Source organism: Dipteris shenzhenensis, chromosome 8 (genome assembly GCF_047967505.1).
Source record: "Dipteris shenzhenensis isolate YYH24624 ecotype China chromosome 8, Dip_SZ_1.0, whole genome shotgun sequence".
NCBI classification, from domain to species: Eukaryota; Viridiplantae; Streptophyta; class Polypodiopsida; order Gleicheniales; family Dipteridaceae; genus Dipteris; species Dipteris shenzhenensis.
Genome location: NC_141603.1, coordinates 48,654,459 through 48,726,547, shown reverse-complemented (window position 1 = coordinate 48,726,547; position 72,089 = coordinate 48,654,459). Strand labels below are relative to the sequence as shown.

The 72,089-nt window shown below is 42.8% G+C and overlaps 2 protein-coding genes across 2 annotated transcripts; both read left to right on the top strand.

Moving 5' to 3' along the window:
- The first annotated feature begins 25,569 nt into the window (after positions 1–25,569).
- LOC147899614 (uncharacterized) lies at positions 25,570–26,075 on the top strand. The gene has a single exon (XM_087378697.1). It carries the CDS (start codon positions 25,613–25,615, stop codon positions 26,045–26,047), a length of 435 nt encoding a protein of 144 aa, XP_087234823.1. The 5' UTR covers positions 25,570–25,612; the 3' UTR covers positions 26,048–26,075.
- Positions 26,076–30,335: 4,260 nt separating this feature from the next.
- Positions 30,336–70,363, top strand: LOC147899613 (uncharacterized). Its single transcript, XM_087377758.1, has 5 exons — positions 30,336–30,384; positions 30,496–30,765; positions 30,922–31,151; positions 31,317–31,370; positions 70,206–70,363. The coding sequence occupies exons 1-5, from the start codon at positions 30,338–30,340 to the stop codon at positions 70,361–70,363; spliced, it is 759 nt and encodes a 252-aa protein (XP_087233884.1). The 5' UTR covers positions 30,336–30,337.
- The last annotated feature ends 1,726 nt before the right edge of the window (positions 70,364–72,089 follow it).

Sequence of the window (72,089 nt, the reverse complement as noted above, 5' to 3'; positions counted from 1 at the left end):
GCCCATCGGATATGCTTTGCATGGTCGATCAAGCATTAAATACCATTTTTGCCTTAGTGTCATGCACATCTGTAAAAAACACGCTGCTAGGTGTGTTATCTGATGAAGCACTTATGCGATGGGCATGCCACTTTGCATGTAAGTCAATCCAACCTAGTTGAAGGTGTGTGCAAAGTATTGTGCCCATCGAATATGCTTTGCATTGTCGATCAAGCATAACACTCCGTTTTTGCCTTAGTGTCATGCACAACCATATAAAAACACGGCCATAGGTGTGTTATTCAAATAAGTACTTATCAGATGGGGGCTCCACTTTGCACGCAAGTCCATTTCAACTACGTTGAGGTGCATGCAAAGTATTGTCACCATCGGATATGATTTGCATGGTCCATCACGCATTATACACCATTTTTTCCCTAATGATATGCACATCCGCAAAGAAACGCCATTAGGTGTGTTATCTGACCAAGTACTTATCGAATGGGTGTGCCTCATTGAGAACATCTCAATACCACCTAGGTTGAAACGTACGAAAAGTGTTGTGCCCATCGGATATGCTTTGCATGGTCAATCATGCATTATACACTGTTTTTTCCCTAGTGGTATGCACATGAACCAAAAAAAACGCCCTTAGGTATGTTATCTGACCAGGTGCTTATCGGATGGGTGTGCCTCTTTGAGATAATTTCAATACCACCTAGGTTGAGGTGTACGAAAAGTATTGTTCCCATCGGATATGCTTTGCATGGTCGATCGAGCATTAAATACTATTTTTGCTCTAGTGTCATGCACATCCATAAAAAAACACGCTGCTAGGCGTGTTATCTGATTAAGCACTTATGCGATGGGCGTGCCACTTTGCATGTAAGTTAATTACACCTAGTTGAAGGTGTGTGCAAAGTATTGTGCCCATCGGATATGCTTTGCATTGTCGATCAAGCATAACACACCATTTTTGCCTTAGTGTCATGCACAACCATATAAAAACACGGCCATAGGTGTGTTATTCAAATAAGTACTTATCAGATGGGGGCTCCACTTTGCACGCAAGTCCGTTTCAACTAAGTTGAGGTACGTGCAAAGTATTTTCACCATCGGATATGATTTGCATGGTCGATCACGCATTATACACCATTTTTTTCCTAATGATATGCACATCCGCAAAAAAACATGCCATTAGGTGTGTTATCTGACCAAGTACTTATCGGATGGGTGTGCCTCATTGAGAACATTTCAATACCACCTAGGTTGAGGCATACAAAAAGTTTTGTGCCCATCGAATATCCTTTGCATGGTCGATCGAGCATTAAATACTATTTCTGCTCTAGTGTCATGCACATCCGCCGTAAAAAAACACGCTGCTAGGTATGTTATCCGATCAAGCACTTATGGGATGGGCATGCCACTTTGCATGTTAGTCAATGCCACCTAGTTGAAGGTGTGTGCAAAGTATTGTGCCCATCGGATATACTTTGCATTGTCGATCAAGCATAAAACACCGTTTTTGCCTTAGTGTCATGCACAACCATGAAAAAACACGGTCCTAGGTGTTTTATTCAAACTAGTACTTATCGGATGGGGGATCTAGTTTGCACGCAAGTCTGTTTCAACTAGGTTGAGGTGTGTGCAAAGTATTGTCACCATTGGATCTGATTTGCATGGTCGATCAAACATTATGCACCGTTTTTTCCCTAGTGGTATGCACATCCGCAAAAAAACACGCCCTTAGGTATGTTATCTGACCAAGTACTTATCGGATGGGTGTGCCTCTTTGACAACATTTTAATACAACCTAGGTTTAGGTATAGGAAAAGTATTATGCCCATCGGATATGCTTTGCATGGTCGATCGAGCATTAAATACCATTTTTGCCTTAGTGCCATGCACATCCGTAAAAAAACACGCTGCTAGGTGTGTTATCCGATCAAGCACTTATGCGATGGGAATGCCACTTTGCATGTAAGCCAATTCCACCTAGTTGAAGGTGTGTGCAAAGTATCGTGCCCATTGGATATGCTTTGCATGGTCGATCAAGCATTAAATACCATTTTTCCCTTAGTGCCATGCACATCCGTAAAAAAACACACTGCTAGGTGTGTTATCTGATCAAGCACTTATGTGATGGGCGTGCCACTTTGCATGTAAGTAAATTCCACCTAGTTGAAGGTGTGTGCAAAGTATTGTGCCCATCGGGTATGCTTTGCATTGTCGATCAAGCATAACACACCGTTTTTGCCTTAGTGTCATGCACAACCATATAAAAATACGGCCATAGGTGTGTTATTCAAATAAGTACTTATCAGATGGGAGCTCCACTTTGCACACAAGTCCTTTTCAACTACGTTGAGGTGCATGCAAAGTATTGTCACCATCGGATATGATTTGCATGGTCGATCACGCATTATACACCATTTTTTCCCTAATGATATGCACATCCGCAAAAAAACACGCCATTAGGTGTGTTATCTGACCAAGTACTTATCGGATGGTTGTGCCTCATTGAGAACATTTCAATACCACCTAGGTTGAGGCATACAAAAATTTTTGTGCCCATCGGATATCCTTTGCATGGTCGATCGAACATTAAATACTATTTTTGCTCTAGTGTCATGCACATCCGTAAAAAAACGCGCTGCTAGGTATGTTATCCGATCAAGCACTTATGGGATGGGCGTGCCACTTTGCATGTAAGTTGCTTCCACCTAGTTAAAGGTGTGTGCAAAGTATTGTGCCCATAGGATATGCTTTGCATTGTCGATCAAGCATAAAACACCATTTTTGCCTTAGTGTCATGCACAACCATGAAAAAGCACGGTCCTAGGTGTTTTATTCAAACTAGTACTTATCGGATAGGGGCTCCAATTTGCATGCAAGTCCGTTTCAACTAGGTTGAGGTGTGTGCAAAGTATTGTCACCATCGGATATGATTTGCATGGTCGATCACGCATTATACACCGTTTTTTCCTTAGTGGTATGCACATCCGCAAAAAAACACGCCCTTAGGTATGTTATCTGACCAAGTACTTATCGGATGGGTGTGCCTCTTTGACAACATGTTAATACCACCTAGGTTGAGGTATAGGAAAAGTATTATGCCCATCGGATATGCTTTGCATGGTTGATCGAGCATTAAATACCATTTTTGCCTTAGTGCCATGCACATCCGTAATAAAAACACGCTGCTAGGTGTGTTATCCGATCAAGCATTTATGCGATGGGAATGCCACTTTTCATGTAAGTCAATTCCACCTACTTAAAGGTTTTTGCAAAGTATCGTGCCCATCGGTGCATGGTCGATCAAGCATTAAATACCATTTTTTCCTTATTGCCATGCACATCCGTAAAAAAACACGCTGCTAGGTGTGTTATCCGATCAAGCACTTATGCGATGGGCGTGCCATAGTTGAAGGTGTGTGCAAAGTATTGTGCCCATCGGATATGCTTTGCATTGTCGATCAAGCATAAAACATCGTTTTTGCCTTAGTGTCATGCACAACCATGAAAAAACACGGTCCTAGGTGTGTTATTCAAACTAGTACTTATCGAACGGGGGCTCCAATTTGCACGCAAGTCCGTTTCAACTAGGTTGAGGTGTGTGCAAAGTATTGTCACCATCGGATATGATTTGCATGGTCAATCACGCATTATACACCGTTTTTTCCCTAGTGGTATGCACATCCGCAAAAAAACACGCCCTTAGGTATGTTATCTGACCAAGTACTTATCGGATGGGTGTGCCTCTTTGACAACATTTTAATACCACCTAGGTTGAGGTATAGGAAAAGTATTATGCCCATCGGATATGCTTTGCATGGTCGATCGAGCATTAAATACCATTTTTGCCTTAGTGCCATGCACATCCGTAAAAAAACACGCTGCTAGGTGTGTTATCCGATCAAGCACTTATGCGATGGGAATGACACTTTGCATGTAAGTCAATTCCACCTAGTTGAAGGTGTGTGCAAAGTATCGTGCCCATCGGATATGCTTTGCATGGTCGATCGAGCATTAAATACCATTTTTGCCTTAGTGCCATGCACATCCGTAAAAAAACACGCTGCTAGGACTTATGCGATTGGCGTGCCACTTTGCATGTAAGTCAATTCCACCTAGTTGAAGGTGTGTGCAAAGTATTGTGCCCATCGAATATGCTTTGCATTGTCGATCAAGCATAACACACCGTTTTTGCCTTAGTGTCATGCACAAGCATATAAAAACACGGCCATAGGTGTGTTATTCAAATAAGTACTTATCAGATGGGGGCTCCACTTTGCACGCAAGTCCATTTCAAGTACATTGAGGTGCATGCAAAGTATTGTCACCATCGGATATGATTTGCATGGTCGATCATGCATTATACACCATTTTTTCCCTAATGATTTGCACATCTGCAAAAAAACATGCCATTAGGTGTGTTATCTGACGAAGTACTTATCGGATGGGTGTGCCTCTTTGAGAACATTTCAATACCACCTAGGTTGAGGCGTACAAAAAGTTTTGTGCCCATCGGATATCCTTTGCATGGTCGATCGAGCATTAAATACTATTTTTGCTCGTGTCATGCACATCCGTAAAAAACCACGCTGCTAGGTATGTTATCTGATCAAGCGCTTATGGGATGGGTGTGCCACTTTGCATGTAAGTCGATTCCACCTAGTTGAAGGTGTGTGCAAAGTATTGTGTCCATCGGATATGCTTTGCATTGTCGATCAAGCATAAAACACCATTTTTGCCTTAGTGTCATGCACAACCATGAAAAAACACGGTCCTAGGTGTGTTATTCAAACTAGTTCTTATCGGATGGGGGCTCTAGTTTGTACGCAAGTCCGTTTCAACTAGGTTGAGGTGTGTGCAAAGTATTGTCACCATCGGATATGATTTGCATGGTTGATCACGCATTATACACCGTTTTTTCCCTAGTGGTATGCACATCCGCAAAAAAACACGCCCTTAGGTATGTTATCTGACCAAGTACTTATCGGATGGGTGTGCCTCTTTGACAAAATTTTAATACCACCTAGTTTGAGGTATAGGAAAAGTATTATGCCCATCGGATATGCTTTGCATGGTCGATCGAGCATTAAATACCATTTTTGCCTTAGTGCCATGCACATCCGTAAAAAAACACGCTGCTAGGTGTGTTATCCGATCAAGCACTTATGCGATGGGAATGACACTTTGCATGTAAGTCAATTCCACCTAGTTGAAGGTGTGTGCAAAGTATTGTGCTCATCGGATATGCTTTGCATTGTCGATCAAGCATAAAACAATGTTTTTGCGTTAGTGTCATGCACAACCATGAAAAAACACGGTCCTAGGTGTGTTATTCAAACAAGTACTTATTGGATGGGGGCTCCAATTTGCACGCAAGTCCATTTCAACTATGTTGTAGGGCGTGCAAAGTATTGTCACCATCGGATATGCTTTGCATGGTCGATCACGCATTATACACCATTTTTTCCCTAGTGATATGCACATCCGTAAAAAAACACGCCCTTAGGTGTGTTATCTGACCAAGTACTTATCGGATGGGTGTGACTCTTTGAGAACATTTCAATACCACCTAGGTTGAGGTGTACGAAAAGTATTGTGCCCATCGGATATCCTTTGCATGGTCGATCGAGCATTAAATACTATTTTTGCTCTAGTGTCATGCACATCTATAAAAAAACACGCTGCTAGGTATGTTATTCGATCAAGCACTTATGGGATGGGCGTGCCACTTTGCATGTAAGTCGATTCTAACTAGTTGAAGGTGTGTGAAAAGTATTGTGCCCATCCGATATGCTTTGCATTGTCGATCAAGCATAAAACATCGTTTTTGCCTTAGTGTCATGCACAACCATGAAAAAACACGGTCCTAGGTGTGTTATTCAAACAAGTACTTATCGGATGGGGGCTCCAGTTTGCATGCAAGTCCGTTTTAACTAGGTTGAGATGCGTGCAAAGTATTTTCACCATCGGATATTCTTTGCATGGTCGATCATGCATTATACACCATTTTTTCCCTAGTGATATGCACATCCGCAAAAAAGCACGCCCTTAGGTGTGTTATCTAACCAAGTACTTATCGGATGGGTGTGCCTCTTTGAGAACATTTCAATACCACCTAGGTTGAGGTGTAAGAAAAGTGTTATGCGCATCGGATATCCTTTGCATGGTCGATCGAGGATTAAATACTATTTTTGCTCTAGTGTCATGCACATCTGTAAAAAAACATGCTGCTAGGTATGTTTTCCGATCAAGCACTTATGGGATGGGCATGCCACTTTGCATGTAAGTCGATTCTACCTAGTTGAAGGTGTGTGCAAAGTATTGTGCCCATCGGATATGCTTTGCATTGTCGATCAAGCATAAAACACCGTTTTTGCCTTAGTGTCATGCACAATCATAAAAAAACGCGGTCCTAGATGTGTTATTCGACTAAGTGCTTATGGGATGGGCATGCCACTTTGCATGTAAGTCAATAATACCTAGGTTGAGATGTGTGCAAAGTAGTGTGATGATCGCATATGCGTTGCATTGTCGATTAAGCATAAATCAGCGTTTTTACCTTAGTGTCATGGACAACAACCAATAAAAAACATGGTCCTAGGTGTGATATTCTAAAAAGTACTTATTGAATGGGCGTTCCACTTTGCATGGAATACCATACGACCTCTTTTGATGCACGTGCAAAGTATTTTGCCCATCGGATATGCTTTACATGGTAGATTGAGTATTAAATACCGTTTTTTGCCTTGGTGTCATGTACAACAGTCAAAAAACACGATCATAGGTGTATTTTTCAAACAAGTACTTATCGGATGGGGATGCCACTTTGCACACAAGTCAATACTGCCTAGGTTGAGGAATGTGTAAAGTCTTGTGTCCATTGGATATGCTTTGCATGGTCGATCTCACATGATACACCATTTTGTTCCTAGTGTTATGCACAATCGTCATAAAATACGTTTGGAGGTGTGTTATCCGAACAAGTACTTATGAGATGGGTGCACCACTTTGTATGCAAGTCAATAAGACCTAGGTTGAGGCGTGTACAAAGTTTTGTGCCCATCAGAGAAATGTAGATGCGATAATATTAGAAAATTCTCGGTATGTGTATATGTGTGTGTGTGTGGCAAACAATTTTGATACAAAGTAAACACCTAGTGCACAAATTATGCACTTCATACCTTGAGTAAATAAGCTTGTTGATGAGGATAAATATGCCCTTGAATAAAAGCACAGTTGTTGTATGACCACAATAGGATCGCTTTGACACCTGTGATTTTGCCCATATGTAAGTTTGCAAATAGTATAAAAAATCATATAATAATATATAAATAGTTTGCAAATGTGTATAGCAAGTGAGTAATGGGAAGTGGAAGTGGGAATGAGGAGGGAGGAGTGGAATGGGAGAGGGAAGTAATAAGGGTGTATGATAATAAGTTTAAAAAATAGTATATTAATATATTAATAGTTTTCAAATGGCAAGTGAGTAATGGGAAGTGGAAGTGAGAGTGGGGAGGGAATAATGGAATGGGAGAGGGGAAGGTGATAGGGGAGTAGGATAATAAGGGAGTGAAATGAGTGAGGGAGTTAATAGGGGATGAAAAAGAGGAGGGTGAGATGGGGAAATATGGGATTTTGGGAAATGGGAGGAGTATGGGACGTGGTGGAAATGTGGGATGGGAGTGGTGGCAATGGGGAGGAAGAAGAAATGGATGGATGGGGGGAGGGCTAATGGAAGATTGGGATGAGGGATGGGGGTCCAATGGGAGAGGGGGAGTAATGGGAGCCAATGGGAGAGGGGATAAATGAAAAGCCAATAGGAGAGAGGGGAGGAATGGAAAGCCAATAGGAGAGGAGGAGGAAAACCTAATTTTTCTTATATATAGTCTTCCTTCTTCATTCATTCTCCCCTCATTTCATTCACTGAAGCAAGAAAGCAAGGACGATCAAGAGAGCAAGGAAGGAAGATCAAGAAAGCAAAAAAGAGCAAACTTACAAAATTTTTCTAGGTACTTGCAAAATTTTTTGATTAATTTTTTTTCTAGATTTTTTTTTAAAATTTGAAGAGAGAGGAACTAGAGAGAGAAAGGTTTCAGAGGAGGAGAAGAAGAGGATGGAGGGACTGGAGGGATGGGAGGAGGAAGGGAGGGAGAGGGTGGGGCTGAGTAGAGGGAGGAAAGGAGGAGGGAGGGGGGGGAAGGGGGGGACTGGGTCTCCCATGGAGGGGGGAAGGGGGGAGGGGGAAGGGGGGGCTGGCAGCCTGGAGGGGGGGAAGGTGGGGGAGAGGGAAGGGGGCGGGAGGGGCTGGTGGCATTGGCGGGGGCGAGGAGGGGGGTGGGTGGGGGGGAAGGGGGTGGAGGGCTGAGAGGGGGGGCGGCTGGCGGCCGTGGCCGCCAGCTCGGGGGCGGGGAGGGGGGTGGGTGGGGGGGAAGGGGGTGAGAGGGGCTGAGAGGGGGGGGCTGGCGGCCGCAGCCGCCAGCTCAGGGGTGGGGAGGGGGTTGGGTGGGAGGGGTGAAGGGGGTGGGAGGGGCTGAGAGGGGGGGGGCTGAGAGGGGGGGCTGGCGGCTACAGCCGCCAGCTCGGGGGCGGGGAGGGGGGTGGGTGGGGGGAAAGGGGGTGGGAGGGGTTGAGAGAGGGGGGGACTCGGGGGCGGGGAGGGGGTTGGGTGGGGGGGAAGGGGGTGGGAGGGGTGAAGGGGGTGGGAGGGGTTGAGAGGAGGGGGGGCTAGCGGCCACCGCCGCCAGCCCAGGGGAAGGGGGAGGGGCTGAGAGGGGGGGGCTGGCGGCCACGGCCGCCAGCTTGGGGGTGGGGAGGGGGTTGGGTGGGGGGGAAGGGGGTGGGAGGGGTGAAGGGGGTGGGAGGGGTTGAGAGGAGGGGGGGGCTAGCGGCCACGACCGCCAACCCGGGGGAAGGGGGGGGTGGGAAAGGGGGGGGAGGGCTGGGGGGTTCGCGAAGGGGGGGGGAGGGCTGAGAGGGGGGGAAGGGGGTGGGAGGGGTTGAGAGGAGGGGGGGGCTGGCGCGGCCGCCAGCCCGGGGGAAGGGGGGTGGGGAAGAGGGGGGGGAGGGCTGGGGGGGTCGCGAAGGGGGGGTGGAGGGTTGAGAGGGCAGGAAGGGGGTGGGAGGGGTTGAGAGGAGGGGGAGCTGGTGGCCGCGGCCGCCAGCTCGAGGGAAGGGGGGTGTGGGGAAGAGGGGGGGGAGGGCTGGGGGGTCGCGAAGGGGGGGTGGGGAAGAGGGGGGGGAGGGCTGAGAGGGGGGGGGCTAGCGGACGCGGCCGCCAGCCCGGGGGAAGGGGGTGAAGGGGGGGAGGGGGGTGCGAGGGGGGGGTGCGAGAGGGGGGGGGCTGGGGGCCGCGAAGGGGGGGTTGGGAAAGAGGGGTGCAAGAGGGGGGGGCTGGCGATCGTGGCTGCCAACCCGAGGGCCGCGAAGGGGGTTGGGGAAGAGGGAGGACGCGAAGGGGGGGGGTGGGGAAGAGGGGTGCGAAAGGGGGGGGCTGGCGGTCATGGCCACCAGCCAGGGGGGAAGGGGGAAGGGGGTGTGGAGGGTTAAGGGGTTGGGAGGGTGGGGAAGAGGGGGGGGAGGGCTGAGAGGGGGGGGCTAGTGGCCGCGGCTGCCAGCTCGAGGGAAGGGGGGAGGGGGGGGGAGAGGGGGCGGGGAAGGGGGGTGGGGGTGGAGGGAGGTGCAAGAAGGGGGGGGGTTGGGGGGCCATGAAGGGGGGGTGGGGAAGAGGGGTGCGAGAGGGGGGGGCTGGCGACCACGGCCGCCAGCCCGAGGCCGCGAAGGGGGGGTGGGGAAAAGGGGGGGAGGGTTGAAAGGGGGTAGGGGGGGAAAAGGGGTAGGGGAGGAAGGGGGTTAGGGGGGGAGGGCTGGCGCCCTGGGGAAGGGGGGAAGGGGGTGTGGAGGGTTAAGGGGTTGGGACGGGGCCGAGGGAAAGGGGGTGGCGGGAGAGGGGGAAGGGGAGGGGGGGAGCGGGAGGGGAGGGGTCGACCGGGGGAGGGGTTTTGGCGGCGGAGGGAGGGAGGGGAGGGGAGGGCGGGGGGTCAAGGGAGGGAGGATTTTTGGCGGCAGAGGGACGAGAGGGAAGGGGAAGGGAGGGGAGGGAAAGGGGGGGGAGGGAAAGGGGGGAGGGCGGGGGTCGAGGGATGGAGGGAGGGAGGGAGGGGAGAGGAAGGAGAGAGAGGAGAGAGACGGAGAGGAGAGGAGGGAGCAGAAGGAGAGAGAGGGGAGAGGAGAATTTGACTTACTATCACGAGCAAGAGCGACAAATAAGATTTGACTTACGAGAATAATGAAAAGGACTTACGAGAAGAAAGTATCGAGAAGAATGTTGAAGAAAGTATCAAGAAGAATGTTGAACACAAATTTGAATTCAAAAGGAATGTACGAGAAGAAAGTATGAGAAGAATGTTGAACACAAATTTGAATTCAAATTTCCCTCTCTTTTTTGAAAATTCAAATTTATGCGTAGGAGGAGTGGGCTAGTTTTTCTTATATATACATTTCTTTCCATTCATTCATTTTAACTCTCTCCTCATTTCATTGAAGCAACCAAGAGCGGAAGAGAAAGGATAAGCGGAGCCTTACTTTTTTCACTTTTTCCAGATAAGCGGAGCCTTACTTTTTTCACTTTTTCCAGGTACTTGCATTCTTTTTCATTCGTCTTGTAATTCTTTTTCTTTACTTACAATTCTTTTTCAATTAGTTTCTTGTTAAAGTTTTTGAGTTCTATTTCTTAAAATTCATCTTGTAATTCTTTTTCTTTACTTATAATTCTTTTTCAATTAGTTTATTCTTAAAGTTTTTGAGGAGGGTGGTCTTTTAGAAGGCATTACAATTCTTTTTAAATTAGATTCTTATTTGAGTTTTTGAGTTCTATTTTAATTAGTTTTTTATTTATATTTGAGTTTGTAAATTTGAGAAATGAGAGAAGAGGGAGGGAGAGAAAGAGAGAGGAGAGAGGAGAGAGGAAAAGAGAGAAATTAAGAGAGAGAAGAGGGGCTCCTTAAATGAGAGAGGAGAGGGAGAGAGGGAGAGAGAGAGAGAGATTCACAGAGAGAAGAGGGGCTCCTTAAATGAGAGAGAAGAGTAGGGAGGGAAAGAAAGAGAGAGGAGAGAGGGGGAGAGAGATTAAGAGAGAGAAGAGGGTCTCTTGGGGGCCGTGGCAGCTTTGAGGGAGGGAGAGAGTAGGGAGAGAGAGAGAAAGAGAGAGAGAGGGAGAGAGAGAAAGAGAGAGAGAGGGAAAGAGAGAGAGGGAGAGAGAGGGATTAAATTAGTTTCTTATTTGAGTTTTTGAGTTCTATTTTAATTAGTTTTTTATTTATATTTCAATTTGTAAATTTGAGAAATGAGATAATAGGGAGGGAGAGAAAGAGAGAGGAGAGAGGAGAGAGGAGAGAGGGAAAGAGAGAAATTAAGAGAGAGAAAAGGGGCTCTTGGTGGCTATGGCCGCCAAGAGAGAGGGAGAGAGGGAGAGAGAGAGAGAGATTCACAGAGAGAAGAGGGGCTCCTTAAATGAGAGAGAAGAGTAGGGAGGGAAAGAAAGAGAGAGGAGAGAGGGGGAGAGAGGTTAAGAGAGAGAAGAGGGTCTCTTGGGGGCCGTGGCTACTTGAGGGAGGGAGAGAGTAGGGAGAGAGAGGGAGAGAGAGAGAAAGAGAGAGAGGGAGAGAGAGAAAGAGGGAGAGAGGGAAAGAGAGAGAGGGAGAGAGAGAGAGGGAGAGAGAGAGATGTTTATCAGAATGAAACGTGGCGAGAGGAGAGAGGGAAAGAGAGAGAGAGAGAGAGAAGAGAAGAGGGAGACTTAGGGAGAGAGAAAGAGAGAGAGGGGGAGAGAGAGAGAGAGAGAGAGAGAGAGAGAGAGAGAGAGAGAAAGAGAGAGAGGGAGAGAGAGGGAGAGAGAGGGAGGAATGAAACTTCTGTGCTAGAGGGAGGGAGAGGGAGAGAGAGAATAAGTGGGATGAGGATAGAGAGGAAAATACTTAAGAGTTGTAAGAGAGAGAGAGAGAGATTAAGAGAGAGAATGAGGTGTGTTGACTATGGCTACAGAGAGATTTAGGAGTCGAGAGAGAGAGAGAGAGAGAGAAAGTAAAGAGAGTTTTATATATTTACATGTTTTATATTATACTTTTAAAAAATTATAAAAGAGTGAATTTATGGTTTGTTTTAAAGGTGAGATAATATTTTCATCTTTTAAATTGAAAAATGTTAACTTTTCTTTAGATACTTGTTCTTCATTTATCTCACATGCAGGTTTAGCCTCTACATCATAACCCCTTCTTTTGCATATTTAAGCCTCTTAAACCCCAGCACATTAAAATGAACACAGAAAAAGAAATTATTTATTGCTTTTCTTTGCTTCGACGGTTGGTTTAGCATAGTTTAGCATAGATTAGATTGCCTTAGAGGAGAGACAATTCTCCAAGTTGCCAATCGAAGCCATGCTCAAATTTTTCTAACTAGTTCCTAATCGTTGTCAGTCCCTTCGCTCACATGCGGTTTAACACTCATAACATGCTATTAAATAAGACCTTTTACCATTTACCAAGAAGTTTATCAGTGGGCAGATTGCATGATCTGATATCAGTGGATAGATTACATATATTAGTGGACAGATTACATGTCATGGGACATATTGGAGCTTGATGATTATTGGTTATTTTTATTGCATTTGTATAAATATTTAAGCTCCTTTATTGTCATAAAAACCCTTGTAAAGCGTTCTATGCTATTTTTTACATTTATTGTCATATGAAGCGCCTTGTAATAAACCCGACCATCCCAATCATTCACTATTTAACGAGTATCAGTGGGATGCATAAGTGGATAATATCATGTGGGCTGCATAAGTGGATATCAGTGGAACAGTTTTTAGTGGATAGATTGCATCAGTTGGGTATCAGTGTACGGATAGATTTCATCAGTTGGGTATCAGTGTATAGATATCAATGGATGGAAAGATTACATGTCATCATGAAGATTGAAGGTTTATGACTAGAGGCCAAATCAATGGATGGATAGATTACATGTCTTCATGAAGATTGAAGCTTTATCACTAGACGACATTTTATATTACTTGTAAAGCTTTATTGGCTAATTTTTTTACATTTGTACAAATATTTAAGCCTTGTAAAGCCTTTTAGGCTATTTCCCACATTTATTGCCATATGAAGCCTTGTAAAGCCTTTCGGGCTATTTCCCACATTTATTGTATCAAGGGTTGTATATTGTACTTTACTTGTATGTATCTAAATTCTTCATTATCTTTTCTTGTAGGATTATGGAGCAATCAGCTAATGTGATGGCTATCCTAAATGACTCTGAGATCAGAGAATGGGTTTCTGATGTCACTCTGAATTTCAAAGGAAAGGAATATAGCCCCAATGTCTTTTGTAGGTGGACTCGATATCACATGGGCAGAAGAGCTTGGTTTCTTCATCAAAAGGAAAAGAGACTCTTTCTACTTATGTCAAAAAGGGAGTTCAATGATGTTGAAAAGCAAAGAGAGGCAAGAGAGAATGTGGCATAGCGATTCAAACTCTTGAATCATTCTTTCCGTGTATGCGGAGTCCCAACCCTGATCACTCCTTATAACAGAACATAAGAGGGAATTCAAATAATTTGAGATTGATGCGAGAAGAGCAAGATATTCCCAGGTCCATACATTATCAAAAAAACAACTATGGAAGTCCTGCAAAAAGTGGGAGTCTCTTGCTTACCATGATGGAGAATTTGCTACCGGCAGGTTGGGAGGTCACCTTGTGCAGGATGGGATATTTATTTGAGGATCTCCTAAGAAAAGGCAACTCCACAAATATTATTGAAAATAAGCATTTCATGGCTTATTTCCAGCTTCAAGCAGATCTAACCACAGGCTATGAAAAAAAGATAGACCACAAGGACACCGATGACATGGATGATTACCTTGAAGATCATAATGTCCCAGTTGATGATGATGAAAAGATGGACTTACATGACCCGTTCACAGAGAGGTTGGTGGATGAAGACAAACATGATGATGCCTTCTTTGATAATTATGGCTCGCAGGGTTATGAAAAAAGGCCACTACGACAATACTTAGCGGTATGAACTCTCTATTTCTCAACTAAATACAATTTTTTAAATAAGATTTAAATTTAAAGATAATGAATCTAATCTCTCATATTTGTTTACAGGAAATAGAGGGAGAAGAAATGGATGAAGTCAATACGGAGGCACTCCCTTCTACTTCAACAATGCAACCACCTCTAAATTTGATTGAAAAATCAAATTTAGCTGCATTGGATAAAATGGAGAGCTCATTTGAAGTTAGGATCGTTTTGAAATGAGAACCTCAGTATTTAAGCTTTGGTAGAGAGGAGGTTTCAATCCTCTCCAATCCTTTAAAAGAGGTTAATGACAATGTTATCTTGGCCATTCTCAGGTAACGTTTATTTATTTGTTGCTACTTCAATGAGCTAACATTTGTTTATTTATTCACAGTGTAGTTATATATTAGTTTCCTAGTGCAGAATGCAAATCAATTCTATGAGCTAATGTTTGTTTATTTCTTGGTGCAGTGTAGTTATTTCTCAGCTTCCTAGTGCAGTGCAACATCGTGTCTACATGCTCGATGCTCTCCTTTCTTCTATTCTTAACTCTCCTCAAAAGACTATAGAAGATGTTTGTACCTGGTTAAGCCCTTTGAATTTAGATGGGGTGTGAGTCATCTTAATGCCTTATCATGAGGCGTAAGTATCAATGCATGTATACACAATGTTTTCATGGTGCTGGTTGGTCACTTATTTTTGAAGATTTTGTTGAGGATCACATTGTGGAGGGTAATCAACAAGTGGTTATGCATAATAAGTTGGTCTTGGTATACTAAGGCTCTATGGGATCTTGTTCGGATCTTGTTTGGGATATTATTTGGATCTTGGTGTTTCCTTTTTGTGTTTCATCATGGAGAAGATTTCAGTGTTTCAAGGGACCCAAGGGGAAGACCCGGAGTCTTATCTTCAGGATTTTGTTCAAGGATGCCGGCTTTCTGGATGGTCCATGAAGGATCGGGTGGAGATTTTGCCTAATTTTCTTGAAGGTGTAGCCTTGAGTTGGCATAAGACCTTGTCAAACTCTACCAAGGAGGACTGGGACCAAGTGGTGGCAGTAATGAAGTAGAGATTTGGGGCAGTGGAGTCACCAAATGCTTTGATGTTGCAGTTGGACCGATTCTATCAAGGAGAGGGTGAGTTGGTCTCTGCATTGGCAATCCGATATGAAACTTTATGGACAAAGTATGAAAGGCCAGCTTTGTGAGCTATGGCATCTGCATCATCGGCCCCTCAAAAGTCTCTCAGGGATGGAGCACTTAAAGATGAGCAAATTTGTTATGGCTTTAGAGCCTCATCTTTGCTCAAAAGTAATGAGTAAAGATCCAACAACATACGTGGAGGCACTTCACATTGCAACCAAGAAAGAAGCTTCTCTAAAGATAGAATCCTCTTTTGTGTCTTCAACAGCTTCAACTTCTAAGGTGGAGGTAATGGGAAGTCCTCTGAGTTAGATCATAATATCTCCCAATTGATGGTAGAGTTTGCTGATTTGAAATTGCATTTGGTTAATGCATGACAACCTAGAGCACCAAAGAGTGAAGATAGGCCTCGAGATAGGAGTGGGGTCACTTGCTATGAATGTAATGAAAAAGGTCACTATCGCCTCGAGTGTCCTAGATTGAGAAAGAAAGAAGAAAAACAAGTATCCTTGTTAGAAGCTTCTTCAAGGGATGAGGAAAGAGAGGTAATGATGGCTAAACGGGGGCGTGGTAAAGCAAAAGAAGAAGAAGAAAGCAAGGAAGTAGATGAGGAACATCAGGAAGAGGAATACTGTAGTAAGAAAAAGAAGCATCTAGAAGGAGAATTAGCCAGTCAGAATTTCGTTTAGGACAAGGAATTGGAAGCTATGACTTGTTGTCTGACCTTAAAGAAAAGGAAGCTCATATCACCTTTGGTCAATTACTTGCTTTGTCTCTAAAACTACAGAAGGAATGGGGAAAACTGGCAAGCACAAGAGTGTCAAAGAAGAAAAAGAAGAAAAGTGCTATTCCTGTTGTTCAAAAGGTAGATATAGATGTTGGTGATGATGTACCTATGGTTGATGTGATCATTGATGGTCAAGTGATTTCTAATGTGTACATTGATGGAGGCAGGGATGTTTTTATTGAAGCTATGCTCATATATTAATATAAGATCTTGGCGAAACTTTTCAAACTTTTTTTTTTTTGTTTCACATTATCAGTCGAATTTAATACCTTTTAATATACTTTCATGTAAACTTTGAAGAAAAAAACGTAAATCCTGTTGGTGAAACTTTACTTTTTTTTACATAAAAGTTTCAAATCTTGGCGAATGTTTCCAACATTTATTTTTATTAGGGCATACATACTTTCGATGCCAATATAAAATTTTAGATTCATAACGAAACTAACTTGAAAAAATCATCCATGGATGGAGGTGCATCGATTAATGTCATGAGTGAGAAGACCATGATAGATCCTGATTTAAAATACTCTAGTACTACCTCTCCTTATCGCATCAAATTGGCTGACAACACTAGGGTTAAGACCTTGGGAGTTGTAAAGAATCTAGAAGTGGATGTATGTGGAATTTCTGTGCTGACTACTTTTCAGGTGATCCTTACCAAGCCAGATGCACGTGCCTATCCATTGATTTTGGGAAGGCCTTGGCTACGCAAGGTGAAGGCTGTTCAAAAGTGGGATACTCGAGAATTGATTTTGCAAGGAAATGATAAGAAGGTGCGATACAACATCAGAAGCTGCAAAAAGGAAGTTGTCAAGGAGGAGTCTTCAACATCATAGAGTTCAAGCTTTGACTTAATCGATGAAGAAGAAGAGATAGGGTGTAGCTCCGAGGAGTCCAACTCAGAGGGTGAGGTGGAAAGAGTGGCCTTTGGTCTTTGTCTTAGTGCTGATCGGGATGAGTCAGGAAGGAACAAGGTGGTGGTGCAAGAAGATCCTGTAGAGACACTTCATGTGGAGGATGTGGAGCACACTAAACGACGCCAACGCAATGAAGAGCTTCTTGGTGATTCTCTATCAGATAGTGAGAAGCTCCAGTACTTGGATATGCTAGATGATTTTCCATGTCTCTTTGCAACAAGTTATTCATAGGTCCGACCAGTCTCTCTTGTGGAGCACAAGATTGAGTTGAAGCCAGAAAGCAAGCCAGTTGTGCAACGCTTAAGGCGATTGGGGGTGATCCAAGCTCTCAGGCACTAAAGAAAGAGGTAACACAACTACTTGAGGTGGGATTCATCTTTCTTGTTGATGATTCAAAATGGATATCTCCTGTAGTTGTCACACCAAAGAAAGGAAATAAGTGGTGAGTTTGTGTGGACTTTCATCCTTTGAATGCATGCACTAAGAGGGACCATTTTCCTTTGCCATTCCAAGATGAAATACTAGACCAAGTAGCAGGGCATGAGATATATTCTGTATGTCATGGGTATTTTGGGTACTTTCAAATTCGGGAGAAAGATCAAAAGAAAACATCATTTGTCACACCTTGGGGAGTTTTTGCTTATAGAGTGATGCCTTTTGCGTTGACCAATGCACCAGCTACATTTCAAAGGTTCATGAGTCAAGTCCTGGAGCCTTACTTGGGAAAGTTCATACGGGTGTTTTTGGATGATTTTTGCATTTATTCTCGGTGCAAGATCACATGGAGAAGTTAAAGATGGCCTTAGCTAGGATTGATGAAGCAAAAGGGTGTCTAAATCCTAGCAAGTGTCATTTGGCTCAAATAAAAGTAGTCTTGTTGGAGCATATTGTGTCTCAAGAAGGCCTGCAAATGGATCATGACAAGGTTCAAGCAATCACGGCATTGCCAAGTCCTGAGAGTGTCACTGTGTTCACAGAATTATAGGAAAGAGCATATATTATCAATGCTTTTGTGATGATTTCACAGAGATACTGCATCCCATGAACTTGTTGACAAGAAAAGGAGTTTCTTTCCAATGGGGTGTGGAGCAATAAGAGTCTTTTCGGCAACTTAAGGAGGCCATGAGTAAGGGCCCAATATTGAAGCCCCCTGATTGGTCTCAAGACTTTTATGTAAATCCAAGTGTATCTTTGCATTCAGTGGTGCTGTATTGCTACAAAAAGGAGAGGCAGGTAGAATGCAACCCATCTATTATGCCAGCTGATAGCTTACAGATGTGGAAACAAGGTATGAAGAAATGGAGCAGCAAGCTCTCTCTTTGGTGTTTTCCGTCAGAAAGTTTCGCTCCTATTTATTACCTCGACCATTTTTCTTCCTTACTTCTCAATCTGTATTAGCATATCTAGTTCGCAAGCCTAATCCTGGGGGGAGATTTGCAAAACAGTTGTCAGAGCTTCAAGAGTTCTCTTTCTCTTTTGTCACTGAAAATACCACTAGGTTCACTATGGCAGATTTGCTCACAGGACGGGAGGATCTAGGAGAAGAAAAGAAATGTAAAGAGAACATTAAAGATGAAAGGGATACACCACCAACAACTTTTGTTTTGTATTTTGATGGGGCTTTTAGTCCTTCATGCCAACAAGGTGCTGAGGGGATAGTCTTGATGAATCTTGAAGGTCAAGAGGTATGGGCAAGAGGACAAGAGCTTCCAGGTATCACAACTAACAATGCAGCTGAGTATAATGCTTTGATTCTTGGTTTGGAGGGTTGTCTTCAAAGTAAAGTTAAAGAATTGGAAGTAAGAGGAGATTCTCAGCTTATTATAAAGCAAATGCAAGGGCATTACAAGACAAGAAGTCCTCATTTGAAGGAGTTTAATCAAAAGGCTATGGCACTATGTAGTCAGTTTGATTTTTGCAAGTTTGTTCATATAAACAGAAAAGAAAATCAAAGGGCAGATGAGTTAGCTACTCAAGCCATTGTAGTACAAGATCGGGGGGTGGTTTCTTTGGTAGACACTAGATGGCCAGAACTGCAAGATGTTCAGCAATATGTGGAAGACGGCATGTTTCCTCGAGGGTTAACTCCACAATAGAAGCAAAGATTGGTAAGGAAGGCTTGTCGCTATACTATTGTTGATGACATTCTTTATAAATTGGGAAAAGACAAGGTGCTCTGTCGGGTGGTTCATCCCATGGAGACTAGGAGAATCCTAGAAATGTGTCATGAATGCTTTGGTCATTTTGCTTCAGCAAGCACAGCTAGGAGAATTCTTAATGTAGGATACTTTTGGCCATGCCTCCATAAGGATGTATATGAATGGTGTCGAAGTTGTAAAGTATGCCAAAAGTTTGGAAGGCGACAACTGATTCCTGGGCCCTTGAAGCCTATTCTAGCATATGGACCATTTGAAAGGTGGGGGTTGGACTTTGTGGGACCACTCCCTCGCTCATCTCAAGGCAAGCATTATTTATTAGTGGCCACAGATTATGTGACTCGATGGGCAGAGGCCAAGGCCATAGTCAATAGCAAGGAGGATTACCAAAAAGCGAGCGAAGAAAAGCGAGCGAGGCCAAATAAGCGAGCGTGGACAAACAACAATGCAAGGTGTTATCTGTTTAATAACAGCCACATCATATTCATCCAGGACAGCCAATTACCACAATTTATGCTCTAAGAAAGCTTAACCACTCGCCTGCATCTTGGCTAGCATGTTTCCAGAAGTACATGTTCAAATCATGTTTCCTTTGTTGTGAAAAAGTAATGATAAAATAAAACATTGAATGCTTTCAATAATGAGAATAGTAACATATTACATTAACTGCTCTTCATGTTGTCAGAAGTCACCTTTTTTCTAAAAGTTATTAACTCCATAGCACAAAAAGCATATGTCATACAAAAAAAAGTTGATAGAAAAATTTGATGCTTTAAAATATCTTCCAACCAACCCTTGGAATGATTGTACAAAATGTTTTTTTGTGCATTGCCAAAACATGGAAGCACACCTATATATATCATCCGCTTCCAAAGGAAATATAAAAAAGGCATCTAGGCTGCCTACTAAATGCTTCATGGGTTTCTTCCACCTTCAAAAAATACAACTTAGTGTAGCATCATGCAAGAAAGCACACCTACATATATTATCCGATTCTGAAGGAATTGAAAAAAAAGGGCATCCAAGCCATACACTACATACTTGATGGGTTTCTTCTACCACCCAGAGCTTGAAACAATTCAACTTTTGTCAATGCAGCCTGATGCATAAACTGATGCACCATTTCAGTTAAGCCCAAGACAACAATAAACACGAAGTATATGTGCTTGCAAGGCATGTAGGGACTTTTTCTTGCTTCCCTTTCTGTGAAATCAAGGCATGTGCAACGTGGAAACTCTGAAATCAAGACACTATATGTTAGCCCCTTAGACATTGATCCTGTTGTACGAACATGGAATACATGCACCTCATGTGGAATAATGATGTTCTCTCTCACCACCTCCCCATTTTCTGTAACTGCCTTGTGTATCCTTTCGTTGAAATCTTTATTCAACTTACTTCTCCATGAAACAAGCTTTCCATCACGATGAGAAGGGCGCACATGGCTAGGTGTATGGATCTGCTGTGCATAAGGAGGTCCCATCACACCAATAGAATCATCACTATTAAATACGAAACCTGCCCTTACAAGGGCACCCCTCTCGTCTACAGTCATTGATGTCCCACTTGCAACCTTCCATACACTTGGAGAGACCCCAGGAACACCTTGAATGGATTTATCCACATTCCATGTATGGGTGACAGAAGTATTACAAAACCATACAAACTGCTCTGTCACTCCATGAGAATGTTGCCTTCTTCCCTTAAAACAAGGGGCTGGCACACCATAACTTGCACTTCTACCAAGTGCATTGATTAGTGCCCCACATCGTCTCCGACTCTCTGCCAAGTAGCCAAAGCATGTGACAACGCTATGTGGTTCTGTTCTCCTGATCGCCCAATTGGCTTCATGAATATCTATCTCTCTACAAACCACGTCCTGTGATGGACTTTTAAAATCAATTTGTCTTCTTTTTCCTATCACTCTCCTTGTTGTCACTGTCATGTATTTTGGTCGATGACTATCATTTGCATGGACCGATGTTGAACATTTTGAACCCCTCTTTCTTCTTATGCTCACCAATTCTGTTATTGGCCTATTCATCTCAGGAGATTGTATCCCACCCTCTTCAATCACTATGTGTGATAAATCCACAAGCCTATTTCTGTCCCCTTTACCAGACCCACTACCATCAAGTATTCTTCGCCGGAGATCATCCAAATTTGGTCCTGTACCCAAGTGTCTTCCATTCATAAAGGCATTGTAGTGGGCACTCTGAACGACACTCATTGCAAGATCTGCTGCACAAGCATCATACAATGTTATGTGTTTTGCATATCCATGTGCTGCTCTCATGCTAGAATGTTTTGTCTCTGAAAGGTTCACTGTAGGAACAAATCCAGAGTGCTCTTCTTGCTGCAAGAACATTCCCCCCCACTGGTTGACTCTAACATCCCACCAAGCAAGCCACGTATGTAATGTTGGTAGCTCACCCTCCTTCACATGAATTGGGGACCAATACAAATTCAATGTTTGTTTGCATTGGTCTGTAGAAGTTGAAGTTGTTGCCTCTCTCCACTTCTGACATAGAAGTTTATGCTCCTCCTAAAATTGCGGCTTAATGCATCGTCTGGTGTGCTCAACCATGCTCATCTCCCAATGGAAAACACAAGTTCTTTCTCTACCATCCATCACATTTTCCGGTCCCCCATTGTAAACAGTGCGGACAGCCAGCCAATTTGCTCCTGCTCCATCTGCCATGAATCCACGGAATTCAGGTTTTTCAAAACCATTCTTCTCCATTGTATTGTTCAGTAGCTCCCAGAATCGAACTTGAGCATGGTTATCCTCCACCTTGAATTCACATATTGCTATAGTTAATAGTTCCCTTATGAATGGGTCATACACATGAGCACCCATTGTTGACCATCCCCTCACTCGATGCACATGGTCAAAATGAACCCATTGTGATCCCAAGCTCCCACCAGGCCGCATGCGATTCACTAGATCAACTCCTGATCCTGGACCAATGGTCGACATTTTGAAGATATGTGGTTGTTGTTCATCTTGCAATTGTTCAGGAAATAGGATACTTTGTAGGTATGGATATTTGCATCTCCTCTTTAAATCAAGTATTGAATCCATTCCACCATCCCCTCCTCTAGCCTCACTTCTTGCGCTCTGCACCACTCTCTGAAGCCTCCTTCTCTGGGTCATTGGTGTAATGGTTTCAAGCACTTCTTCGAACTTTTGATCATCTAGCGGCTCCACAACAACCCCATCCTTTGCTAGCATCATCTCCATCACAAGGTCTTGTGCCACAGACACCTCGATTTTTTTGCAAGAGGAATTTCCATTCAACCTTGCACGCATTGAAATGAGATCATCTACTTGCATTTCCTTTGCTCGACTTCTACCTTTTTCAACTGGATGGTCATGGAAACCCACATGCACTGCACATCTCGTTGTCTTCACTCGTTCATGGGGAAAGCAATAATATATAATAGCACTGCATAGGTAAACACACTTTGGTATTGCATCACAATGCTTGCACACAAGTGACCCCAAGGCTGGATCAATGGGACCAGGTAGAGGAGGTCTCCTAAGCTTTCCTTTCCATTGTGTATCATTTAAAACTCCCATTCGTTCAAGGAAAGGACAATCCAAATTACAACATCTCAAATAACCTGAACATCTACTCATTCTCACAACACCATTGAAGCAGTCTTGCGAACATGTGGAATATTTTGTCCAAACATGACCATCAGTATTCTGTTCCATTCCAGACATTGGTGAACCCTTAGGCATAGGTGGAAGTTCGAAGACAATATATCCATCATAAGTTAGAGGAAGCTCAGTAACTTTCTCCACTCAAACTGCAGATTTGAGCGCAACATGAAGAGAACTATTCAAAGGCATCCTCTCTATCAGTGAAACCACACTATTTAGTTCATGATTCATAAAGTCACCATGAGAACCTCTTTTATAGGGCATGTGAACTCTTAAGGTTGATTGTTGGCTACCACTAATCTTGAACCCTTTCTGACCATCCTCTAAGTTTACCACTGGAAGTACAATGGCAAGCTCATCTATTCCGATTTCTTGATGCAGCTCAATGTCCTCGTTCTCAATGTGAAAGTGTTCCTTAAGCTCCACCAATGAAACCTCCAAGAAAGGAGTGTCAAAACGAATGGTCAATGATTCGTGTTCTCCAAAGCGAATGAAAACTGAGAAAGGCATGATTCAAATGCTAGAGCCAAGATGTAGCACCAGACGACACCAACCAAAGAACAAGAGAAAAGCTAGCTACAGAAAGGGTCCGGAAGCAGGGAGGCAAAAGAAGAAATGGCATAGATGTGTTGGAGACCGAAGAGAATGGAGCAAAGAGAAGTGTTGAAAGAGCCACTGAGAGGGATTATGGGAGAGAAGAGAAGAAGCAAGTTCGTCTCTGTAAGTGTCAAATGCAAATGGATGTCACTATTAGCATCCAAGGTGGTCGTTTAACTGCAAGTCTTTATTTGAACAAGATGCCTTCATGCATTTCATTCAGTAAGGGTGTACATTTAATATAAATGAATAAAAAGAGAAGTAACTTTCAAATTTATATAATTGAACGACTAAAATATCAAGAAAAAAATTAAAGATTTATAATTACTATATTTTACTAGAGTAATAGTTAGAATGAGTAGTATCTTCAAATCCATATCTAAAATGAAAACTATCAAAACGTGTTAGTTTACTTCACATTTGCATGAACGAGCAATATTACTATTTCCATCATGAGTCATTACAAGGTGTTCTCCTCACTATTACAAGGGTTATGCGGTTTCTGGCGTTACCCATACCCACGTCTTCTCCTACCGTCTAATAATGACCAGGCCTGCAAAATCTGATAAAATCGTTTCTCTAAAGGCTAGGCCTGCCATTGACTGAGCGTTGGGCGGGATGACAGGTCCATTGGAATTCGAGTGGAGTAAATGTTGAGTAAATGCTCATAAAATAAGAAGATCTCAAGAAGAAGGAAGCAGACGCGAGGCTTCCTTCTTCACTTCCGCCAACCAATGGCTCGTCCACTTCGCCTTCTTCAATAGCCGCTCAGCCACTCCACTTCCGCCAACCAATGGCTCGTCCACTTCCGCCAACCAATGGCGCCCGAATCTTCTTCGTCTTCATCTGTGTGTGTGATAACTTCTACTTCCTCAACTCCCCCTCATTCCTCCATCTGTGTGTGTGATAACTTCTACTTCCTCAACTCCCCCTCAACCCCTCGTCTTTGCTCCCCCTCATCCGTTCCCTCCTCCAAGCTTACCTCCCCCAGCTCGCCTTCCTTGCCCTCCTCCCTCCTTCGCCTCGTTCTGATTGTTCGTGCTCTTTCTTGGAACTCCAATAAAGCCAGTTCCACAATAAAACTCCCTTTGCTGGAAGACTCAGGAAGCTGCGTAGGAATCGCACAGTGGCGCACTGCTCAAAGGAAGGTTCACTACATCATGGTGAAATATTGGAGTTCGTTGACACACTGGTAGCTACCACTGGGCATCGGATTCTTAGAGCAACTCTTTTGAGAAGCCTGGACATGACTGTAAGAGGGTTGCGGCAAAACGTATGGTCTATCTCGCTTCCTTTTCCCAAAACGAACCTTCTCTACCACTTGGGATACTATTCACGACTCGGCTGTTTTTCAACTTGATTGTGATTTTTTGATTCAAGGAATAGGGGGAAAGAGTTTCCTCTTTTTCTGCACGAAGCCTTCTACTTAGATCCTGTTGCCATACCTTTTACAAGCTCTATCTATCTCCCTCCGTTCTTTTGATTGTTTGCTTGAATTTACTACGTGTTGTATGATTGTCTATACATACTTTTTTGCAGGGAGCTACGCTTGGAGGCTCTGATGTGAGATTTCGGTTCTCGACTTTGTTGAGAAGTCATCTACTACCAACTACTTTATAGCTTGCAAGTAGAGACGCAATGCTTCTCAAAAACTCGAAGATCAACAAGAGTGCCCCAAGTACCTTCCCTTTCATGCACTCATGTTTTGGCGAATTTTATTACATGTGTGTTTTGTTGTTGGGCAGCTCGGAAAGAAATACAGAAGAAGGGTTGTGTGTTGACGATGCATTGCTGGGATAGAACTGGACATGAGTCCTCCCCTTGTAGACGACGATAGTCGCTCAGAGTTCACGAATGATCATAGTACCTTCCTGCCCTCTCTTGGCTGTGGTGGCAGTTGGACTGCCTGGGGCAGCAAAAGAGGCAGCGCGTTGCCTCTTTTGCTGCCCCAGGCAGTCCAACTGCCACCACAGCATTTGTTCTTTCCTTTCGTTCTTTCCTTTCGGCGCCTCGCTTTCATCTCCCTTTCTCTGGTGGCTTATATTGTAATGCCCATCGTTATGATGGATATTAGCTTGTGTGCCGAGGTGTCGTCTGCGGCGTCCTATAGAGTTTTCACTTCCAGCACGAACAATTCGTAAAACTCGCTTTATATTCAATGCTTTACACACTCTTCCCATCTCTTAAAACCCCCCCAAAGCCCTTCTTTGTTATGCTCCTCTCTTCATCTTCAATATCTCCATCTCCATCTCCATCTCTATCTCTTTAGCTATGGCCGTCGAAACTGCTGTCTACTTCCCTGATGTCCGTGATAAGGCCGTCATCTTCCTCGGTGAAGAATGTGCTGATAAATCTGCTGAGCTTTTCGAGACTTTCCACCTCCCCGGTGGCCTCCTCCCCCTCCAGGATATCGTCGAAGGTGGCTGGGTCGAAGACACCGGCTTCGTCTGGATGGTCACCCGCCGTAGCCAGGAGCACCACTTCAAGAAGGCCAACCGCCATTGCGTGTACGATGAGCTCGTCACTTGCACCATCACGGAGAAGCGGATGAAGGATATCAGAGGCGTCAAAGCCAAGGATCTGCTGGTCTGGGTGCCTGTGAATGAGATTTATATCGACGAGAAGAACCCGGATAAGATCACCTTCAAGAGCATTATGGGTCTCTCGCGCTCGTTCCCGACCGACTCCTTCGCCAGAGGGGCGTAAATGAGAAGCTACTTGCTCGGATAGTAAAGCGGGGCAGCGGCTTGTAGGATTCGTTGGTGTGTTCCCATGTGAGCGCGCTTTCAGATCCTATATGTAGGCTATCGATAGCACGAATCGTAAAACGAATTTGACGATTCCTTCCGTCTTTGTTACCATTTATACGATTCCACTTCATCTATCAATTGAACCTTTAGCCTTTTTGACCTACCAACAAGTCGAGCAGGTGGCGTGGCGTAGCGTGGTGGCAGTTGTCATACTTGCTATGAATGAACGTATAAGTTGTCATACTTGCATAGCCATTATCGGGGTCTGCAGCAAGTATCCCAATCATGATATAGCCGATTTGGCTTGTGGAGGAATATGCCAGCATACGTTTCATACTTGTTTGAGTAACGGCGATTAAATTTCCCAAAATCATGCTAGAAATGGCTAGTATTCCCGAAGCTATATGCCATTCATCAGACGGATATGAAAAAGTAATACCGAAAAGTCGAGTGGACGAGGCTGGAGCTGCAAGATGATTTAGATTGTCCCGCTTGCCTGCGAGCCGATTGTAGCAATGTGTTTGAGTTTCGTTAAGAGAGCCGTGAATCTACTGTTAGTCGGGGTTGTGGCCTCGCAAATCTCTGTTCTCACCTTGTCTCCTAGCCGTAACAGTAATCTCTTTTTTTTGTGACAGTGGTCACGGTAGCTTCTCCAATAACAAGAAACTCAATGACCTGGTCGGCCATCTCACACATTCTTCCATCCTAGTGCCTTACCACGGGTGGTGGGTATCACTCGAGTTTTGCTGCTGGCACTTGCATTTTGTGCTCGTCTTCCGCGGATTCTAACTCCATTATGGCACTCTCGTGTGCAGGCGAATAAGTCACAGGACGCATCATCAAAATCACAGGACGCTCGTGAGGGAAATTTCGTATAGAGTGAGGCAGAGTATATCAGAAACGGGAGAACAGGAATAGGATTTTCTTCGTCCCCGACAGGCACGGCTTCATTATCTTGGGGCGATTCCTTCGCTGACAAATGCACCTATCATATGTTGCACCTATAATTCCTGAAGGATTGGAACTAATGGAATCTACATCTCGGAGGTGGTGGCAGTTGGACTGCCTGGGGCAGCAAAAGAGGCAACGCGTTAATGCGCTGCCTCTTTTGCTGCCCCAGGCAGTCCAACTGCCACCACCTCCGAGATGTAGATTCCATTAGTTAACGCGCTGCCTCTTTTGCTGCCCCAGGCAGTCCAACTGCCACCACAGCATTTGAACTGTGGGAAGTGTGGGAAGGCATACACACCATAGCCTGGGGCAGCAAAAGAGGCAGCGCGTTAACGCGCTGCCTCTTTTGCTGCCCCAGGCTATGGGATGTACGCCTTTCTGTATAGTCTAATTAGTCTGCATTTTGGTGTCGGATTTTATCTCCTCGGGCTCTTCACGACTTTTTCTTGCTCCATTTTGTTTCGTTACTCCATTTTGCTTGCATTGCTCGGTGGTTGTTGCTTAGGACTCGATGGTGTTCACAGGTTCTTTGTTGACTTGGTTGTGTAGCAGCCCGAGGTATCATTTCATTTTATAAGACTTGCCATCAAAAATTTGTGCCCATATTCTACAAACCATATATACGAGGCATGTATGTGGTTGCTAGAGTTACCCAGAGTCATGCAAGGGAGGGGAACTTGGACTGTGAAGGGCAGTAAAAGAGGCAGCGCGTTAACGCGCTGCCTCTTTTGTTGCCCCAGGCAGTCCAAGACCCGCTCCCATGTGAGGCATTCAAGTGATATTCAACTCTTGAACGGATGAAAGAAGTTCACAAAACAAATGAGCGAGTGCAAGTCCAATGTTCAAGTGTAGAGAGATACGAGGAAAACTTTTAGAAAACCTTGTAGACCATCGGCATCTAGGTAGCATTTCGAAGACAGTCCTATTTATGCTCTAGAATTGCATGAGAGACCAAAAGAGACAGCGCGTTAACGCGTTGCCTATTTTGGTCCCTCGGGCAGTCCAATAGTCCCCTCCTTGCATAGCGATCAAAAGACCATGTGACCTATCCCTCCAAGAGTCCAATAGCATTCCAAAGACCATAAGACCTGTATACCAAAGCATACTTGGAGACAAAAGATGAAATAGTCGAAGCAACCTCTTGTGAGTATTTATACATGGAGGATTGAGTAGAAAAGCCTTGCTGAAAAGCGTTCATCAGAGACAGCTTGAGATGCCAAAAAGGACAGCACGTTAATGCGCTGTCCTTTTTCGCTTCTCAAGGTGTCTTTTCATGAGGGTAAGGGGTAGGCATAGAAGTGCATATTTGCCACTGCAATTCCATATATCTAAGTGTATAGATACCACTGCAAGTTGATATACTATGTGCATTGGAGATGAAACTTTTTCTTTTAGGACACAAGTGGGTGAATGTTCCCTAAACTGGAAATCAATTGCATTGGTAGATACATGTATTTTTGTCTAGATATGTAAAATGATATTTATTCATAAGTGTGAGTTTACACACCTTTGCATTCATATATGTCAGCAATTTGAGATATTTGTCTGAAGCTTTTTCCTTATGAGGTGTACACACTTCATTATCTGTTTGGGGCTTTGCCCTCGTGATATGTATTGCATATGTTTTCATAAACAAACCCTTTATCATATATATATGTGAAAAAGCTCTCATGTTTTTTTGAGCATATGGAAAGATTTGAGAAGACCTTTGAACCTGCCATAGGTTATACTCTATCTGTTGTTACATGTTGTTTCTTGTTTTTAGTTTTGGTTTTTATTGAAAAGGTTTTGAGAACTATGATTGGAAAAATGCCTTGTTTTTTGTCTTTTCAGGATGACAGGAAAAAAAGGCAGAAAAGTTCAAGTGGCACATTCTACAAAGGTGACAAGAGGAACAAAAGTAGATCACAATGTTGAATCATCAGTAGGTGGAACCGAAGAGCAAGAAAGTGTGGTGGGTCTAGAGGTTGAAGTATCATCAACTCAAAGAGATGAAGGTCCAAGAGTGGAGGAGGATGAGTTGGATGATAGTGAAGTTCAGGTGGAAGGAGGAGGTGATGTGATTGGCAAATGTAGGATGCTTGATTCAAACCAGTGTCCTCGCATTCCCTTGTGTAGGTTGATACCTTATGCAAGAGTGAGAGGACTTCGTGATGATGTATCTTCACTCAAAAGTACATTTCAAGTGGAGGGCTATCTCCCGGAGAAAGGGTCTTTCATTGTATCTGTCTGCAAGAGTGATGGAGGGGAGATAGTTGTGACAGATGATATGAGGAAGAGTTGGTCTCCCACCTAGAGAGAGGTGGATGAGGAGTTTGAGAAAGATGTGATGTCTAACACTGACTTTCATTTTATGTCGCAAAAGATGTTATTTGTTTGGGAGGGCAATCATAGGACCACTGCATGGATGAGTGTTATCAAGGAAATCTTTCCTACAAACAAGAAAAGACATGTACGAGTGGTATGCACAATAATTGACCCAAGGAAAATTAGTGAGATTGCTCTCTTGGCAGGGCTACAACGAATGAATTCGTAAGTACATGGACTCTTTGAATCTTCTCCACATTTGTGTTTTATGCTACTTTGCATTTATTGATTGGGTTGTGTACTTTATTGTTTGTTTTCTAGCATGAATGAACATGCCATTATCAAACCCAGTCTAAGAGACATACTCATAAATGCACACAACATTTGTGAGTGTGACTCTATGGTGTTTATGAAAACATTGTCTTTGAGTGAGATCAAATCAATAGAGAATTGGAGGGCTCAAGAGAGTAAAGGGAAGAAGCCATGGTTTCCATTGACAAGAGGTTATCTGGCAAGGCTTGTCTTCCAGGTAGAATGTTGCATTTGTATTGATGCTTACTTCTTTATCACTCCTTTGCTTTCTCTAATTGGAACTTATGTATGTAGGTTGAGTACAATACAGAGCTTAAAAAAGCAATGGACAAAATATCTACAAAGCTACCTTTAGATCAAAGGGGAGAGGCAGAAGGAAAGCAGCGTACCATAATTCAAAAGAGAATTGCTGATAGGATGGGAAAGGTGTGAATTGAATTTTCTATACTTTGTTGCATTTATTTTGAAGTTAAGTGACTGACATGTCATCTTTGGATAGGTGTTGAATTGTATAGATCCTGGTCTTGGAGAGGCTTGGTTGGAAAAGTTGTTTGCCTTGCGCTTTGATGGTGCGGACTCTTGCGTGACATTGGAGAAGCTCCAACTCATTGCAAAGTCTGATTTGAGATTAGAAAAAAAAAATATTTTCCTTTCTTTGTTAGAAGCCACTAAACCTATGCGAGACATGTACTTCATGCCTGTGGGCGACCTTGAGTATAGAGGGTGTGTTTCTTCTACCAATACAAATCATCTTTCATGGTGTTTGTTTGTTTCTTGCCAATAACATGACTCTTATTTTTTTATTATAAAATTGCGTCAACTTTTACTGTTTAGGTGGATTAGTAGAGAGATATTTTTGGAGAAGGTGGAGAGACAGTCATTGAAAGTGCTTGAAGATTTGAGGGTAATCACAACAATGGGCATGCCTTTGGATACCCCTAAGGATTACACATTGCAGCAATACATGGAGGATATAAAACTGGAGGGGAGAAAACATATGTTTGTGGTGCTAAGATCAAAGGAAACAAAGATGGAGAGCAAGGGTGGAAAAAAAGGAGATGGACTATCTGAGTTGGACATGGCTGCCCATAGGGTGGTTTATAGGTATGTTGTCAATTCATTCGAAGGTTCATTTTTCATTTGTCTATTTTTGTGCTATTGATTCATGTACTTACACAATCATTGATGGTTGTTCCACTTGATTTTTTGACCTTTTGATGGTTTGGGACATCCAATTTTTTTGTGTTTCTTGGTTGATAGATATCTCTCCCGCTTGGCAATAGAGAAAAGGATCTCTGACATTCCAAATTTGTGCAAGAGTTGGGTGGAGATTGGTCATGCTGCATGCATGTATCCACCTGGCATGCACCGTCTCTCTCAATGGGAATTAGCACATTGTCCCTGGTGGATAGATTTTCCTAAAGGACAAGTACTGGTGCGAGAAAGAGACTTGTACAATACTTATGCTTCACAAAAAGCCAATGAAGCAAGTAAGGACAAAGTGGAGGGAAGCTCAAGGAGAGATAAGAAAGAGAAAGAGAAACAAGAACATCCTCCAGAAAAAGGTAAGGAAGATACAATATGATTGTTTGTTGATGCTGTCTTCAATTTGTTTTGACATTGCATTAATAAGTTTATGATTGTTCTCTTTCTAGATGAGGGACCATCTAGTCCTATGCGGCATGAAATGGATCACATAGAGAGTGCAGGTAAGGGTGTTGTTGTGTTCTGCATATGTAGTTGTTCCTTTAACACTAGTTTTACTTGTAATTAATTTGCTTTTGCATATAGGTGGAGAATCAATCTCGGGACTTGTGAAGCAATACGTGTTCCATCGATCACAGTCACCTCTCTAAAAGAAATGATAAGTATGCTATTTTGCATGAGTTTTTTATTACAGTGGCTAGTCGAGATCAGGACTACAAGAGGATGGGTAAGAAGGTGAAGTGGGCTTCAGATTTTATATTGCTCGATTTTCCATCTGGCTATCCACTTGATGAGAGAGGATCCACTCCTACTTGGAATGTCTTGCTCGAGGACCATGTGCGGCATGGGCTTGCAGTTGCATCAGCTTCTTTGTCTGATAGTGGTTGGTTGGCATGCATATGTCCTTTGGTAGGTAAGGCACAATACCACAATTGACATTTCACATTTTTGTTTCCATTCTACTAGTTTTAAATAAAATTAATTGCTTGTAGGACAATGTATTGGTTGGATGGAACGGTTTGCATATGTCCAGGGCTTGGAGGTTATCAGACGTGTGATCATTCATGACAAGTTTCCATATGGATTTTGTAGAGAACATGATAAAAGTGTTAAGGTAAGCTACCATTCCATGCATTCTATGTTTGCATTCCATGATAAAAGTGTCTTTGACAAATGTCTCCTCGTTGGTCCTATGCATGCTATGTTTGGAAGGATAAGTCCTATGCATGCTATCTTTGCCATCTTTCATGCTATAATGCTTGCTAGTTGAAGTCAATATACTATACATGTTTTTCTCCATGTGGTTTCCAGATGCAATCTTCAGTATTAGCTCTAATACGTAGAGCAAAGAAGAATCCAATAGTTTTTTGGGAGGAGAGCTTTCCACTTTTCCAACAGCTTTTGATTGATCCACGTGAAGATGTCTGGACTCATTACATACCTCCCTCTGCAAGGACAATCGTGCCTATGTCTTCTCAGCTAGCACGAGGTGGACTAGAGAGGAGTAGTTTTTTTGTAGGTTGCATTATGTCTCTTCTCTGTGTTCCTGGAGGGCTGGTTCTAGAGATGGGTTGTGGTACAGCCCCTCTTATGCGTGCTTGTCAGGCCATTGGCAGGCCTTGTTTTTCATTTGATTCAGACAACAGTATTATGGCTAGCATTGTTGAGCCACTTGTGGCAGATCGTTCTGGAAAACGGATCAGGTCAGAGCATGATGGAGAGGGGGAAGAAGAGAGAGTGGAACCTGTCACAAACCCCTTTGATGACTAGTATGCTACTGGCCCTGAGTTTTTTTGTTATATATTTTGAATGCTAAAATTGAGGACTTTGAAAGTGTTATTTAGCATCTTTATAATATGGTAGATAGTGAACATTTACGGGTGCCTTTGAATCAAGAAAGTACAAATTTTGATGCTTTGGATAGTGTTTGTAAGGCCTTGATCTAGCAATTGATTTTTTTTGCTTTTTGTTGGTAGCGAATTGTCTTTTGTATAACACATAAGGATGGCAAGACTTTCTTCTTGTTGGAAATTATTTTCATTGTTCCACTTTGACTTACTTTCCTTTGAAATGTATGTTTTGTTGTAGTTTGTTGCCATGCTATGCAGAAAAAATGGCAAGATTCATGACAGCCGACAAGAGATATGATGAGTGGCAATTAGATAAACCACATGCGCGCAACTACTTTCTTGATGATGAATGTCAGGGGGATTAGAACATGGTTTAAAACACCATTTTGTTCATAGACTGATAGTTGTTGTGGTGAACCATGGATACATTTGGAAAGTTTTGGTCTAGTGCATTTTGCGGGTGAAGTGGTATTTCAATAGTCATCTATGTTATGAGTTTGGTAATTAGTTTATGTTCTTCAAGTGAAAGATAGGGTGGATTGTAAGTCTGATTATTGGTATGCTTATTATGACAACATCTTGCTATAGTAAGTTCGGTTTCAAATTTGTTCTCATCGGAGGAATTGTAAAAAAACTCGCTCGCTTCATTGGGCCCGCTCGCTTTTTCTCGCTCGCTCTATTGTTGCAAAATTTCTCTTTGATCAAATTTGTTCATGCTTTGGTTGTCCTTTGGAAATTCTCACTGATGGAGGAACCTCTTTTAGAAATGAACTAATTGAAGATGTGGTGCATAAGCTAAAGATAAATCATAGCATGTCCACGCCATACTATCCCCAATGTAATGGCTTGGTTGAGAAAACAAATGGATTGTTGTGCAATTCAATGGGAAAGCTTGTTGACACCAAGAAAAGGCATTGGGATAGGCACTTGGTAGAAGTTTTATGGGCTTACAGAACCACACACAAGCTAGCTATTGGGTTTACACCATTCCAACTAGTGTATGGAATAAAAGCCATTTTACCCATTGAATTGGAGATACATACTCTTCACATAGCTGTTGCAAGAATAGAAGGACAGGAGGATGCCTATGATAAACACTTGGTATAGCTAGAAGCCTTGGATGAATGCAGATTACAGGCCTTACAAAACTTGGAATCTTCTCAAAAAAGGCACAAGGCCCGTTTTGACACCAAATTACGCAAGAAGAAAGATATTGCAGAAGAAGATTTGGTAATGAGATTTGATAGCTGTCTGGACAAGCAGCTAGGCAAAAAGTTTATCAATCGATGGGAGGGACCATATCGAGTCAAAAAGAAGTTCACGAATGGAACCTATCAGCTTGAGGAGGTTGATGGCATGGTGATACCCGGACGCACCAATGAGTATCACCTTAAATTCTTCTATGCTCGACCACCTTGAGGGCTAGCAGACCCTCTTTGTACTAGAGAGGATCTGCTGGGGGGGGAAGATGTGACGCCAAAAATTGATATTTTTAATTTGGCATTGGTATTGTCTCTTGACTTTCTCAATATTTTAACAGTCTTGAGCATCTTGTGATGGGACACATGGCAAATATAGCCAAAAAGGACATGGATGGTGACATACGTGCTTATGTGATTGATGGGGAAAGGAATCTACAAGTAGCAATTGTAAATGGGTGAAGGAGGGTAACAAAATCTCTATAAAAGGAGCCCTCCTCTCCCTTGTTCATCAATCTCTTCCACCATTAAGCCTCATGTTGCTGTAGCTCTAGTCTCCCCAAGCCTCTTCCATGAGCCTTCTCTCTCTTGTAGATATTCTCTTATGTAGACTCTTGAGTCCATCTCTCTCTAGTTTATTCTCTCTCTATGAGTAGTCTTGGAGCTTCTGCTCCCTCTTGTATGTATGAAACCTCTTCTTCTCCCTTGTATTTGTAGTGTTGGAGTGGATTCTCACTCTATTTATAATGAAGGTCACTTCAGGTTCTCTCTCTCTTGAGTGTCTCTTCCCTTTTCTTTCTTTCAAAGCCTTAAAAGTTCTTTCTATTCGGCTGCTCACTGTGTACACATGGTCCATCTGGCCACCATGCAAACTTCTTCCCCTCTTCTAGGCAAAATCTATGAGGGGTGGATTGTTGATGAAGGTGGAGTCTTGAGGGAGCATCCTACTCAGGCGAAATTAGCATGGGTGGAGGGTAGTTTTCATGATAGTTTGACCCCCCTGTTAGTATTTTACTAATAACTTTCTACTTGATAGTCCGATTTTAATGAAATTCATATCAACACGAAGTTCTCTTTAAGGCACATGTTTATATATGATCAGATCTTGAATCAGATACTGTTGCAAAAAGTTATGATTCTCTGTGTCTGATAGTCTGTTTTCATGATAGTTTTTATCTTGTTTCAATAACGTATCGCTCTTCTCTTTGGCGCAGGCCGGCTCACTGAGATTATGGCCTTTGCTGATCCTTTCCTTCTCCCTATGCTTGATTACAACATCACTTGGGATGTTACCATCTTCATTCTCATCTGAGGGAGGAAAGTATGGTGTGGTATCTTAGCATAAAAGCTTCTTTCTAATGTCCCATTCTTAATGATAAATATCTTTGTCAGTCAGTTTGAAAGCAGCAAGAAGTGAAGAGGTGAGTGAAGTTTATTACCCCCAACTTCATGTCACAGTATGCCACCTTAGTTGGCTGAGTTTGGTTTGAGACCCACATATAGGGTTCACCTATTCTTTTGTACTTAGAGTTCTTTTGGCTTTCAAAACTAAAAAGAGGAAAACTATTTTCAACCTGCACCTTTGTGTATATTTCCCCATTGTGTATGTGAGAATGCCACAAGTGAGACTCCTTCCTTCTCTACCATCAAGGATCGTCGAATTATACCTTGCAAAGTCAGCTCCCTCAAAATCAAAACCACTACCTCTTCAATGGTCCCCTGAGGGACTGGAAGGAGTATGCGTAGCAAATGAAGCCTTATTTGGAAACACCTTACTAGTGGAAAAGTTACCCCACAGTTCCCAACATAAAAAGTTTTGAAAATATAAGCCACATGTATAGATGAAGCTTGATCAAGAGACTTCAGAAAAAGAAAGTCAAGAAGAGCCTAACAAATTAATAAATGAAACTATGCCACCTAGTACACATGACACATGTCAGGCTAGTTCAACCCCATCAGAGGCTGATCTTCGAGAAGTGCCAGAATACTTCAAGAATTACACAAGTGGCAGTGTGCCAATAGCACTGCCAAGACCACTAAGAGAATCTGAAGTTCAAGAAACTGATAGCATTGGAGAACCTCCAATCTATGAGGGACTAGCAAAAACACACACAATAAACCTCGCCCTTGAAGGGGAGGAAGAAAATTTGGTTTTTTATGGGAAACAGCTTTGTCAAGAAGATGAAACCAAACTCAAAGCACTCCTAATGGAATACCGTGATTGCCTAGCATGGTCATACAAAGAGATGAAAGGAATTTCACCAGAAGTGGCAGTACACACGATACCTATAAGGGAAGGTGCTCACCCTAAGGTATGTGTCCCTTATCGCACAAATCCTAAATATGGCACCATGGTTTATGACGAGCTGGAAAAACTCCTAAATGCCGGATGTAAGAAAACAATACAACATCTGTGCTCAACAGATAATAGGATCTCGTATGCAAGAGAGAAAAGCAGATAGTATGGAGAATCAAAAATTTGATTACTGTAAAACTGATACAATAAAGGGCGCTACCTCCCAGCCGTGCACTCCTATGTGAGAAGCTTCGATGGCATGCTGAAAATAGTAGAGGACGGAGGCTAGATGCTAAGGAATCAGGGTTGTTGTAGCCAGTGATGAATATGGGCTTCATAGACTTGCTCTTATATAGCCACCAGTCGTAGTCGGTTAGACCCAATTGGGAGACCGACCCAGTCAGCCCAAAACAGCCGACTGGAGGTTGGTCCTGAAAAACCGACCACATGTTAGAACCATGGTGCAGAATAGAGCAACTATCCTATGGTCTCCACTCGCCCGTCTGGGGCTCTAAACGATGGGCCTTGCAACTTGAGAGTGGGCTGCCCTGGGAAATGCTCCATCTACCCTCAGTGTGATCAGCCATGGGATGCCTTCCCACACTTGCATGTAGCCTAGTTGGTAGTGTGCCAACTCTATCTGAAGCCGTCTAGCCATCAGGTCACACATGGCCCCCATGTGGTATCCAAACCAGGATCTACTGGATAACCTAGCTACTCAAATGCCTTCTCCTCATATGGGGGGATTACAAGTAGAGTTAGCTAGTTCCCGCGTAGTTTCATGAGAGTGGAGCATTGATATCTAACACCCCCCTCAATGTCCACCTATAAGTGAACTACTTTTTCGGCCCAATGCCAAGTCGATGAAGATGCCTCTATAGCAAGTCTCTTCCAAGAGCCTTCGTGAAGATGTCCACAACATTCTCTGTAGTCGGACAGTACACCAAGTCAACCTCTCCATCCATGATGAGCTCACGTACAAAGTGATATTGAATCTCAATGTGTTTTGTGCGAGCGTGGTACACAAGGTTATTTGCAATTGCCATGCAACTCTAATTGTCACATGATAACTGCATAGGCTTGTTCTGCACTGCACCCATGTCCCCTAAAATCCTCCTCAACCACATTGCCTCACAAGAAGCAAAACATGCTGATTTGTACTCATCCTCGGTAGAAGAAAGAGCAACTCTAGGTTGCTTCTTGCCGACCCATGACACAGCTCTAGATCCAAGTGAGAAATAGTAATGTGTCACTGATCTCTTACTGTCCACGTCTCCTGCCCAATTCAAGTCACAGAATCCGGTCAAGATGTCGCCCTTGGTATAGGTGATGCCATAATCAAGTGTGCCTTTGATGTATTTCAGCACTCACATTCCTGCCCTCCAATGGTTCTCCCGGGGCTTATTGGAAAACCTGCTTCGTACACCAGTCACAAAGCTGATGTCCGGCCGCGTGTTGCACAAGTAAATCAGGCTGCCCACAAGCCTTCTGTACTTTGCTTTCGTCCTCCAGTGGTGATGAATCCTCGTTTGAGAGCTTCACGTCAACCTCCATAGGGGTGCCAACTATCTTGCACTCAGCCATGCCAAATGCCTTCAGTATCTCTCCAACATACTTTAGCTGTGAGATGATCTCTTTTGGCTCTTGCCAAACTTCAATCCCCAAATAGAAATGCATCAGTCCGAGGTCTGTCATTTCAAACTTCAGTTTTGTCTGCGAGATCTTTTCTTCATGGTTCCCTGTTATGACAAGGTCATCCACATAAAGGACCACGATCATACAATTGCCTCCTTCTCTTTAGATGTACAAATTTGCATCAGATGGTAAGCAACATCGGCATCCCTTTCCTAAAGAGGCCAGCAGGGCAAAGGCTCCTCTAGAGCTCGTTCACACGGACCTCTGCGGAAAGATGGAGACGAAAGCTTTGGGTGGTTCCTACTACTTCATGACACTGATCGACGACTACAGTAGAAGGATATGGATATACTTCCTGAAGACTAAAGATGAGTCTTTTAGTAAGTTCAAGGAATGGCATGTAATGGTCGAGAAAGAAACGGGGAGGAAGGTGAAGAAATTGATATCAGATAGAGGTGGAGAGTTCACATCAACTAAATTTGAAAGTTACTGCAAAAGTCACGAGATCAAGAGGCAGAAACCCCCGCCACATACATCACAGCAAAATGGAGTAGCAGAGTGCAAGATGCGCATCATCTGCGAAATGGGTAGGAGTATGATGAAAGGGAAAGATTTGCAAAGAATTTCTGGGCTGAAGCATGTAACAGGATAGTTTACATTCTAAATCATAGCTACACGAAGGCTGTGAATGGGATGACTCCACTGCAAGCCTTTTCTGGTAAGAAACCTTCAGCTGCACATTTCAGAGTTTTTGGATGTGACTGTTTTGTGCATGTCCCTCATGCTAACAGGACCAAATGGGAACCAAAGTGTATTTTCTTGGGCTACAGTGAAGAGGCAAAGGGTTGCCGTCTCTATAACCCTGTTACCAAGAAGGTAATAGTAAGTTGCGATGTGGTCTTCTCAGAACAGCCGCATCAATTGGAGGAGGATGCTTCCTTCCCAGACAACCAGGACTAGGATATCCATCTAGTACAACCACCAATAGCAGACCAAACTCCCCCAATGGTGCTTGGGAGGATTCAAGATAAAGAAGAGGAAGAAGAGCCTGCAGAACCACAATGGCAATGGCCATTCCCGAAGTGGGTATAGCAGCTCTTGGATGACAGAGAACCTCCAGCCATTGAGGAGGAACCATCCGAACACTGCCGCGATCCAAGAGATTAGACGAGCAAAGAAGGGCATAGGAACACTTGGTCAACTATGCTTTGATGACATAGGTGATCCGTGCTGATGAACCCAAGTGTCTTGAAGAGGCACAGGGTGATGATAGGTGGATGGAGGCTATGCAGTCAGAGTATGGCTCTATAATGAAGAACAACACTTGGGACCTTCTGGATCGACCACCAAAACACAAGGTAATCGGCACCAATGGGTGTACAAGACCAAGTACAAGTCTGACGGCATGTTGGATAAGTACAAGGCTTGGCTCATGGCAAAAGGATTCTCGCAGGTACATGGTTTTGATTATCAGGATACTTTTGCTCCCACAGCTCGACTAACCACAATTTGCAGTGTTTTGGCTTTAGCTGCCCAAGGAAGTTGGCCCGTGTTTCAGATGGATGTAAAATCTACCTTTTTGAATGGAGATCTCAAGGAGGAGGTATACGTGGAACAACCACTAGGTTTTGTGATCCCCGGTTCACAAGGTAAAGTCTATAAACTAAAGAAGGCACTTTATGGGCTGAAACAGGCCCCACGAGCATGATACCAGTGGATTGATGCCTAGTTTTTGCAAAACGGGTTCAAGAGGAGCCCATCTGATGCAAATTTGTATATCTTTAAAGAAGGAGGCAGGTGTCTGATCGTGGTCCTTTATGTGGACGACCTTGTCATAACAGAGAACCATGAAGAGAAGATATCACAGACAAAGAAGTTGCTAGGAAGAGAGTTTGAAATGACAGGATTGATGCATTTCTATTTGGGAATTGAAGTTTAGCAAGAGCCAAAACATATCATTTCACAGCTGAAGTATGCTGGAGAGATATTGAAGGCATTTGGCATGGCTGAGTGCAAGATAGTTGGCACCCCTATGGAGGTTGATGTGAAACTCTCAAATGAGGATTCATCACCAATGGTGGACGAAGCGAAGTACAAAAGGCTTGTGGGCAGTTTGATTTACTTGTGCAACATGTTGCCGAACATCAGCTTTGCGACTGATGTACTAAGCAGGTTTTCCAATAAGCCTCGGGAGAACTTTTGGAGGGCAAGGATGTGGGTGTTGAAATACATCAAAGGCACACTTGGTTATGGCATCACCTATACCAAGGGCGACATCTTGACCAGATTCTATGACTTGGATTGGGCAACAGACATGGACAGCAAGAGATCAATGACAAGTTACTATTTCTCACTTGGATCTAGAGCTGTGTCATGGGTCAGCAAGAAGCAACCCACAGTTGCTCTTTCTTCTACCGAGGCTAAGTACAAATCAGCATGCTTTGCTTCTTGCGAGGCAGTATGGTAGAGGAGGACTTTAGGGGACATGGGTGTAGTGTAGAACAAGCCTACATAGTTATCATGTGACCATCAAAGTTGCATGGCGATTGCAAAGAACCCTATGTTCCACGCTCGCACAAAACACATTGAGATTCAATATCACTTTATACGCGAGCTCATCGTGGATGGAGAGGTCGACATGGTATACTGTTCAACAACAGAGAATGTTGCGGACATCTTCACGAAGGCTCTTGGAAGAGACTTGCTGGAGAGGCATCTTCATCGACTTGGCATTGGGCCGAAAAAGTAAGTTCACTTGCCGGTGGAGATTGAGGGGGGGTGTTAGATATCAATGCTCCAATCTCATGTAACTACGCCGGAACCAACTAACTCTACTTGTAAGCCCCCCATATGAGGAGAAGGCATTTGAGTAGCTCAGTTATCCGATAGGTCCTGGTTGGGACACCAGATGGGGGCCATGTGTGGCCTGATGGCTGGACAGCTTCAGATAGAGTTGGCACACCACCAACTAGGCTACATGCAAGTGTGGGAATGCATTCCATGATTGACCGCACTGAGGGTAGATGGAGCATTTCCTGGGCCAGCCCACTCTCGAGTTGCAGGGCCCGTTTGGAGCCTCAGATGATCCTAGATGGCTCTAGGAATGGAAAGTGTAGGTGAGTTGCTCTATTTTGTGCACCGGTTCTATCATGTGGTCAGTCACCTATTTCAGGACCAACCCCCAATCGGCCGTTTTGGGCAGACTGGGTCGGTCACTCAATTGGGTCTAACTGACTATGACTGGTAGCTATATAAGAGCAAGCCCGTGAAGCCCATTTCATCACTGGCTACAGCAAGCTAATTCCTTAGCATCTATCCTTCATCCTCTATTATTTCTATCATGCCATCGAAGCTTCTTTCACAAAAGCGCACGGTTGGGAGGCAGTGCCATCTATTGTATCAGTTTTACAGTAATCAAATTTTTTATTCTCCATACTATCTGTTTTTCTCTCTTTGTTACGAGATCCTGTTATCTATTGAGCACAGACATTGTATTGTTTTCTTACAATAGCATCTATACCCTTTCTGCTGCAGAGAATAACCAATAAAGATGCAACTTGGATCTCAACTCATCTGGCACATGAACATAGGCAATGCAACCAAAAACTTTCAAATGAGAAATATCTAGTTTCCTACTAGTATACCTCTCCTCTGGCATCATGCCATGTATTGCTGTAGTGGGAGTCCTGTTCATTATGTAGACTACTATAGCAACTGCTTCAGCCCAATAATAATATGTCAGGTCTTATTTGTTGAGCATGGCACGAGATGCCTCTCAAATATGCATGTTTTTCCTTTTTGCAAGTCCATTTTGCTGTGGGGTATGACTGCATCAATATTGCTCTTTTATGCCATGCTCCTACAGGAACCTTGCAAACTCATTTGAGAGGTACTCTCCCCCTCCATTTGACCTTAGGAATTTTATTTGCAGGCCTATTTCTTTCTCAACCATAGCTTTAAAAGCTTTGAAATGCCCAAACACTTCACTTTTCTTTTTCATAAAATACACCCAAACTTTTTTGCTGTAGTCATCAATAAAAGCGACAAAATAATGACAACCTCCAATAGATGCAGCTTTAGTAGTCCACACATTATAGTGGATTAATTCGAATGGCCTCTTACTCTCTTGAACATATCTAGGAAATGGTTTCCTTGCCTGTTTTCCAAATTGACATGCTTCACATACCTTATGCATTTCTGCAACCTTGAACTTAGGCAATCGTGTAACAATATTTTGGGCCTGCATTAATTTAAGTCACTGTTAACTTACATGACCAATGCGTTTATGCCAAATACCAATATTTGCAACTACATCGGTCCCATGTACAAACATTGATGCACTCAATTTAGGCATGTCCGCATCTAAGATAAACATCCTGCCCTTCTTATTCCCTTTTGCTATCAAGCAAACTCTATTTTTCATATCCTCACCAAAGCATTCATGAGGATTAAATTTGATCTCCTGCAAGCCCTGCTCAACCATTTGACCAGTAGAAACCAGGTTCTTGGTGATATTCAGGACATGAAATACATCAAACAAGTATTTCTTTTTCCCATCCTACATAGACAAAGGAATTTTAACAATCTACACAATAGGATGTATAGTATCATCACCAGTCTCCACAAATCCTGGTCTTTCCATTTTCCTTGCATCCTACATCCATTCTGCATGACCTGTCATGTGGTTTGACGCACTTGAGTCAACATACCACACATCATTACTTTCTTCTGCACTTGTCACAGAATTGGTCATGTGCTGCACCATAAACAAATGCTCATTTTTGTCATCACCCTGTCTACTAGAGGATGCATAATTGCCTTGCTGCAAATTTCCAGTCATGATGTCATTCTGCTTTTTATAGCAATCTTTAACCATATGACCCATTTTACCATAGTAGTAGCATTCAACATTGCTGTTTGCATTTTGGCCTCTCTGCCATCCACCATGACCTCTTTGGCTCCCCCTGCCTCTAAAGTTACCATTTCCTTCTCTATAGGACTGGTTTTCTTGAATTTGCTGCATATTCTGATTTCTGCCATGGCCTCCAGATCAGCTTGCTCTACCTCTGTCTCTACCTCTTCCAGCATTTGAGTAGAAGACAGTTTCTTTTGAAGTTCCTCCTGAAGAAGAGGCACCACCATTTCTCTGCTCTTCAGAAATTAGAAGAGCAATCAACTCCTCAAAATCAGGAAAATTCTCATGGATGGCAATGGATGTATAGAATTGTGCATAATCCTTTCCTAGACCATTCAAGGTCACAGAAACTAAATCATCATCTTTCACTAGCGACCCAATAGAAGCAAGTGCATCTGCAATCTTCTTCACCTTCATGTGGTAGTCATTGATGCTCATATTTTCTCTCTGCACATTATGCAACTCTTGCTTGAGCTACATTTTCCTGGCTTGTGTATTTGTGCTATACATTTTTGTCAAAATGTCCCATGCCTCCTTCGGTGAGTTTGCATCCTAAATATGCACAATCATAGAATTTGAAATACTGATAGACAGCCATTACATAACTTTTCTGGCTCTCTCATGCCAGCCTTTAAATGCCTGCAACTCTTGTTGATTAGGAACATTAGGAATAACTGGTTCTTGCTACATATTCTAATTTCTACCACGGCCTCCAAATCGGCCTTCTCTACCTTTGCCTCTACCTCTTCCAGCATTTGAGTAGAACATAGTTTCGTTTGAAGTTCCTTTGAAGAAGATGCACCACCATTTCTTTGCTCTTCAGAAATTAGAAGAGCAATCAACTCCTCAAAACTAGGAAAATTCTCACGGACGGCAATTGATGTCTAAAATTGTGCATAATCCTTTCCTAGACCATTCAAGGTCCCAGAAACTAAATCATCATCTTCCACTGGCGACCCAATAGAAGCAAGTGCATCTACAATCTTCTTCACTTTCATGTGGTAGTCATTGATGCTCATATTTTCTCTCTGCATATTATGCAACTCTTGCTTGAGCTACATTTTCTTGGCTTACGTATTTGTGCTATATATTTTTGTCAAAGTATCCCATGCCTCCTTCGGCATGCTTGCATTCTGAATATGCACAATCATAGAATGTGAAATTCTAATAGATAGCTAGTACATAACTTTTCTAGCTCACTCATGCCAGCCTTTAAATCCCTGCAACTCCTGTTGATTGGGAACATTAGGAATAACCGGTTCTTGTTCAGCTCCAGTAATGAACTCCCAATAGCCTTTTCCCTTAAGGAAATTCATCATTCTAAACTTCCATGCTTGGAAGTTGTCCTTGTCAAGCTTTTCAGTGACTATCTATGAAAGAGCATCAGACACTATTACAGAACACTGCAAAAATATTCTGTCACTACAAAAAACACAACTTTTGCCTCACAAGGGAAAATTTGCAAAACTAACGAAAGTGGAATTTAACCACACAGTCACTTCCTAGTGACAATTTTGCATCAACATGCAATAAGAATGATTCTGTCACTCCCAATATCTCTACGCACAGGCATATGATGCAATTTCTGTGGCAACTTTTCATTGACCTGCGGAACAGTGGTCGCACAGCAAAAACAGGGCACTTTTTTGAGTGCATGCAAAAAACTTCTGCCACTAAAACGGGCCCCGAAATGGCCTCAAATCAAAAAAATAATATCACTAAGGGCCTCGCCCTCATCTGCAACATATACTACCCTATCGCCACACCAGAAAGGGCATCCCAATCTGAGACAATGCACTCTTGCACTTTCTGGCTGTGTTACCTGTAGAGATTTGCTCCCAAACTCGAAAAAGGAAAGCGACACTGATCGTCTTACCAAGACACCACGAACTTGGTTTGCTTTCTTGAGATCCTTACCATGAACCAAGCTCTGACACCATGTGAAGAGAGTGGGAGAGAAGGAAGGAGTCTCACTTCTAGCTTTCTCACATACACAATGGGGGAATATACACAAAGGTGGAGGCTGAAAACAATTTTCCTCTTCTTAGTTGTGAAAGCCAAAAGAACTCTCTCTAAGTACAAAAGGAATAGGTGAACCCTATATGTGGGTCTCAAACCAAACTCAGCTAACCTAGGTGGCATACTAACTGAGCCACTAACTAGAGTACATAAAGATAGCTGTCATCTAGCTATTATTCATGGGCGGTATCTCAAGAGCCAGTACAACTGTCCCAAGACTACTTCAAACGATCTGCTCCGCAATGCCAAGCGTATCCTCTAATCTCTATTCATGTACTTGGGCATGATGCCACTAGATAGGAACAAGAAAATCTCATCATACCATGACCATGGTCCTTTTGGGATGACTTCGGCCTCTGCTATGATTGGATCTACCCAAAAACTTGTTGCTAGCTCTGCATCAAGAATCTCCTCCTCTACTCACCTCTCAGACTCCAGACTAGATAGGTAATCCGCAACAGCACGATGTGAACCCGATCGATGAATCACATCAAAATTATATTCTTGCAATAGCCAAATATAGTGTGCCAATTGGCCCATAAGACTTTGCTATTTTACCAAATACAACAATGTCGAATGATCAACATGGAATACAAAAGGTCAGCCCAACAAATAATGCCAGAATTTCTTAATGGAATAGATCATGCTCAGCCCTTCTCGCTATGTGAAGAATAATTCTTTTCGGCCATTGAGAGCCATTGGCTTGCATAGTAGACTAGGCGATACCATTTATTCGCATCTTCTTGCATCAAGACACTCCTAATAGCTCTATCCAAGGCATCCATGAGCACATGAAAACTCTTCTCCCAATCCGGAGACAGTAATACTTGGAAAGATAAATCTTGAGTTGTTGGTATGTTTGGTTGCACTCTACGGTCCACACAAATGCCTTCGGCTTTGCATGCCCCAATGCATTCCAGGGAATTACCATGTGAGCCAAGAACTGCACATGTCTACCATGCCATCAAATTTGGCCCAAGAATCATTAGCACTCTTTAGGTGTTGTTGGTGCTGGGGCTTGCATAATTACTGCCACTTTGTCCGAATCCACCGCAATTCCTTTCATCAAGATTACATGCCCCAGGAGTCGGCCACTATAGACTGCAAACTCTCATTTCATATGATTCAGACTGAAGGAGACTTCCCCACATCATTGGAAGTACTTCCACAAATGCTCCAGGTGCTCAATGAATGTGTCGAACATACTGAGGTCATCTAGGAAAATCTGCATGAAATCTATCAAATAGAAGTTGAAAATCTCCTGCATTGCAAGTCAAGGGAGCATTTCGCAATCTAAACCACATGACCGTGCAGACATAGACCCCCCATGATGTGATGAATGCTATTTTGGGCTAGTCCTCCGGAGCCATTTGGATTTGGTTCTACCCACTATATTTATCCAAGAAAGAGTACACCTCATGCCCCACCAGCTCATCTAGCATAGAATCCATGTTTGATCAGCGAAATGGATCACATATAGTGGCCGCGTTTAGCTTGCAGTAGTCAACACAAATCTGCAATTTCTTATTTTTATTTGGCACAATGACAATCGGGGAAATCCACTCCAAATTGTCAATTGGTGTGATGAATCCCACTTGTAGCAGTAGGTGCTCCAGTTCTTCACAAACTTGCTTGGCCATGTGCGGATTCATACGATACCTTTGTATCTTTGTCGGCATCACATTTGGCTTGAGGTTGACCCGATGCATAATCCCAAGCGAACACCTCGGAAAATTCCTTCAAGAGGGATCCAGACCCTTCATATCTGTATAATCCCAAGCGAACACCTCGGAAAATTCCTGCAAGAGGGCAATCAATTCACTGTGAAAATCAGCCCCATCAATAGTGTACCGATTTTGATTGGTTTCGATGCCCCATCCTCTCCTAGATAAACTGTATCTAGAGCATCTTCTTGAACTCACATGATGTGGCTCATCCGGTTCGCTCTCCTGCTACAAGATGTCCCATAGATTCAAATCCGTTGCTACTTGCTGGGGCTCATCAGTCGCCTCCTCTAGAATTGTGATGGCTGCATCCGCCAGAAAACTTTGATGCATGTAACTTTTCGTAATGCCTTCCATGATGGTGAAGATAGGAACTAACTCTAGATTTGATTTGAGAAAGGCTTCCTTCTCATCATCCTCCAATCTGTCTACCATGTTCACAGTCTCGACCAAGATAGGTCATATCGCATCCGCCAAAGGTGCCACCACTCCCATTGTAACCCGCACTTTCTTCTTTCCTCTCCACACTGAAATGATGTTCTGCTCCCAATTTTGCTTGACTTTTGCTTGCCGCAACCAAGGCCTACCCAAGAGGACACTATACTCTAGTGTTGTGGCTTCCATATTGAGCACCACGAAGGACACCACGAATCAAATGCCTGCCACCTCTAGGACAACGGCATGGAGTAGATGGGCTCGCTCCTAGAAGCTCTTCAGGGAGATGTGTAGGCAGAATGGGACAGACAGGTGGCAAGATGGAGTGTGGCTATTGTTTCATAGACATGTCGAGAGTTGATTCTACACCAACGCCAGCCAAGAACAGATGGAGATGTAGGGGCTACTGTGGGTTCCAGTCTGCAAAAGGGTCTGCACGTGTAGACTGGTTTTGGACCAAAGGGGTCTATTTCATCTTTTGGTGGTGGTGATGGTGCAAATAAGGGGAAAAGAGTTGTCGTGGTCAGTGCAGATTGCGAAGGATTGGTAAGCTAAGTATGAAGAGTTGGTTGATGTCATTGTGGAAGCTGTTGTTCACAACAGCAAAAGAGTGGATGTGCTGAAGCAGCAGAGGCATTCACTATGTCTATGGTTGGAGTTGTGCGCCCATTCCTTCTCTCTGTTACTACCTCCTCGTCCTCCTTGGTGATGATACGGAGTGCCATGTGTTATTGCATAACCATGCGGGTTAGCAGTAGTGACCAAGAGGGGTGTGCGATGGTAGGTTAGCCACAAGGGTTGGCAATTCGGATCTCCAAGCAGTTGGGTCTTCAATGGTTGTGTCCCTAATTATCAAACAATTATGTGTGCATCCTATTACTAGCATTCTGATGTGATTTTGTACATAGTTGTTGTCCGAGATATTGCTCTCTGGAATTCTTTGTTTCCTATAGCATTTATGTGTATTTATGATGATACACAAGGACATTCACAAGGAGAGATGTGGATCAGAGGACCCCACACATGTTGACTATTCTAAGGGCTATCTCTATATAAGAAGCCTATCTTGTATTGTTGAATATAGATATATATTTGCTATCTCCCTCTCATGTCTTATTTAGTGTGCTTTGAGCCTCCTTGATCTCTTGTTTTTAATAGCCAATCAGTCAAAAAAGGAAAGAGGAGCAACATGCTCAATTACAAGATATCACTAGATTTGTGATGTCACCTATTATTGGTGAGTTGATTCCAGTCAACAAAATGGTAGAATATATGTGAAATTCCCTGATTGTTCGAAAGTATAAGGGGCAAAAAGAGAGAATGATGGCTGAATTGAGGGAGACAACTCTAGCACCTGATACTAATAAAATGACATGGACCCACCAATGAGAATAGTGAAAATTTGAAAAAGACCACGACAATTGACTCTTGCAGATAGCCAGTCATGATAGCTATCCAAATATTGATCCAACCCAACATGGAGGAAGTCGAAGAATGGTCCGACCAATACCCAAATCATAAAAAAGCAACTAAACTTTTCAAGTGAGTCCGACACCCCCAAAACCTAGCAAAGACAATCGGGAGCATGGCCTCTTGATTGCAACATGAAGTAGCGGTGCCACGACAATTAGTCCGACAAAATCGGCACATGCAAAAATGCAGATCGACAAGTATAGTCAAGAAGCAAGGTGGAAAGCTATCCGTGACAATCATGCACATTCCTCTGGACAAAGGTACCACCTAATCTGCACGAAAGAAGATTCAAAAGCCCGACCACTTGCAATCCGATCACAATATGGCACCCAGTGATGATACAGAGTTAGACAATACTTCGAGTGCCCATTGATGGCCTACAGTCATCGAAAGCACATTCCATCAACAGGTACGATAAAAAATATGGAGTTCAACCACACTCCACCCAAAAATGATAGTCTGCGACCAGGATTTGGACTCCACAAGGCACAAAAAGAAAAAGGCTTAAAGGTTCACAACAATATTTGTCTTTGCCCTGATGGATTCCTCTAGTGATGGCTGCCCTAGCAAGGGCATCCCTAGTGATGGCGGCTCTAGCTATGGTGGTGCAGACAAGGGTTCTCTATCTTCTTCTCTTGAAATCTCACGTCTCGTCCCCTCGTCCCCATCCCATCACTCTTGTTCCTGTCAATCTAGAGTCTAATCAATAGATAGACATCAGTAGTGCATCGGATTCCATCATGCAAGATCTAGACTATGATAAGCATGATACTCCTCTCCCCCCCTTCACCCTTCACCTAGAGGAAAGTGACATTCTTCAACTCAAACAAGGTGGCAAAGAAGCAGACACTTTTTGTAAGTTTCTCTCTCAATTCAAAATTGCTCCGTCTGGTAATCTTCCCAGTAACAGCCAGAGGAAATAAAAACCTGTGTTTGTCTCCTTCACTACAAAGGACCAACGACCCAATGAAGCCCTCAAGTCCGCAATGCACCAGGTCTCAAAAGGGAACCGTGTGTAGGAGCTACAAAAGAGAACCTATGTTGGTGCTGTCAGTGGAGGAGGTAGAAGCCTTTTTAAGGTTTTGCCGATGCCGACACAGTTAGCCTAGGAGCAGCTCTCGCTATGAGCCAGGAGAATATTTAGTGGCACCCCGCCCTCCTCTATCTCGAAACCCTCAAAGCTCCCTTCTGCCATTGATCCAAATGCTCCAAAGGTTGCAGAGCCTCTCAAACATAAGATTCCAACAGTCAAAGTACACAATGAACTTCCTAACAAAATAATGAAATGGCTCTATTCATGCACTATCGTAGGATATATTCATGGCCCAAGGCCACCTACTGTTCTACTGGAAGGCTGGGTCTATAACTTCTGGTCACATAAAGACCTGGTTATCACAACCATTCATTTCCTTAGGAACGGGTATATCGTTTTCATCTTCAATAAACCGGAGATGGAAACCAGAGATGGTGATAGGAGTAGTGCAAAAAGGGACATGGACTATTAGGAATCAGCCTCTGGCAGTCCACAGCTTTGGGAGCCCTCCTTTAGTCTTGATTCCCTACCTCCATCTAAGGCACCCATTTGGGTGGAATTCCTAGATTTACCATTCTCTCTTTGCCTAGATAGAGACTCTCTACGCATCGCTTCGCCAATTTCTTGGTGTGGAAACATTTTTAAGCCCCCGTGGTAACCCTCAAGCCTGTGTCCTAATGGACCTCGCTTTTGAACCTCCTAGTGCCATTCGTATTCTTGATCGGGATAGACCAGAGTTGATCCAAAAAGTATTCTTCAAGAACATTCCTAACTCTTGCTTCCTCTTTGGTATGGGAGGGCACTTTATCAAGGACTACCCATCCAAAAACAACCAAAAAAAAGAAAAACCAGATATGGTCCAATAGGACCCTCAAGATACCAAGGACACTCAGAATCCTACTAAGGCAAGGGATGGAGGCCGAGTTTCGTTTCAAATTCAAAGAATTTGTCCTCGGGATCCATGGGGGAAAAGGAGGGTAGCTACTTGAGGAGAGAGTCGGTGGAGGAGGATGAGGTTGAGGACATTCAATGGGGCCTAGAGTGTAGGATGAAAGAGGGCTGAGAGCTAAGAAGACCGTATTATATAATTTGAGAAAAATGCAATTCCTAGAATGGTAGTTTTGGAAGAAATTGTAGCCTTTCTTCATGAAAAAATAGGCGAAATATGTGAAAATAGACTAGATTGCCATTCATGAAGTATGAAATATCAACTACATTCTCAAATAATAAATAGAATATCATTGTCTAAACTACATTATCATCAACAAAATAATAATCGAAACCCATTTGAGTGAGATTCATCCCGTGAGCCATAGTGGTGTTCAAAACACCTTGATAATAGCTCTCTAGAATTTCCATTGCTATTGAGACTCACTTTGTTGTGAGCATTCGGGAAAAACACAATTCTGAGGCTAGAAGTTTTGGAAGAAATTGTAGCCTTTCTCCATGAAAAAACATGAGAAATATGTGAAAATAGACTAGATTGCCATTCATGAAGTATGAAATATTAACTACATTCTCAAATAATAAATACAATAACAGTGTCCAAACAACGTTATCATCAACAAAATAATAGACTTTGAGAATTCTCATTTGAAAATTCTCCAAAACACCATTTAAAAAATGTAGAGTGTAATTAATAACCATGAACATTGCAATCACAACGTATAGGATCTTTAACTTGACCAAGTTATTTTAGAGGATAATGAATGCAAGATATGTAGTTGATGTAAAATCAATGGGAAATGACAAGCATTTGATGTAAAATTAGGTGGCAATGATAATCATTTATCGTGCACTTTTAATGTTTAGACTGACTAGCATTACTGTAAAAGGATAACTTTACATGTCATGTTGAATACTCATTGTGAAGTAAAAAATTACACTTTAGGATGAAAACATAATAGCTTGTTGATGCACCATTGAAATCCTTGAAATAAATCATGATTCTAGAGAAACACTCAATTTATAGCTCCGACGGGGAGAATGGCACCAATGCCAGCCCTCCACAATCCATTGGAAAGAATGGCACCAGGGACACTCCTTCGAAATCCATTATGAATGTAGTTATGAACATGTTTGCATATTATTCACACACAACAATTATGCACCAATTTACACATCTGGCAAGAAACTAGTAATTCCCATGAGTAATGATTGCATAAAGAAATACAATGTTGTTATTCAAAACTCATAGTCTGCAAATAGCTCCTCTCCTGCATGTACAAATGAAACCATATTCTGCATTGATATCTATGTTCATCATGGGGTCATACCAAGGTGGAACGTTAAGGGAAATACATAACAAATGTTTGGCTTTGCATTCATATTTCTATTGCTACTGTTAATAAACGGTGCCACATTGCCATATTGAACATCACCAACAATATGCACCATATCCTTCATAGGGACAGTAGGGTCCTCTTGGATGTAGTACGCCTTTAGCCTTGGATGAATTCTACCTAATTCCTTCTAGTCTCTGTAGAAGTACTTGTCACCTCCATGCTAGGGAATAGCAGTACCTCTCTTGATGAAGTCATGCACAAACAAGCGCAAGCCATCACCTGTAATGGTTGACTCATGCACCTCGAAAGCCACATTTTCGATCCAGAACACTTCGTTGAATCTAGGGATAGGTAGTTTTGGTGGTCCAAATGGATCTCGTTCTGGTATGTAGCTACTCAAGCATGATTGAACGTATATCTCTCTACATCACAAAGGACAACTCCAATTAGCTGCAACAACATTTATATAGACTTGAGATAAAATCAAAAAACACTTTGACATCTATACCTTCATTGGAAATATGCATTCTGTAGTTGGTTTATGTAGGCCTTAGCAATGTGTTTCTTGATATAGCAACCTTTGTACCCTAGGTATATAGCCAATTGCAAAACTTAGATAGCATTCATGCTAGAGAGTTGTGGAGCATTCCTTAAAAGTTTTATTTGGGATGCATTGAGTTCAGGCACCTAGCCATCACTACCATGGGTTGCCCAAGGTTGTACACCCTTTGGTTCTGTATTACCACCTATAGCCCTCTCTCTTAGTTTATCTGCAAGAGAAAGATTTCTTGTTTTATATTCCATTCTTAACCATACATGATTTTCCTCCCTCCATCATCCTTGTCTTGTACATCAAACATTGAAGGAAATATGCAATTGACAGAGGGCTAATGCAAGCCTTGTATGGGGAGTCATCAACAAGGATTGTCCTTGTTGAGATATCGAGCTCCACTCGTAATATGCCAGGGCGACCGTTGTGCATTTATGTCACCGACTTGTTAGCTACAAATGCGGTTTGTACACTGCTCATGAATAATAGCTGGATGACAGCTATCTTTATGTACTCTAGTTAGTGGCTCAGTTAGTATGCCACCTAGGTTAGCTGAATTTTGGTTTGAAACTCACATATAGGGTTCATCTATTCCTTTTGTACTAAGAGATAGAGTTCTTTTGGCTTTTACAACTAACAAGAGGAAAACTGTTTTCAGCCTCCACCTTTGTGTGTATTCCCTCATTGTGTATGTGAGAAAGCTGCAAGTGCAACTCCTTACCTCTCTCCCACTCTCTTCACATGGTATCAGAGCTCGGTTCATGGTAAGGAGCTCAAGGAAGCAAACCAAGTTCGCAATGTCTTAGTAAGAGGATCAATGTTGCTTTCCTTTTTCGAGTTTGGGAGTAGATCTCTACAAGAAGCATAGCCAGAAAGTGCAAGAGTGCACTCTCAGATTGAGATGCCCTTCGTGATGCGGCGAGAGGGTAGTATATGCTATGGGGCCCGTTTTGGTGGCAGAAGTTTTTCACAGGAACTCAGAAAAGTGCCCTCTTTTGGCTGTGCGACCATTGTTTTGCAAGTCAGTGAAAAGTTGCCACAGAAATTGCATCACATGCCTATGCGCAGAGATATTGGGAGTGACAGAATCATTCTTATTGCCTGTTGATGCAAAATCGTCACTAGGAAGTGACTGTGTGTTCAAATACCACTTTTGTCAGTTTTGCAGATCTATCCTTGTGAGACAGAAGTTGTGTTTTTTCCAGTGACAGAATATTTTTTGCAGTGTTTTGTAATGATGTCTGATGCTCTTTCATAGATTGTCACTAAAAAGCTTGACAAGGACAACTTCCAAGCATGGAAGTTTAGAATGATGAATTTCCTTAAGGGAAAAGGCTATTGGGAGTTCATTACTGGAGGTGAACAAGAACCAGTTATTCCTAATGTTCCCAATCAACAGGAGTTGCAGGGATTTAAAGGCTGGCATGAGTGAGCTAGAAAAGTTATATACTAGCTATCTATTAGAATTTCAGATTCTATGATTGTGCATATTCAGGATGCAAGCATGTCAAAGGAGGCGTGGGATACTTTGACAAAAATGTATAGCACAAATACACAAGCCAAGAAAATGTAGCTCCCGCAGGAGTTGCATAATATGTAGAGAGAAAATATGAGCATCAATGACTACCATATGAAGGTGAAGAAGATTGCAGATGCACTTGCTTCTATTGGGTCGCCAGTGGAAGATGATGATTTAGTTTCTGTGACCTTGAATGGTCTAGGAAAGGATTATGCACAATTTTAGACATCAATTACCGTCCGTGAGAATTTTTCTGATTTTGAGGAGTTGATTCCTCTTCTAATTTCTGAAGAGCAAAGAAATGGTGGTGCATCTTCTTCAGGAGGAACTTCAAATGAAACTATCTTCTACTCAAATGCTGGAAGAGGTAGAGGCAAAGGTAGAGAAGGCCGATCTGGAGGCCATGGCAAAAATCATAATATGCAACAAATTCAAGAAAACCAGTCCTATGGAGGAGGACGTGGTAACCTTCGAGGCAGGGGGACCCAAAGAGGTCATGGTGGATGGCAAAGAGGCCAAAATGCAAATAGCAATGTTGAATGCCACTACTGTGGTAAAATGGGTCATATGGCTAAAGATTGCTATAAAAAGCAGAATGACATTTGAATGGAAAATTGCAGCAAGGCAATTATGCATCCTCTAGTAGACAGGGTGATGATAGAAATGAGCATTTGTTTATGGTGCAGCACATGACCAATTCTGTGACAAGTGCAGAAGAAAGCAATGATGTGTGGTATGTTGATGCACATGCATCAAACCACATGATAGGTAATGCAGAATGGATGCAGGATGCAAGGAAAATGGAAAATCTAGGATTTGTGGAGACTAGTGATGATACTGCACATCCTATTGTGCAGATTGGTAAAATTCCTTTGTCTATGCACGATGGGAAAAAGAAATACGTGCCTGATGTATTTCATGTCCCGAACATCACCAAGAACCTAGTTTCTATTGGTCAAATGGTTGAGCAGGGCTTGCAGGTCAGATTTAATCCTCATGGATGCTTTGTTGAGGATATGAAAAATAAAGGTCGCTTGATAGCAAAACGGAAGAAGAAGGTTAGGATGTTTACGTTGGATGCAGACATGCCTGAATTGAGTGCAGCAACATTTGCACATGGGACCGGTGTAGTTGTAGATATTGATATCTGGCATAAACGCATTGGTCATGTTAATGTACAGTGACTTAAATTAATGCAGGCTCAAAATATTATTGCAGGATTGCCTAAGTTCAAGGTTGCAGAAATGCATAAGGTATGTGAAGCCTGTCAATTTGGGAAATAGGCAAGGAAACCATTTCCTAGACATGTTCAAGAGAGTAAGAGGCCATTGGAATTAATCCACTCTGATGTGTGGACTACTAAAGTTGCATCTATTGGAGGCTATCATTATTTTGTCACTTTTATTGATGACTACAACAAAAAACTTTGGGTGTATTTTATGAAAAAGAAAAGTGAAGTGTTTGGGCATTTCAAAGCTTTTAAGTGATGGTTGAAAAAGAAACAGGCTTGCAAATAAAATGCCTAAGGTCAGATGGAGGGGGAGAGTACCTCTCAAATCAGTTTGCAAGGTTCCTGCAGGAGCATGGCATAAAGTAGCAATATTCATGCAATCATACCCCATAGCAAAATGGACTTGCAAAAAGGAAAAACAGGCATATTAGAGAGGTATCTCGTGCCATGCTCTATGAAAAAGACCTGCCATATTTTTATTGGGCTGCAACAGTTGCTACAGCAATCTACATAATGAACAAGACTCCCACTATAGCAATACATGGCATGACGCTAGAGGAGAGGTATACTGGTAGGAAACCATATATTTCTCATTTGAAAGTTTTTGGTTTCATTACCTATGTTCATGTGCCAAATGAGTTGAGATCCAAGTTGGATCCAAAAGCTGAGAAGTGCATCTTTATTGGATATTCTCTGCAACAAAAAGGGTATAGATGCTATAATCCTTCTACTCATAAGTTCATAGTGAGCAGAGATGTTGTTTTTTATGAGATGAGCAGCTGGTATAAACGAGTAAATGTGATTGATGATGTAGATGCACAAAATGGTAATGCTACACAGAATTCACAGCAGCAATCACAAAATATTAGTGGACATGTAGTGTCCTCTACCAGTGGTTCACATACTTTGCCATGGACAGGCAGATTGAGATCAGGAGAATCTCCTCAAAGCAATGCAGATAGTGGTATGCAAGTATCATGAAAAGGAAAAGAGAAAGTAGACCAGCCCATGGTTGATGTGAATGCAGGTCATTCTTATGTGGATGGTGAATCCAATGACTCGGAATATAGCCTTGATGATGAGTTGGGTATTCCTTCTGTTGTTACACTTGGACTAAGGAAGACAAGGGATGTTTTGAGAGCACCTAGTAGTGAGCCTATTTTGCCCAAGTCTACCGGAGTCAAGTATCCTGTGGATACACTAAAATATGATGGATTTATAGCCATTCACTATGCCTATATGGTCAAAGTGATACAAGAACTAGAACCCACTTCTTTTGAGCAAGCCATGGGAAAAGAAAAATGGGAGAAAGCCATGGATGAAGAAATGGATGTCTTGGAAGCAAATGCTACATGGGAATTGGTGCCTTTGCCTAAAGACAAGAATGCAATTGGCTGCAAGTGGGTTTATAAGGTGAAGCACAATGCAGATGGTTCTGTGAGCAAATACAAGGCAAGATTAGTTGTCAAGGGGTATGCATAGACATATGGCATTGATTATGAAGAAACATTTAGTCCGGTTGTAAGGATGGCAACTATAAGAGCAGTCATTGCTATGGCTACATCGAAGGGATGGTCTTTACATCAAATGGATGTAAAGAATGCCTTCTTGCATGGTGATTTGCAAGAAGAGATCTATATCGAGCAACCACCAGGTTATGTGCATGCTATTCGATCGTGAGTTTGTTTGCAGGTTGAAGAAAGCCTTGTATGGCTTGAAGCAAGCACCCAGAGCATGGTCTAACAAGATAGGATAGTATCTTATCACTATTGGTTTTTCAGATTTCCATGGCAAATTTCTCACTTTATGTGAGAAAAATAGAGAAAGTTATTATGCTGCTTGTCATTTATGTTGATGATTTGATCATCACAGGTGACTAGTGATGAAGATATCCTTAATGTGAAAATGCTATTGAAGTAGAAGTTTGAGATGAAGGATTTGGGAGAGCTTCGTTACTTCTTGGGCATTGAGGTGATTAGATCCACAAGTGGGATATGGCATTTGGAGAGGCAATATGGATTAGACATGATGTCCAAATATGGGATGACAGGTTGTAAGCCTATTTTAGCTCCTTTGGAGCAGAATGTGAAGCTGAGTTCAGATGGAGGTGAGCTTTTGGAAGACCCTACTATGTACAGATGCATAGTAGGAAGTTGATTTATATGACTATTACCAGGCCAGATTTGAGCTATGCTATTGGGTTGGTAAGTCAGTTTATGCAGGCTCCAAGGAAATCGCATTTGGATGTGGCTAGACACATACTGAGGTATGTGAAGTCCACATTGCAATATGGACTATTTTATGAGATTGGGGTTCAGATACAATTGCATGGATACACTAATGTTGATTGGGCTGGTAGTATTTTTGATAGATGATCTACCAGTGGATATGTGTTTTCTTTTGGGAGTGCTGCAGTCACTTGGAGTAGTAAGAAATAGCCTACACTTGCTTGTCAAGCACAAAGGTTGACTATAGGGGTGCAGCAATGGCTGCATGTGGGGCAGCTTGGTTGTATAAGCTGCTTTATGATATGCATCAGTCTATAGATGGGCCAGTTGTCATTTATTATGACAACATGAGCAGTATACACTTGGCAAATAACCGAGTCTATCATGCTAGAACAAAGCACATTGAGGTGCATTACCACTATGTGCGGGAGAAGGTTCTAGTCGATTTTATTGATGTAATTTATGTTAGCACAGGGGATCAGGTAGCTGACATATTCATGAAGGCATTGGGTGCAGAGAAGCTGCGCAACCTCAGAGACTTACTTGGTGTGTAGGAATTGGGATTGAGCTTGAGGGGGAGTGTTGAGATATCGAGCTCCACTCATGATATGCCAAGGAGACCGTTGTGCATTTATGTCACCGACTTGTTAGCTGCAGATGCGGTTGGTATACTGCCCATGAATAATAGCTAGATGACAGCTATCTTTATGTACTCTAGTCAGTGGCTCAGTTAGTATGCCACCTAGGTTAGCTAAGTTTGGTTTGAGACCCACATATAGGGTTCATCTATTCCTTCTGTACTAAGAGAGAGAGTTCTTTTGGCTTTTACAACTAAGAAGAGGAAAATTGCAAGTGAGACTCCTTAGCTCTCTCCCACTCGCTTTACACTTCTAGCATCACATCCAAATGCCTTTGAGATTTTTGCTAAGGGTTTGAACATTACCTCAACACCAACCTTGTCGGGCCTATTTATCCTCGTCTTACAATAAGTGTAGCACCCTTGCTGAGACCATATAACAAAGAAAGGGAGCCTCTCATTTTCATAATTTTGCAGCTTTCCTACGATATCAAGTATGTTATGCTCCATCGTGGTTGACCAGATACCTACATTAAATCTTTGTAGTAAGATATCAAGGAATTCTATGCATTTAAGACGAACAACCATATAACTATTTTTGCCATGCATAATAGATAGATGTATTGGTGACTTTGAATAGGCAGCGACTCAATAGCAAGCATTCAAGTCTAATATGATTGTTATTCATGGGATATCCAAAGAAATTGTATGTGGATGTAGATCCAAATTCTCCTTGAAATTGCTAGATTCTGACTCATCCAAATTGTTAGGTGCTACATTTTCATACATGTGTGCAACAAAAATAAGATTATCTATTCTTGTCCCCAATGTTGAGAGAGTATTTTCATCCATGCTCTCTCCTAAAAGTATAGGATTAATGATATTCCTTGCAATTATCTCCATTTTTGGTGTTATGTTTTCTTCTATACCTCCTGTATCCATTGCATCATTGATAGTCCCCATTTTGGGTGTTATGTTATCCTCTACATTTGATGTCTCCATATCCTTCCATGCATCATTGGTCCCTGTGCAATTGAGTTGAGTATCATAGAAATATTTGGATTCTTTAGAGTGTATTAAATAATGTCGAAGCACAAAGGCATATGAAACTAATAAAGAACTATAAAGTACGACCATTATCCATCTTCGTTACTGATTCCATTGTCTTTTTGGGGAATGGCACTAGTGCCAATCTCTGTAAAGGTCCATTGAGAATGCAAATAGTGAAACCTTTCTCTCTCAACTCATAGAGAGAATGGAACTAGTGTTATTCTTCTCTTGGGGTGGTACTAGTGCCATTTTACATATAAGATTATGGAGAATGCCACTAGTATTCACAAAGGCATTGGGTGCAGAGAAGCTGCGCAAGTTCAGAGACATGCTTGGTGTGCAGGAATTGGGATTGAGCTCAAGGGGGAGTGTTGAGATATCGAGCTCCACTCGTGATATGCCAGGGTGACTGTTGTGCATTTATGTCACCGACTTGTTAGCTGCAGATGTGGTTGGTACATTGACCATGAATAATAGTTGAATGACAACTATCTTTATGTACTCTAGTTAGTGGCTCAGTTAGTATGCCACCTTAGTTAGCTGAGTTTGGTTTGAGACCCACATATAGGGTTCACCTATTCTTTTGAATTGAGAGTTCTTTTAGCTTTCACATCTAAGAAGAGGAAAACTATTTTCAGCCTCCACCTTTGTGTATATTCCCCCATTATGTATGTGAGAAAGCTGCAAGTCAGACTCCTTCCTTCTCTCCCACTCTCTTCACAGGAGACATATTGGTTGCAGTTGTGCACTGAGCTGTAGCATCTCGTGGGGCAATTCTGCAATCCCGACCTCTAGAATAGGTATTTTTGCTAAGGCATCTACTCTTATCAATGTGATAGTAGGAGAAGTTGGTTATGGCTCCCATACTAGTGAGAAGGGTATGTCCAACTCCTCAATTGGTTTTGGTGACTGGGGCAGATTCATTTCTCTTTCTTGTAGTTCTTTTTTGATGATTATATCCAATAAGTGTGGAATTTTACATTTTTGGCTTGAAGAACCATCAAGTTTCTTTGTAAAGAAGATGACGAAGTGCTAGACCCAATCTTGTTTTAGCTTCCTACTCAGCAAAACAAATGTGCAGAGTGGAAGGGAGCAATTCTTGTTGCACTTAACCCCCAAGATTGTGGATAGGATTTGTGCTGCTTCCTTGAAGCGATGGTCAAGGATTGTGCAAAGCAACATGCCGTCTCTATGGATCAGTGTGCCCTTGTTGGTGAGGAGAGACTATACTTTGAGAAACCTTGCATCAGCATGCCATTTAGGGTATTTGCCACCTGGTGTTGGCAGTGAGAAAGCCCTTTGAATGATTGTATTGTAGAGGATAATGTTGAGTGGGCTCTACTATATAGTGATTGTACCGTACTTGCCAACCTTTGCATTACTGGAGTAGTAAGAATGGAGAAAGTCCTTAATGTATGTGGTCAAGGTGGGACTGTCCTCCAAGGATTTGAGGCTCTCATGCAAACTACCTAGACCCCGTTACTCTAAGTAAGATGTTGCTTCTTGGGAAAGAGCATAAGTTGATGTGGGTGGCCAGACAAGTTCTAGTGATTGGGCCCTGTCAATGGCTGTGTAGGCCGGTGGTGACTCGGGTGGCATTTGTTCTGCTTGGTCATGCACTGAATCTTCTTTGAAGCTATCGCTCTGGACCACAAATGCCTGTGATCACCGTGGTTGAGAGGAGGTAGATGGCTGTGAACTCTAGAGGGGGTCTCATGGTTGAGGCGGTGGGCTCTTTTTGTGCATCCTCTTTAGTGGCGGCATCTTTGCTAAACCTACATCCATGTGCATGTAGTGTACCATTGATCATTAGTCTATTTATTGGCATGCCAGTATGACCTTTTTGTGTGTGTTTGATAGAGAGAGATCTTATTTTTATACATGCTTTGAGAGTGTGGAATGAAAGTGTGTGATACAATTATTCATGCAATCATCTATGTGTCTAAGTGAAAGCGTGTGTGTGCATGTGACCTAGTAGCTAGGTAGGGACTAACTATATGCTTTTTTTTTTTTTAATTGCTGGGATTTTCATAGGGTAGCTAGAACTCAGTCATCACTTTTGAGCCCCAGGTTAAAATCGATTGATGCTACCTATATGTGCAAAGACATACATATGCAAGTGAGTGCTCGTGATACAATCTAATCCTAACTAAGGAAGACTTGGTTTCCCAAATCTTCATTTTTGACAGGGATGGCTTGCGTGTTGATGTAGTAGTGCTTTAGTCGGCTCTCGTTTATTGATGTGTTGAATTGGACTCCATCTTTCTGTCAAACCATGCCTTTCTTTTGCATTTTTCTGTTGTCATGTCAAGGTAGGTGACTAGTCTTGTCTCTATATGCTTCTCCAACTGATAGAGCCTTTCTTTCAAGGATTCATGCTTTCCCATGCGTTCTTGTACTGCTATGTGTAGGCTTGGTATTACAAATTCTAGTGGGACCACAGCTTCAAGGCCGTACACTAATTAAAAAGGTGTGTTCCCTGTACTGACCTTGAATGTGGTTTTGTATGCCCATAAGGCAGCATTCAGTTTCTCTGCCCAATCAAAACACTGTGGTTCTACTGCCTTGGTGAGGATAATGCATATTATTTTGTTGGTGGATTCGGCCTATCCATTCCCTTGGGGGTAGTAGGGTGTGCTTTTTCTATGGATGACCATGAAGCCAGACAATAGTTCATGGATTACCTCATTGACAAAATGTGTGCCTCTATCTGACACAATTTCAATGGGGCATCCGAATCGGGTGATCACATTTTTGTATAAGAATCTTGCTATGCTTCTGGCATCTACCTTTTTGACTGCTTTAGCTTCAACCCATTTTGTAAAGTAATCAGTGGCCACAATGATGTAGCATGCGTGTGTTCCTTTTGCTACTAGATGTATGGGACCTAGATAGTCAATCCCCCATTTTTCAAATGGTTTTTGTGCAACAACTGTTGTTACGGGATTGAAGTCTTTGTGTTGTGGTTTAGTAGTCCATTGGCATACATCACAGCCTTTTACATATTCATAGGCATTTGCCCATAGTGTTGGCCACGAGTAGCCTGCAAAGAGAATTTTTTCTTGTTGTGGCTTCCCCTTGGAAGTGTCCTCCTACAATGCCTTCATGGACTTCACTCAGGATTGGCATGATCTCATGAGGCATTACACATCTTCTTAATATCTGGTCCTTTCCCATCTTGTACAATTGTCCTGCAATAAGTTGATAGGGTGCAGCCTTTAGAATCAATTTTCTGGCATCTACTGCTTTCATTTTAGGGTGTGGTCTTCCTACCATCAAGTACCCAATGATATCTCCACACCACTCTCAAACAACATCTATTTGAAATAATGTGGCATCTAGTAAGTTAGCTTTGACTCCAGTGGCTTCTTCGCCCGACTTGACTCGAGACATGTGATCGTCAATATAGTGCTGGGCACCTTTGCAGACTAGTATTTTGAAGTTGAATTCTTGAAGCAAGAGGAGCCATCTAGTTATTCTTCCTATTGTACATGAATGACAGTTCTACCCCCAATCGTGAGAGTTTTTGTTCGAGCCCTTTAGTCAATTTGGCAGTTCATGAAATAGCACTAGGTCCTTCCCAATATCATATGTTCATCGCTCGCGTATGTGGGGAGAACATAAAAATGGATCTCTACTTTTTGATGAACAACCATTAGTTTCTAGTCCACATACCAAAATGTGCTTAAGAGTTGACCGTTGATTGCATGGACAAAAGCCACATTAAGGCTTAGGGGTACTTGGAGCACTTCCCATACTTTGCGGGAGATGGAGTTATGGCTCACTCTCAGATCCATGAGTGCATGGATGCATAAGCTCGGGCCCTACAATTGGACATTCAACCTAGCTGGATGTACCGTTAGTTCATCAATCTCGAGCATTGCCTTAAACAAGGCTATTTGCTTATGCTGTTTGATTTTGGCATTACATGCCTTGGCTTCTTTGATGGCCTAGCATTTCATCTGGGCTCTTGGGCATTAAGCTCCTTTTCCCTACGGATATCCTGGAGGGTCTGCAGTGTGAAGGGGCCATAGTATCTTTTCAATTTGTTCCCATTAAGGTAGCCATCCATTTCCACTCCATTAAAGGTAGCTATTCATCATCATTCGCCTTGTGGAGTAATCTCCACTACGTGGTAGGGACCCATGCCCCTGTATTTAAGTTTATGTTTGGTAATGTAGATGGTATAGAGGAGTACTAGATCTCCTTCCTCAAGGTCCTTGTTCTTGAGGTTGCAGTTGAACCATTTTTTGCACCATGCCTTCTCCACTCAGAGGCAGTAGGCTGCACTCAATCATGTTTCATCTAGCCATTTTAGGTCAATTAAGCACCCCACCAAGGCATTTTTGGTGAGCCTTTCCTTGACCATGATGTAAAGGATGGGCACTACATATTCCATTAGCATAACTGCTTCCACTCCAATAAAGGCTAGGCTGAAGGGGGTGCAGTTCGTGGCCACTTTGTAAGAAGTTCTATAGGCCCACAATGTGGTGATGAGCTTGTGTTCCTAGTCAGTACGACTGGCTTCCACTATGCAAGTTATAATCTTGTAGTATCTCTTGTTCGGGCTCTCAGCCAGGCATTTGCCATGGGGTAGTATGGTGTCACATGTATGATCATGAATTCACTAATTAGGATAGCTATAGTTTCATTGAGGAAATAAGTTCCTCGGTCTCATTGACCAATTCTAAAGGACACACAAACCATGTGATGACTTGTTCGTATAAAGACTTAGTTGTGGGCTGCACATTGGCTTTTCTTATGGCTCGCCCCTCCACCCATTTGGTGAAATAATCTGTGGTGGCTAGGATCATGTATCTTGCCCCTATCCCTCTGGCAGCTGGGCTTATCAGGCTAATGAAGTCTATGCCCCATTTCTCAAAGGGTGGATCGGTTAATATTCCCATTACGGGCATCATGTCTGCTTTATGTGGGATTCACACTCTTTGGCAGAGATCACATGATAAAATCAGCTGCATCTCCAAAGAGAGTTGGCCACCATAGGCATGCTTGCAACACTTTAAATGCCGTAATGCCAACAACAGCAAAGTGACCGACTGCTATCCTAGAATGTGCTTCTTTGAGCACATTGATGTATTCATGCTCACACATGCATCTGTGCATGATGCCATCCTTGCCCATGTGGTACAGTTGTGGCATCAATTAGCTGATATGGTGTTGCATCCTTGACGAGTTTGCGGGCTCTGTCCCTCTTGAGGGCTTTGTCTAGAGGAAACCTGTTTGCCAGGTCATGGTCTATTTTGGTTGGTAGTGGTATATTTTGGCTGCCCACTCTAGAATTATGTCAATGAGGAATAAGGGAGCATCTGGGAGGTCATCCTCGACTCCCATTGGAGCCTCCCCATTGGTAGCCCTTGAGAGGAGTTCGGCTAGGATGTGGCCCTTTCCTTTATGTACCATGACTATGAAGTCGATCTCCAAAAGGATTAGCATCCACCTTGTGATGCATCCCATCATGCAGGGCTTGTTAACCAAATATAATAAGGCTTGATGATCTACAAAAAAGATGAACTTGTTGGCTAACATGTAATTCCTAAACTTTGGGTGGTCTCTAAATGTGCTTCTACAACCTGCACTTGTGCTTCTAAAACCGCGACCCTCTCTTCCAGTTGCTGCACACATGCATGCTGACTCCATAGGGTTTCATTCTCACTCCACAATTGAATGACCTCAGATTCCAAACTAGTCACTCTTGTGGGATCACTCCCCATAGAACACTGCATTGCAAGGTGAGCGAGTAACTATGCATAGAACTGTAGCTGCACATTCATTGGCTGCAGTTGAAAAGACACTTTGTGGCTGTGGGCATCAAAGAGACCATCTTGAGCTAAGAGACCACTACCAATTCTTTTGTTGTAGACACATGCACTACTTCAGACACCGCCACATTCAAGTTCACAGCCTACTTCTTATCCACCTCTGATGCCACCCTCTGAGCCTCTACATGTATGCACTCCTTTAGAACACGTGCCCATGGCATTGCTCTCTACTCAGCCACCGTGATCATCCCTCGAGGCCAGGGAGTGATCGTTTAAGTCTTTGCCTACAAACAAAAAGACTCTAGAGCCCAGTGATATAGGTCCCGAACTTGCACATCCTTGCATGAGCTGAGCTTGTACTCTCCTCTGGAAGGAGTCCCAAACTCATCCAACATCGACTCTGTTGAACAAGTCGTCTGCATAGACAATCCTCCATCCATTGGCAAATACAGTCACTGCTAGATCAACTAAATGGTTAGCTCCCGATGCTCACCCAAAAACTCCACCGCAGACCCCATTGCCAGCTGTTGCTGCTGGCAAAGCACCAATGCTACTAGATGAACATTCACCCTTAGCCAATCAATGCTGCTAAAGATCTAAAGGCATAGACATTGAAGATGAGCATCAATAGATTGCAAATCAATATAGACCAATGGGATGAAGGGATGAAAGTGCACATGTGCCATCACCATAGCGATGCAAAGTAGAAGGAAGCAAAAAGTGCTGAATGCATAGAAAAGCTGGAAGTCGAAGGAGCTCAAGAGAACTGCAAGTGTGATGAGAAATAGCAAGCACTAGTACATGCAAAAAAATGCCCAAGAATTGCAATCCATATTGCCAATACCCCACTTTTATGATAGGTAGTTGCATGGTGGCTGGGAGAGGACCTCACAGAAGATTGTTGTCATCATGCCTTGAACCCTTCTTCCACATGTCCTCACGTGATTGATCTGCTACCTCCACCTCAACCCAGGAAATTTGCGCCTCATTAGATATTGAAAAGGGGCACTAAAAACTACCGTCATGATGATATGGACACAACCAAAAACCATTAACTGGATGTGGAAGCATGTGCCCTTGCAAAACTACAAGATAGAACAAAGTAGACCCACAATCATGAAAAATCAAAAATGGACCAGACCATCGCAATTTCAGCTTCCCTGGCATCTGCCCAAGGGGAGTGTTGAACAAAAGCACCAATTGCCCAGACTCGAATGATTTTTTCTTCAAAGCCAAATCCACCCTCCACTTCTGCCTTGCTTGAACCTCCAGAGCTAGATGGTAGCTCTCCAAAAAGTGCATATCATCTAGCTAATCCAGAACATCCAACCGGAATACCATATATTCCTACAGAAGAAGCATGTCCTCCACCGCAATCCACAAACTCAGAACGATATGCTCTATTGGCGTAATTGCTTCTAGCCCAAATGCCAATTTAAAGGAGTCAACCCAGTTTCCACCTTGAATGATGTGCGGTAAGCCCATAGTGCCACGAGCAACTTATCATCCCAATCCGTGCGGTGCTCATTCACCAATAGCAAAATAATTCGCTTAAATGTATGATTTGTAGATTCAACCAATCCATTAGCCTGCAAATAGTAGGGAGAAGACTTCTTGTGAATCACCATATAGAAGGAATTCATCCTCTTAATGACCTTGTTGACAAAGTGGGTCCCTTGTCACTGACGATTTTAATTTGACAAACAGACTGGGTGAATACATCGTGGTACAGGCATTTCGCAACCAAATTTTTGATATTATCCCACAAAGCCCAAGCTTCCACCCATTTGGTATAGTAGTTAGTTTTGCTACCAGAGTGTAACAGTTCCGTGTGTGGGTAGCTACTGGCTTGAATGGACCCATGAAGTCTAGACCCCACTTTTGAAATGGCTCTAGTGGTAAAATGTAATTAAGCAATATTCGATCACAATTTGTGGGTTGTCCCAACTGCTGGCAAAGGTTGCAACTCTTTGCAAACCACCTAGCATCCTTCTGCATGGTTGGCCACCATAAGCATGCTTGCATAATTTTCTTTGTGGTTATTTCCCTTGCAAAATGACCACCTGAAACTGTGCAATGGGCTTCCATTAGCACTGCCTCCTGTTCAGGGCACCGTAGCAGGGACTCTTAACTATGGGGTATACTGCCCCCCTTGTACTGTTACCGCCAAAAAAAATTCCATTGTAAATGTAACAAGCAGAAGTGAATATGTGTGTGTGGCATTAGTAGAATATAATATGGAGTAGCAAGGGCCCAAGGTTGAGGTGGTAGGGCATGTCCATGTGCCACCCTTCCCAAAGTAAGAGGACCCATAGGTGTGTCGGTCCCCTGAAGCATTAAGCGACATATGGCCAAGGCCAGGGGACATATTGCATTTAATTGGTAGAGGTGGCAGGGCATCTTAGACTTTCTCATCCATGTGGACTAGTCCCATGTGGGGTGGTGATGCATAGTCCAAGAAATAATATTTCTATAAGGAAAAGTAGAATGAGGTGGCAAAGCATCCATGTGCCAACCCTCCACTTGTCCTCCTAGGCAATATAATATTGAGATGGAGCCATGAGGCCTCTTAGACTAAGGATACGAAGGTTTGATTTTAAGCGGAAGAAATTGTTGCATGCTATTGAGGATGCGCACCGCCAAGCCCACATGGGAGGAGGTCTCCACCCACACCATGCATGTGGAAGGATGCATTTATGGGGAGAGCCCCGTCCTCTTGGTTATAAAAAGAGGGGACTATTGCTTGATATGTGACATGATTATTCTTGTATAGCCACCATGCTCTAGCCTCTAATATATATCTCCATATTTTCCATGACTCTCTCCCTTTGTTGTCTATACCATCATGCCTCCTCCTCTGCCTTTGTTCTCCACACTCACCTCCTGTTGATGTTCATACTCTTCCCTTTCTCCCTCCTCCTTCTCCTTCCTATTTTCCCTCTACTCATGTTGCCACTCCCACATACCATTCTCCTCTTTCCATTTTATTCCTCCCATGTCGCCGCTTCATTCCTCTTTTTCTCTCCCTCTCTCAATTGTGGGCGTTGAAGGCCTTTGATGAGTGTTGATTGATGGATCTCAAAATCCCACAACAAATTTGGTGTGGCTGCTGCTAGGATACAATCTCCATGGCATGGCATTTGAAGGGCACCTCACCGTTGATGACTCCTTAATTGGCCCTTCACTTATGTGAATATACTCGATTATTCTCCTCTTGATGTTTATTTTTTCTTGAAAAGAGAAAAAAAAAACCCAATTCTTTTCCCTACTTTCTCATCCCTCTTTCTCTCTCTAACCCCTCACTTCCCTCTTCCATACTCCCACTCGCTTTCTCTCTCCTCTCTGTCTCTCTACTCTCGACCTCATAAGTCAGAGTACAAATCTGAGGTGCTCAATGCATAGAGCACGATCTGCCGCGATCATTTTTGGTTTTGAAGCTCCTCCAAACTCCTTATGGATTAAAAGTTATGGCTATTTGAAATTTGAGCCAAACTTTGATGATGTGGCACTCGTCGCCCACGCTGATGTCACCCTGTGTAATTGCCATGTGTCATGGTTTGCTGATTGCCATGTGTCAATCTTCTAGTTGCCATGTCATTCCCATTGGTTGCCACATGTCATGTTATTGTTTGCCACATGCCACTCCCATCGATTGCCACGTGTCGGTTGCATCCTTATGATGTGGCATTGTTCAAGAATTTGAGGGATTTGAACCCTTGACCTATTTTTCAGAAATAAGAATTAGTTACAACTAAGCTGAGTAACTTTTCATGTAACTATTTGAAAAGATAGAAATATATTATTATCTAGGGGAAGTTTAAGAGGGCTATAACTTTTAACTGAGGTGGAATTTGAACATGGTAGAAAAAGGAAAAGTGTTCAGCTTTGAAATCTCTACAGGTCTAGATTGTCAAAAATAGGAAGTGGGTTAGTGCTAAATGATAATTGTGATGATAGTCAATGATGCATCCCATGGGCTTCAACAACTCGTATCTTGTGAAGCATTCCTCGGTTTCTGGTGCTGTAAAAAGGAGAAGTGTATAGTTTGTAGAGTTCTACAAGCCAAGTAGCCTAAGTAGCCTATATGTCCAAGTTTAACACTTTTGAGGACTTCCTTTGAAGCCTTGAGCCAGCAACCGTGAGTACTTAGAGACATGTATTCCTAGAACTCCCAATCGACTTGCAATGCCACGTGATCCACTAACTTGCCAATTCAGACGACGGGGTGGGAGCTCTTATCATGGAATGTAAAATAAATTGAAATTCTAAGCATCCATTGGCAAGATTTCGACTTTAATTCTCCAAGCTGCACAACAGTCAAAGTTCTGGCATCTTCAGAGGTGGTACAAGAAGTAAGGTTTGTTGACGGGTGGGAACTCCCTGAGGATTAGGGATTCATCAAATTTGTTGTTTAATTCTAGTTCACAAACTAGTGCTATCTTATTATTACTTGGTGCATTTGGGTTGCTTCCTCCTAGGTGACATTGATGGATGGAGAGTGCTGATCCTATGATTGATGCTCCCAAGGCTAAGTTAACAAAGATGCCAAATTCCAGTTGTGCTTCTAGTGTTGCACCATTAAAAGTAAGAAAGAGGAGAGTCCACAAGAAGAAGTTTAAGGAAGCTGGGAAGCCCAAAAGTTATTATTATGACTATGCCAAGCAATTAGGATTTTCTAAATTCCTATGTAATAACATGCATCTATATGGTTGAAATGTTCTGACCCAAAATTCTTTTTTACCAAATCAACCATTTGTACTACACACTGAGTTGCATGTTGTGATCTTATTTGGGCATAAAATAAAATCATCGGCAAAGGATTGTAAGCTTGTTTGGTCTTGCACGCCTCGTCAAAGTTTTGGCTTCCCCTCATCCAATACTTCCCATTCTTGATTATGGAGAGACTTGGGATGTCCGTGTTTTGGTCCTTGTATGATGTCAGCATGGGTGATGCACTTTGACGGTGCCTACAAGCCCATAACAAAAGCAGCCAGAGCCGGTGAAGTATCTTTACTTTCTCCCAACGTAGTGGAATTCTGGTATAGCATTCCTGTGGTCGCCAACACATGTAATTAAGCTAAATATTCAGCCCTTATCTTCAGTTTGTAGAAAGCTAAGGACCATCAAATCACCCAACTTGAATTGCGAAGGGATTTTCAGCTGGTGTGCAGTGGGGATTGGAAAGTATAAAGTGAGTCCTTGGCCCCACATCATCAACATGCATGGAACTCTGCCAAGAATTCTGAGAGATCCAATTACATCACATCCAAGGTCTAAGAATAGTGTGGCCAATACACTTGCTCGAGCTGTCTACAAGCTCGAAGGAGATACCATTTCCAAAGGAGTTTCCTGCCCACAGAATTCAAAGTAATTTATGAAGCCTAGACCTACCCCATGGAGGCGAACTGCCCGCATGCAAGTCATATATTGTTATTATTGTGGGGAATGTGGCCACCGCCAAACAAAGTATCCAAACTACATTATTCGAGTCCTCTGGCTTAAGGCCATCATTTAGAAAATACTCCATTGAATTGCCCAGAAGAAGAAATTGCAATTCCAAACCGCATGCCGCTAGAAGAAATATCTTGGAGATTGCAAGAGTTAGAGGAAGCTGAAGGAGGCCTTGCATCTTCTTGCCCTGATAATGGCCCTCCTCTTTGCTCTCATGAACAACTTGATGCGGCACCGAGTGCCTAATCTCCCACAATAATGGCCTGACCATGACGGTTGTTTATGAGCTTTTCTTTGCTATTGATTCTTCTCGCACCACGTTCCTCTCATTTCTTGAATCTCTATTTCTGTCTTACATATGTTTTCTAGAAGTTTCACCTCTTGAATTTTATTTCAAAATACCACTCTCAATTGTTAGTAGTTAGCCAACAGTTTTTCTTCCCTCTCCACCTCCCCACAGTTTCCTTTTCTTTCTATTTTCCTAAATGGCAGACATTCCGGTGTTCTATGGCCAGATGGGCAAGAACCCAAAAGAATACATAGTTGCATTCAAATGCCGATGCATGTCCCTTAATTTCCTAATAGAAGATCATTAGTTGTTGGTATTACCCACATTCTTGGAAGGATTGGCTTAGGTATGGTATGAGAAGTAGATAGAGGTGGTCCATTAGAGTTGGCCAAGGCTGACTATAGCAATGATCAAATATTTTGGCAAGGATGAAGAGCAAGAAAATATGCACTTGCAGGTGGCAAATTTGAAGCAGTTAGAAGGAGAGATGATGCATCTGAGCGGCTGTACTTCTTGATCGCTTGATTGTTACCATTCAAGAAGACAATGTTGGATTCCAAACTAGGATGACTCAACATGTGCTGAGTTACTTGATTGCCTGGGCTGAAGACAGTTTTCGTCTCAAGCTTAGTTGGAAGGATCCGGATACTATGGAGCAGGCACAAGAGATCGCTCACAAGTTTGACAAAGTTCAGTCAGACCCTACTTCTAGGAAAGACTTTGCTCCACTCCAATCTTCCAAAGCCTCACAACATCCTCCAAGGACATTTCCTCATCCTCTTCCACCAGGAATGTATCCACAACCTCCTCTTGGGATGTATGCACCTCCCCTGCCAGGGGCATTCCTCACCCTCCACCTGGGGGGCTTCTCCAATCTCATCCACAAAGCTCCCCTCCTTCCTACACCTTCTACCACGCCAACAAAAGAACTTGGTGTCAATGATCTGAATAAGGTGGTTAATGACTTACAAGTGAGATGGTGGGAATCAAGAATCAAGCAAATCGCGTTCCAAGGGAGCATGCCAACATTGTGTGCTTTGATTGTCATCAGAAGGGTCACTACCGCACTGAATGTCCCAACGGTCTGCATGTAAACTTGCTAGGTGAATCTGATGTAGGAGAGTCTGATGTGGAAGTCCTTGATCTTGGAAAGAGAAGTGGAGAAGCTGCAGGACCTTATTCCGATTGAGGACCCAACCGACCAAGGAAGAAGGTATCTTTTTCAAAGACTCCAGATGTTGAGATGGCAAGTCCCCCTATAGAGAAGAGAAAAGTTATGATCCCATAGAAGTAAGTGGTCTCCGTCTGATTTCCCATTTGGATCAAGGCAAGAATACTACTTGATGGTTCAAGACATTGCCAACCGGCGGTCTTTGAATGTCACACTTCCACAACTCTCATAGCATTAATCCCTAAGGTGAGGCATGAATTGCAGGAAGGGGTTTCTACAAGGAGGTCCAAGAGGAAGGAAAAGGTGCGGGAGATTTTGTCTATATCAAAAGATATCGATCAACACCCATGCACTTTGAATGTCATCATAGATGATTGCCACATTAAGAATGGCATTGATGGTGGTGCCGCATGCAACATCATGGTGCGCCAAATTATGAAAAAGTTAAATCTAGAATGCACTAGGTGCTCCTCTACTCGGATCAAGGTACCAGATGGAAGATGACTCGCTAC

What these genes read in the sequence shown, in the direction of transcription:
- LOC147899614 (XM_087378697.1), top strand. Translation starts at nt 25,613, where the DNA reads ATGGCCGTCGAAACTGCTGTCTACTTCCCTGATGTCCGTGATAAGGCC.
- LOC147899613 (XM_087377758.1), top strand. Translation starts at nt 30,338, where the DNA reads ATGCGAGACATGTACTTCATGCCTGTGGGCGACCTTGAGTATAGAGG. An exon ending in ACAAAAAGCCAATGAAGCAA is followed by an intron (nt 31,152 to 31,316) that starts GTAAGGACAAAG and finishes TTCTCTTTCTAG; the next exon opens with ATGAGGGACCATCTAGTCCT. An exon ending in GGATCACATAGAGAGTGCAG is followed by an intron (nt 31,371 to 70,205) that starts GTAAGGGTGTTG and finishes TGAATTGCCCAG; the next exon opens with AAGAAGAAATTGCAATTCCA.